We start from the raw sequence: 72089 nt of genomic DNA, 5'->3' as shown, positions 1-72089 counted from the left end.
CCTGAGAAAGTTTTGCACAAAATAAGCAGGTAATATTATCGTAAGCTCCATATCATGCTGTTAGATATCATCATTTTCTCAACTATTGTGCACTGATGGCTTGATCACGCTTCATGTCTTCACGAAAAAGAAAAAATTCTCCTAGAATGCACGTAACCTGCCACGCGTGGAGAATGTATAAGAAATGGCAAATTTTAGAGGAGAAGGAGGTGTGGGGGGGGGGGGCAAACCTAAATTTAAAATTCACCACTTAGTTGGCCTTAATCTAATTAGGTTGGTCACCGATTTTTGCAAAGTTCGGACAAAGTCAAATTTTGAGGGTAGGGTGGCCTAATGCTGAAATGGTCCATACCTCAGTTTGAAAGACCCCACTTAGGTAGCCATAGTCAAACTAGGTTTCAAATCAGTTTTGACTAAATTTGGATGAAGTAAGATTTTAAGAGCCCGGTTGGTCAAATTTTGCGTGTGGCCCATTAAAATTTTAGTAGGCATCATTGAGTTGATCATATTAAAAGTAGGCTCGACACCTATTTTGGTAAATTTTGAAAGAAACAAAATAGGGAAGGAGAGAGAGGGGGCGGGGGGGGGGCAGGGCGATACGTATGAGCAAATTTTAGGGATTATAGAATCAAATTTGGTTTCCACCATTGAGTTGGCCGTAACCAATTACTAACTGATTGTCTATATCAGTTCAGTTCAGTCGTTCAGTCGTGTCCGACTCTTCGTGATCCTATGGACCATGTCACGCCACGCTTTCCGGTCTCTCACTATCTTCCTAAACTCACATAACTTCATCTGCAGTGCCTCGAGGATGCCATCTAACCATCGCGTTCGCTGCCTACCCCTTCTCCGGCGACCCTCAACTTTTCCCAACATCAAATCTTTCTCCAGCGACTCCTCTCTTCTCACCAGATGACCAAAGTAGCTGAGCTTTAACCTTGGAATTTGACCCTCCAATGAGCAGTCAGGGTTTATGGTTGACAATATCGACTGATTTGATCTTCTGGCAGTCCAAGGAACTCTCAAGAGTCTTCGCTAGCACCACAATTCAAACGCGTCAATTCTTCGGCGGTCAGCCTTTTTCACAGTCCAACTCTCGCATCCATACATCACAACTGGAAAGACCATAGCACGAGTTATACGGATCTTGGTTGGCAGACTAATGTATCTGCTCTTTACTAGGCGGTCAGGGCTAACCATTGCTTTCTTTCCCAGAAGCAGGCGTCTCCTAATTTCATGGCTTCAGTCTCCTTCCGAGGTAATCTTGGAGCCCAAGAACAGAAAATCTGCCACAGCTTCCACTTCTTGTCCATTGATGCTCTAGGACTTGATAGGGCAAGACGCCATGATCTTTGTCTTTTCAATGTTCAGTTTAAGCCCAAACTTCTCACTCTCTTCTTGTACGCGCATCAGAAGTCTCTTGAGTTCCACTTCACTTTCTGCCATTAAAGTGGTATCATCCGCATATCTAAGGTTGTTGATACGTTTTCCAGCAATCTTCACTCCAGCTGAAGACTCGTCCAGACCGGCCTTCCTCATGAGGCACTCTGCATATAGGTTAAATAGGCAGGGCGACAGTACGCAGGCTTGCCTCACTCCTTTCTCGATCGGAAACCAATCAGTAAGACCATGCCCAGTTCTGACTGTGGCCTCTTGCCCTTCATACAGGTTCCTGAGGAGATAGATGAAGTGAATTGGAACTCCCATCTCTTGGAGAGCTTGTCACAATCTGCTGGGATCTACGCAGTCAAACGCTTTCGCATAGTCAATAAAGCAGAAGTAGATGGGTTTCTGGAAATCTCTTGCTTTTTCCCTGATCCAGCGAAGGTTGGCAATTTGGACTCTAGTTCCTCTGCCCTTGCGAAACCCAGCCTACACGTCCGGAAGCTCCCGATCCACATACTGCTGCAGCCTACCTTGGAGGATTTTCGACATCACCTTGCTAGCATGCGAAATAAGCGCGATCGTGCGGTAGTTGGTACAATCTTTGGCACTGCCTTTCTTTGGAATGGGGATGTAAACTGACCTCCTCCAATCCTGTGGCCACTGCAGGGTTGTCCAAATCTTCTGACATAATGTATGCAGAATGTTAACAGCGTCATGGTTGAGGTTTTGAAGCAACTCAGCTGGAATGCCATCAATTCCGCTAGCTTTGTTCTTGGCAAGGCTGACTAAGGCCCATTAAACTTCACTCTTCAGGATGCCCGGCTCGAGATCAGTAATCACAACCGTCTTATGTTGGGTTTGCACATTCGGGTCCTTCTTGTACAGTTCTTCTGTGTATTCCTGCCACCTCTTCTTTATTTCTGAGGCTTCAGTGAGGTCCTTGCCTCGTTTGTCTTTTATCACGCCCAGCTTAGCACAGAAGCTTCCTTTGATATCTTTGATTGTCTTATACAGAGCTCTTGTGTTCCTTAATTGGCTATTATCCTCAACTGTTTGGCACTGTATGTTCAGGAAGGCATTCTTATCTCTCCTTGCTATTTTCTGAAAATCCGCATTGAGAACCTTGTATCTTTCTCTTTCCACCATAACTTTTGCCACCCTCCTTTCCTCAGCTATTTGCAAAGCCTCTTCAGATAACCAGTTTTCTTTCTTGCATTTCTTTTGCTTTGGAACTACCTTAGTAGCAACTTCTTGTATTATATCACGAACATCAGTCCACATCTCTTCGGGCTCTCTGTCTTCTAGATCTAAGTCTTGAAATCGATTCCTCACTTCCACAGCATATTCTAATGGAATTTGGTCCAGAATATACCTGAAAGGCCTTCTAGTTTTCTGCGTTTTCCTGAATCGAAGCTTAATTTTGGCAACAAGAAGCTGATGATCGGTGCCACAATCGGCCCTAAGCCTTGTTTTTACTACCTGTATACCTGTTAATAACTATCGATTTCCTCCTTATGGATCATAACCTGTGGACGCCTTCTGTTGACATACACTTTTTCGCTCCGTAATTCGATTATCACGCATTAAAATTGGTACACTGATCCTTATACCATATATATATGAATTTCGCAGCCCCTCACACAGCAATCACTGGTAAAGGGAAAGCTGTAACACTTTTAAATTCGAAGTTATAGTGTGGTCTTGTTCATTTAATTTAAAAAAACGCACAATGGTAGCCCATTGGCGCATATTAGCAGCAAGGTTCATCTGCCAATTCTACTTAAATAATGAGAAGGAATGAAATAAAAATTTCTGTGTTTACATCCCAGGCCTACTAAATGCGCATTGTGCTCGAAAGGCAGCTGTCACAGCCGACAGACTTACAATGCACAAACTAAAAAAATTTAGACATTTAATGGAACACATTTTTAAATGTTTTGTTTTTCATTTATTCTATAACATCACAAAAACTATCAACATATCTGCCAATTTTTTTTAGGCAGGCTTCTTGTTTTTTTATTATTATTATTATTTTAGACAACGCGCAGCACTGTTTTTCTAAGAAGGCCTGGTTTATTGCTTATCGGTGAAGTAAAAAATGAACACGAACTTTGGCACTCCTAGGAAGCTTAAAACATTTATATCGGTGGGTGCATAAAAATTTTGTTATGATGTCCGACAGTTGCGCAAAAATTAAAACGTGTCCCAGAATTGTGGAGTTGAGTTCCAGAATATTGCCGCACGACTTTGCAGTATTCATTCGACCAGGCTCAGTGTCATGGCCACCCAGCTTTATCGCTTTATTTCTTGCGCGAGGTGCGTTAAGAATGATGTCGTATGACTGCAGCCGCAGCGGGGTGCTTGCCTTTCATTCGAAAACAAATTGGACACCTTGACCACGATGCACACTCTAGTTTTATTTCGAAGGCCCTTCTTCCTCCTTCAGAAGTGGTAATCAGCCTCGCTTATATTTCCTAGTGGAGCTATTTCATTTTTGCCTTTTTTTGGTGGTTAATTTTCTTGTTCACAAGTTATTTTTACGCGTATACGTACTGTAGTTACAAGCAGATCTAACCGATACTTTCTGTTTGTATTCTGTGTGATCGCTTTTGCATTTACAGTGTTTACTTTTACAATATTTGTTTTCACCTCGAAGGCTAGGGTCGAAACTTCTTTACAAAGGCCTCTCCATCGATGGTTCAGTGGTTACGCCGCTCTGCTGCTGAACCCAAAAAGGACTAAAACATTTTCCTATTCCTTCCCTATGGCGCCAAAAATAGCCGTAGTATATTTCGCCTATTAAGCCCCTTAAACGCAGCTAAACTTCCCGTGAGAGGTAATGCGGCGAGCATTGTAGTTTATTTGCTAACTTTAAACGCCACCGGCACGCCGCTGGCACGCCGATTTATCACTTTATTTCCGAGTCGAGATGCCACTAGATTCATCTTGAATCCTCAAAAATGGGCTTGGTTATTTCAATATTGCTCGAGAGTGCCGTATTTGTTTTTGACGTCACTTTATCTGAAACATTCGTTGCCAGCTTTGTATGCGACGAAAAAGAGCAGGTGCTTTCTGTTCCTTGATGACGGCTGAGCTAGTTTGTTGCTGTCGGCGCTGGTGAGCTGCTCAGTTCGTTGTGGGTGCAAATCATCCCAATAAATAGCTTCAATTTCACACCAGCCCGGATTTCCATTCTCTGCAGCATTGTCCCGGACACATGTCGGTGTGTAAAAACGTCAACAGGAACACTTTACAGAAATAAGCAATGAACAATAAGCACTCACTACAACACGAACAGATCAAAACAGTCTAATCCGAGCTTGCACTTGGAGTGAACTGTTTCATTAAGTAATCTCCATATTATGGTGCAACGAAGCACATGACCTTGAAGTTACAATGTCTTAGACATGCAGTGCATATTTCCCATTCCCAGGCGATTAAGACGTTATGCTCATCAACAAAATTTATGCTTCACAAGCACGGCGCACTTTTTTATTGTTTTGATGAGCTTTCAAGTTTAGTTTGAGGTGTTTATGACGCGTTTTTGTCTAGTAAGCAGGAACGCACATATGTGTAAAAAATCTGCGGCAAAATATTGTAAATTTACAATCTTGCTCTGTCAGCCGAAAAAAAAAAATCGCTAGCCTACATTGTGCTGCCTGGATATTTGAACCCTGCACTTTTCAAATGACACCAAACGCTTTTTAGATGCCACTTCGGGCTCGTTCACATGGTACAGCGAAGAATACAGCGCGGAAGAGTGTGCTGCCTTTTCCTTGCATCATATACTTTGGGGGACGTTTTTGTTATCTGAAAAACTGACATTAATGCCCTGTTTGCGTAGATAATGTGAACATTAGTTACTGTACAAATTAACACAAAATACCTGCCAGAATACTAAACAGGCGTTCCTTCCTCTCTTGGAGCATAAAAAGAATTAGCGCTTTTCTTTTTTTTTTCTTTTTTGGCGCTGGGCTTTTTTATGTGCCAAGAGAAGAAGTTTTAAAGATATAAGGGTCGCCTTACTGGAGGACTCCGGAATATTTGAGCCCCTGTAAATCCTGTGTTGCGTATCAACACAAGCGCATAAGCTTGTATTTCGCCTTTATTGTAATACGGCCGCCGCGACAGGGATCAAACCTGCGGCCTTTGGACCAGCAGCCGGACTCCAAAGACACTGAGACGCCACGCTGCGGCAATATTGTCGTTTTTTTTTTGTCTCCCAACTGCTAGCCAAAGCAATATAAGGATTGGGAGCATAGTCAAGCTGCAATTGCGGCATTTCCCCCCTCTCTTCAGCCATGTGTTTGAGTGGAAAACAAACCTTACCTTACCTCACAATCTCGGAGTGGTTACAGGCGCCGGCAATCATTATATAGTCAGTGCACTTTCTTCTCTGTGTTAAATTGTAGATGGCGGATGAATCTGCTCCCGATTATTACGGGAAGCGTATACAGGTCGTTAATCGAAAAGCTGTCGCCGTACCCATTGAGAAGAATATGTAGGAAAAATTATGGAGGCCTTGGGTACTTTTGAGGCAGTGGCGCCGTATATCGTGCGCAGGAATGACGTGTTAAGTCGGATAAACTGTGGATGAAGCTGGAATATAGGTTGATTAAGGAGGATAAGGTGCAGAAAGTTCAATTAGGGTTTCATTAGGTAACATTAGTAGTGAGTTAGAGAGTAAGGGGCGACTAGGATGCATTACGTTTAATTAAGGACGATAGCGCTAGATTAAGGCGGATTAAGTTGGATTAGGGTGTTTAAAGCTGTAATATGGCAGTTCACGTGGAATCAAGGATGATTGCTTTGGATTAACTTAGATTATGGCGAATTACGTTTGATTAAGGGTGATTATATTAGAATAAACTATTTTGCATTAATGATGATCACGTTAAATTAATGTGGACCAGGTTAGATTAAAGGTGACTAATAGTCAGATTAATGAAGAATTGATTTCTCATTCATAGCTCCTAACAAGTAGCTCTCTACTTTAAAGGAAAAGGTTAAGCAATTTGTAATAAAACCAAACTGAAAAGGGGCTTCATCGGTTGCAAGCAGAATTTCAAATAATACCAGACAATTTATTTGAAAACAAAGCACCTTGTGCTAGAAGCGCTGAGCATGTCAAATGAAAAAAAAAAACCTTTTCTCACTTGAATCAGTGTCTCATAGACGACAATAATCGAGCAAACATGCCTACAAGCTGTGCAAAGCTATAATGGAGCGCTACATAAAAATCAGCATCCATGATTCAACAAAAAAGTGGAATATGTTTACTAGAAGTGACAAACTAAGGTCCGTTCTTTCAAGGCTTAGCTTATTTAAGAACCAAGGAAAGTTCATTATGCTACCTCGATATCATGGCATTAGCTGCGACTAGTGTGAATGTTTGTCGTTAAAAATTGTAACATGAGATCTCATTGCGGTTTGCGGCTTCATTCAAACCATGAAAATATTGGTGAACAATGTATTCCGACGAGCAAATCATGCTTTGCTTAGACTTCAGCAGAGTTGCAATTTTTGAATTTTAATGATTTATTTGCTTTACTATGTGCGAGTGTTGCATCAAATCACGCGATATCAATCTCAAGTATCTTCCAGACAGTATACGTTTGCCAAAATATAAACTGTTTGATGTTCATATTCATGTTGTTGGCAATGTTTTGCAGCTGTGCAACCTACCAGAATCAATGCTCCTCCTTGATACTTTGTTTTCTGTTACCTTATAAGCTGCTTACAAATGCTACAAACTTGATAACACTTGCTCCTTTTAGGTTTATTAATGTTGCTTGTGTCAGCGTGACGGTCAGGTTTATTATTTACAGCAGTGTGTGTGTTTTTTTTTTTTTGTGAAGAATTTAAGCTATGTTTTCCCTCTTGCTTTTTTCAAAATACTGAATTCAATAATTACTCATGTTTGTTGCATACATTCAATGCAATAAAAAGCTGCGCTAATCAGACACGGACGAAGGAAAGGTAGGACGTCCGTGTCTGATTAGCGCAGCTTTTTATTGCATTGAACTATGAACCAACTAGCCCGACAAATTTTACTTGCATACATTGCTATTTCTCATGCTTGATTTCTTTTATCTTGACGACTTACATAACTGTTCGCTTCTACATCTGAAGTGAGTGCATAAAAGAATATCAAGAAACGCAAATTGCTGTTCATATTATTTTCTACTTAAGTCCGCAACTAGATATACTTTAAGCTTTAAACGCAGCTTTAACTCCAGCTGTAGTGGGCTTGGAAAAATAATTCACCTGCTAATCCATAGGTCATAGTCCCGATCCCGATCGAGGAAGCTGCATACTAGTAATGCTAAAATAGAAAGAAATTGGCCGCCAACTCGGTTGAACGGAGTTAGCCAAGCATTAGCTATCTTTTGCATTTTTTAGCGTTTGATTTTGGACTATATGCGTTTAGACTGTTTCAACCATGTATGACTTGTAAGTATAGCATGCATTTCAATTTCTAATCCCAAATAACTAAATAGCCATAATTGATTATGTCGTGCAGTTAGTTCAGTACAATTATACTGGATATAAGCTACCGAACGATATAGGACTTCTAACTATAGCATACATTTTAATTTTTATTCGCAATTGGCTAAATAACGGTAATTCATTCAGATCTATAATTAGCCCAGTTAAACTATACTCAACATGAGCTATCTAATCACACATGGCTCGATGATGTCGCATAAAGGCCAAACTTTAATAGCAGTTAATTAATTAACTATGGTTAATTAGGCCTTGTAATTAATGCAATCTGCATAAATTATTTCAAGTGCTATTATACTCGACATAAGCTACGCTAGTATGTAATACTAGCGTTTCTACGGCTTGACTCATAGTTTGACATTCACGTTGAACTGCGACATTCGCACTGAATAGAGCTGAAAACGTCCCAGTACTCGAATATCGTCGACATTTTTAAAACTCCAGGTGGTTCAAATCAATTCAGAGACGTCCAGTATTGCTCACCTGATAACTCACAGCATTGCATGTGAGCTTAAAAATTATTTAAAAGCAGTGGAAGCACACTGGAAACGCCGGCGAGTAGAGCTCCCAAGCGCTTGGCAGGCCGCTTCTTGCCCCCCCCCCCCCCCCCTTCAAGTTTTGTGCCGAAGGCTTCATCCCAGCGCATTGGCCCATTGGCCGGGATAGAATAGCAGATTTTCTGTAACCTCCTTGTTTTTTTAAGCTGTCACAGTCGAAGCTTTCATTTTTTTTTTACTCCATATCTATTCTGCGCCATTTCCCTTTGTCTCACCGATGTACTTTGGTGACACAATCGGAGGACGTCGTCTTGGTCCAGGCTGCTGCCAACCCAGCCGTCAAGAATGATGAATATTTTCCGTGTACACGTTGCAAATGCCCCACTATGAGTTACGTTCTAGGAAAACTAAGTTTCGTTTAAGGAAAAACGGTGTCTGGCCAAAGGTGTGCATCGGCCCTGTTTGCAAACGCTGCACACAAGCCATATCGGTTCAGCATGATGCCTTGAAAGCGCTTTTTATGGGGGTGCATAACTGGAAAGACTTATGCAGTTAGTATAGACGGGGAATAGTGTAGATAATTTTGTGTCATTTTTATTTAAAAATAATGGTCATATCATGGAGCAGCTGCCTCGACAAGAAAGTGACGTGCCTCATGTGAGACAATAGTGCAGCTAATGGTTGACAGAGGCGCTGCCGCAAGGAGAATTTGTATAGTGTGTGGCCTAAAAGAAACAGAACCATAAAATCTGTGACTGATAGAAAATGGAATAGTCCCATAATTCGGTACTTCTGACCGGCAGACCACCAACTCGTTGCCCTACAGAAGTTATTAACGAAACGTGGTAAATATTGCAAGAAGATTCGGTTCGGCTTGCGCGATAAAAAGCCGTGGAGGTTTGCTCCTGTGGGTTTCTCAAAGATGCTTAAAAATATTTAAAATTTTAAATTTAAGTTTGAAATTGAATTTAGGTCACAGTCATTCTAAATTTTAAAATAAATTCCTTAATCCTCCGTTAGGAACTGAAGACGTTTGGCTATGTGGAAGTCTAATGTTCGTCCTTGAGCGAAGAGCTGAAGGTCAAACATTAGCCGTCCACGTAGCACACGGGAGCAAGAATCATCCTTCAGGTCGACCCAAGAAGCTCCCCCCCCCCCCCCCCCCCCCCCTCGTTTCCAAGCACCAACCGAATTTCCCAGCCTTCAAGACTTGAAACAACTAAGAATTATCAGTGTGTTAGACAATTTCGGTTGCCATGAACACAGCAAAACAAACACGTGAACGGATAATTTCCGGTAAACCATTCTTCATTGATTTTGCCCAAATTTGAACTTTCAAAAGAATAAACGTGCTTAACTCGAGCATGTGTTCACGGTGGCAAAATTTTGATATTTTAAGGATGACAAGGTCGTTCTCAATAAAACTTATCTACCTCGCTTCCCGAATCACAATCCGGCCAGAACCAGCTGCTTCTTTCTGGAGGTCAGATGACGGCTGCACTTCCTAGGAAGAAATTAATGAATCGCTCTGAGCTTTACAACTTTTTTTGCAATGTTTTCAGAGTTGATCTAAATTCCACAAGTATCGTTAGTATCCGCTGAACTATCGGTTGGGTGCGGTGCGCACGCGGTTATTGCCGCAGTCTGTGAAGTCTAGTGTTGTCACGGCCACTGTTACGGCAATGAAAACGCACCTCCATTAAGCGGCCGTGATGCAGTTCTTCGTTAGAACCGGGCTTGCTATTCCCGACACAGCGGGCGTTTTATTCTCGGCACACAGTTGGGTCGCAATAGAAGGGGCCATTTATTGAACTCTGAGAAACACACAAATGCCTAAGAGCCTTTCTCATTTTTATCGCATTACCACCCCCTTTCCCATTCCCACTTCTAGTTATTGAGCAATGAGCTGTCGCCCTACCATCTGTTGTGCCGACCGTCCTGGCTAGTTGAGTTGTTCGAAACCACCGTCCCGGAAAGGCGGTGGTTTCCGGTTTGATCCCTGGACCAGGACGAATTTTTCTTTAACTACGAAGTTTCTGAGAATGCTGTATAGGTTTTATTTGTGGTTGTACGGCTGAGCTTGGATGGTTCTCAATGAGTAATTACTCCCTTATTACCTTTTCCAATTTTGCGCGGGACATGAAAATAAATATCACGCGCATGGAGCAAGCGGAACAATATCACGAGGATTACCGCCACGCCACATTCAACACCGGTGACGTATTGGTAAAGAGACCGCTTTTACCTGGTAAAGCAGCACATGGTTTCGCTAGCACACAAGTGGATTGGACCATGCAAAGCTACCACCTGCTGTTGTTGACAAACGTCAAAACCAGCGGTGCACAGCTTGTGAGCTGCCTTCAAGTTGATAAGGGCGAAATAGTGAAAACCGAGGCGATGCAACAATAGTCACCTAAAATAAGGCGTACACGCAATGAAGCGGTCCACAACCGACGCTTTAACTCAAGGCTAAAGGTCTGCACTGCCTCGCCTGACATCATGGATAATTTTAGTATAAATTCTGACAGCAGTTTGTAGCAGACATGGCGCCGCGGCTGCATGACCATTCGCCGCCAGAGGCCACATCATTCCAGCTTCATAAAGGGATGACCTTCATGTGCTGGATGGGCTGGAACCACCCCAGCGCATGGTTCAGGGAATATTCATGAAGATAAATTGGGGCATCCCCAAAGTTTGTTGCGATATTTCGCCCATCGTTGACCAGACCAATGCAACCATGCTTTTCATCAACGAAGGAAGCGAACTAAGCCAGCTGTCTATGCTTGAAGAACAGGCTGTTGAAAGTAAGAAGTGTATCGCGATGGGTATTGGCAACCACACTGACCAGGGTCGCCCTCCAGAGCGAAAGTGAAAGCGGCAAAATAGTGTATTAATACAATATATTAATAACACCGTAGCAAATCTTCTGCAATTCTCTCAAATTCACATTCTCACCCTGGTGGAGCTTCGTATACGTGCACTTTTTAGAAATTTTGTGCACCGCTGTGTTTTCAAGATAGAGTCTGCTTATATAGGCATTTACCAATTACACTATTAACCTCGTTTTTATTGTAGGATGTTAGCATTTCTAGGGTAACGCTGCAACCTTCATTTCAACTCTCAGTTTTAAATTGCACGTCTTTCTATATCCTTGCTTTATTACCTTACATGGAGGCTCGCGGTGTGCTCGAACAGGTCGCGGAACCTGGGCGGGAAGCTGGACTTTCTCATAAAACTATATTTAGTCGTCTAAGCTCAGTGGCTACCGTTGCGGTTTCTTTCAGCCGTGAAAAGACTCGGTAGGATGTCGGCTTTCGCGCGGCATGAGAGGTGCGTCATGCGGCGCTCGTTATCGCCTTTTTTTCTTCCGTCGGAGCGAAGCAAGAGTGACATTAGTGGCTTAGGATGTGACACAGCAGAACATGTTAAGCACAAGGATATAAAATAAGAAAATAGATCCTACTTCCTTCTCAATTTTTTTCCCCAAAATTGTTCCACCATTTCTCAATTATATTATTCTTAACAATACTGTAGCCGTGATATTCAGTTGGTTACGAAGGATAATGAGTTCTAGAAATTTCACTGGAGAACTGTAGCACTCTGACTACTTCTGAGAGCCGAATTATCCTCTAATAAATGGACCTTTCTCGAGCTCGAATGACGAACTTGGGCGTTGAGGGCAGTCATAAAACTAAACACGTAAAAGGGAGTAAGTTAGGAAACAGTTAGTGCTACTTCTATTTATAATATCGCCTCCTCAGCGCTGCGTCCACACTGAACGCGTGTTTTTTGTTATTGCAGCATACTGAGTAAGCATAATCCGATTCGAAGCCACGCACGCACGCACGCACGCACACACACACACACACACACACACACACACACACACACACACACACACACACACACACACACACACACACACACACACACACACACACACACACACACACACACACACACACACACACACACACACACACACACACACACACACACACACACGCACGCACGCACACACACACACACACACACACACACACACACACACACACAAAAGAAAAATCATGCCGTAACGCTTCTGGAACGACCGCACAAGGAGGACAATGCTTTGAAATTATTGGTACACATGGGTTGGTGATGAGAAGTATTCATTGCCTCAATGATAATAAGACGTTTTTTTTTTGTATTCTTGGTTTAAAAACGTTCTCACGGTCCTTGGTCACTCTTGCTGTTACTCATTGTATCGTCAGCTTCAGCGTCCAAAAAGCACCCTTGTCATAAGACATTCAAGGTCGTTAATGGCGACGCTTTTAATTTAGACATTCTTAATATTTGGCTAGTTGTCCGTCTGCTCTTTAAATTCAGCGGTCAGAGCATTTTTTGCGTCAAAGGAAATAATTAGACGCTTGGTAAATATATTATTTTAGTGACTGTTAAGTAATGTGCCATGGATCACCCGTGCATGCGTAAGGTTTGTTTACAATATGCCTAACTTCCAGAGATAATTCTTTCCCGACTAACGACACACTGACGTGTTGAGTTAATACGGTATTACATTAGAAAAGTTTGCCGCGCAGTGTATCATTACGCTTAGAGTTGCACTCCGGTACGCGAATTCGTTTCGGTCCTCATGCTCCGCACACATACGTACACTGATCGGCCGAATTTGTATAATTATCTAAATAAATAAAATCTAGGGTGTGATGTCCCTCGTATGTGGCACTCAGGCATGTAAAAGCTGCAGTTGTGATGTACCCATAGAGCGTAAATTCCTCTCCCTCCTCACTTTGACATTGGACTTTATTCTGAAGAGCGCCTAAACCCCCTTGATGCCAAATTTTTCTCTAGGTGACAATACCGGCACAGGGACGCCGATAATGAAAAATACCACTACGGCGATAATGAAGCATCTCTAGTCAATATAGGCATCAACTGTTTAACATTTTACGAGCATTCACCTCTGGCCGCACTTCAGGCACGTCATGTTCCTGTAGCTTGTGTATCGCGCTTTCGAAGAGCTAAGCGACGATAGCGATTAACATTTTCTTAGCCTCTGTGTCATTTTGGTTTTTCATTACTCGCTGAGAACTTCAGAGGGCTCCTTCAGTAAAGAAAGAAATGGCAAGGCTGCCATTCTGAAGGATCATAGCGTTTGTGAAATTAAGTTAACGCAACGGAGTGTACAAGCGTTTGGATGCTGCATCCCCGTAGTGCAGGAGATAAACGTTGAAGCTCATATGCTTGTTTTCCTGGAAAGCCTTCACAAGGCAACATCCTTCTAGCAGCAGTGAAAATAATAATACTGTCCTTCCTGAGAGCCGATTCAATCTAATTGAAAGTTTACTGTTTTAAAGATTATCTATAGTGCTCCTTGCCAACAGGGATACTACAAGGAACTGTTTAAAACATCTAAAGAGAAGCGAATTGAACACCGCCTTCAGCATACATTAGTGTTAGTAGTAAATGTCACACAAGTGTCTCTTCGTGAGCCACAAATATGCGAGCGCAGAAACAAAAGGAAAAAAATTCGAAGTGGCGACATCTGAGTGCTAGATGACGTGACTAGGAGAACTGCATGGCGCTTTTTATTTCTGTGCAGTGGAGCGAGCCTCTGGCAGTTTGTTCCTTGCAGGGGTCATATTTGGGACGAACAGCAACGCTCGTGGGGGCTCAATCGTCGTCTCAGCGACGCGCGTATTTTCCAAGGCACCTTCCTGTTCGCACCTATAAGGTAACCGCACCGCCACCATTGTCTCTGCACCTCCCCCCCTCTTCACTGGCACCCGGCGCGAAGTTCATTGTTTGTTCTGGGGAGAAGGTGTCTCCTCTGAAAGAAAGACACCCGCAAGCGCTTCTTGCGCGGTACGAAAGCGACAGTTTTACGCCTACGCACACAGCGACTGGCCAAACTTCTTCAGTCTCGGCAGGAACGCCAAGCGACGTCTTCACCATGACAGAGCACGAGAATTTTGCGGCCTCTGCATCAGGTTCCAGCTTCGCAGCGAAGCTTTTGCTCCTGGCACTTGCCTCCGCAGTCCTCGCAAAGGTCGTCGTTGCCTTGGCCAGGTGGATGCGTATGTATTGGTGCCTGCGCAACGTGCCTCACCCTAGGGAGCGGTGGCCGTTCTCTCTAGCTTTGGACATGTGGCAGAGCCTGGCCAGAATGGACCCCAACCTCGAAGTCACAGCAAGTAAGGAATGACAGGACTACTGAAAGCGGGCAAAGCCGAGGAGTAATCGCAGCTTCGCCCGTTATCTTGCGCTCAGTGCGGTACTGCATTGTAGGGAGTGCCGTTAGAGCTCGCGCTACCTCTAAGGCGTGCCTTGTTAACCGTCGCCGGTATGTTTAATTTCTTTTATGGCATTTTATATATATGATAGAATCAGTAGATACTTAGCAGATAAAATCTGCGCATATTTGTTTTTATAGCGTGTATAATAATCCAACACTTGAAGGCGTTTAAGAAAGAAGTCCGCAGCCGCAGCAGTAATGGAATTGGCAATCAGAATAGCTGCTTTTTCTTATACTGCGGTTGCCACCACGCCTTATGGTATGTGAACGATGAAAAATGCAATAATGATGCCTTCAACTTCATACAGAAAAGCAGAAATGATCCTTGCCGTCCCTTTCATTGAAGCCAAGCCAACAATTTGTCGCTGTTTCTCATGAGCCGTATAGTTGCCGGTAAAAAAAAATGGAGACTTTTGTGAGGTCGGAAACTGTCAATTATCCTTCCATATGCATTGCAATGTTTATAACGTGCCTTTCGCATATCCTGCTTTGTTTCTGGCGCATTAATGATGTTCCATACATTTTAATTTCATTTTGCTTGTTCTGCTTAACATCCCAAAACGGCTCATGTTATGAGGGACGCTGAAGTTGCGAGGTGTGGATGATTTCGATCATCTGGAGTTTTTTAACGTGCACCTACAGTTCTCAATCCACTGGTGTCTTGTGTGTCTTCTTAATCAACATAACTGAGCTGCGCAGATTGAAGTTTAACCAATTTGTGATCCCATGACCTTCAGCCTACAATCAGTCGGAAACTACGCTAGCATCAGTTCACATACAATTCCCACATTATATAGCTGCATTTCACAGGGCATACGATTAATCCTCCCGCGTTTTAATGCTTAATCCTGGTGCCCCGTATTTTTCAACGCAGTATGTGTCTATATTTTTTGTGGATGTCGGTATTGCCATTTGCATCCTTGAAGGATTATGCTGATGTTACTACTGCATCTTTAGCTGCACAAGGAGCCTCAGAACTTGCGATGTGACTGCACAGGGCTAAACAAAGAGTGATGCGCATTTGGATTTTAGACTTTAAATCGATCAAGGGAGAGCTCACCTCACGAACGAAGTGTTTCCCAGGTGTGGTTATTAGCAAAAAGATTCAGAAGCCTCTAACTGATTTCGCTTAAGATAAGTTCATTGTCTTGAAGTACAGTGTCGCTACTTTGTTCCATCTGAGAAATGAAAATAAGTTTCAAGGAATCAACCAGGCAGGGTACGTGCTCTCCTTAGAAGCATTTGTCATGGTTTATCTTGTATGAATGCAGACAAAGAATACGTGAGAAGCTCGACTGGAAAATAGAATGTCTGAGTCGCACTCCGGCACAAATCTAATTTCGTTGTTTAACCTCCATGTGGCAGTAAATTACTATCGACAATGCTGAGTTCACAGGAACCTCCGGAAAAGCGATAATAGCAGAGTTGTGAAGGCCAGCTGCCCCGATTGCTGCACATCGTAGAAATTAAACATCACTGGGGAAAGGGGAATGCAGTAATTTTCATTTCTTCATTTCTTATATTGTCCGTTATTTGCCGTTATCCGTAACAATATAACCGTTATTTGGTTATCTAGTTCGGAACTATTAAATGTCAGTATTCTTAATCAAAAAGAAATTCAGCGAACAGAAATGGATTGAAAATTCATTACAGTGCCTGCAACCAAACTTACCTGTCATAACCGTCCAAGAACACTTCCTCTGCCACACAGTTTTCGTTTCTTATCAGTTAAAAATTGACTATGATAGATGAGTCCTACAATGTTTGCTTCTTAATGTCCCACTGGCCATGAAAATTTCATGCCCACTAAAGACGTCTAATTGCTGTTGGGCAAGGCGCCAGTGCCAACGCCGTATACTGTAAGCTTTCTGCTCTTTTACTTCGTGCTGCCGTCCTTACAACGACCGACGCTGCTCGCGCTTCGAAATCTACCCTATAGTTCGTGCTGCAAAATGCCTGAGGCAAGCCGCTTATAGTCGATTTCATTTACATTCCTTCACTTAGACATTCTTATGGACGAATCTAGAAAGAGGTATTCGAACCTTCAAACGCAAGAAGCGAAGGAGCAAAACATCATCTGCACTTGATAGCTTAGCTTACATGTTGTAATTGCTTTGAAATGTCGATAGTGCCTCATTATGATTATGTCAGCTAAGAAGCGTTAGACGTGGTCTGACTCAGAAATCATGTCACCTGTCTGGCAACCAGCAGAGACCTGCAAGTATTCTATGTCATAAACAAATGGTAAGTGCAATAACGGCCGCTAGATCTCCCGGCTGTGGTGCAGTTGTCGTTTCCGCAGGCAGTAGTGAAACAGGAACCTTTTATTTTTGTGTTTTTCGAACGGGTTCAGCTACTTGCACGCTGTCTGACGCAAGCTCTACGTTGAACAGGTTTTGGGCCTTAGAGTTTACAGTTGCGGCGTCCTCATTCTTCGTGGCCTATATCGCGAGGTATCGGTAGGGACAGTGCCCGCATTAAGTGCAGGTAGGAGACAAGGCTCGCATAAGAAATGTCCCTCCTACACCCGCCTTTCATAACTGGCAGTGTTCACATTGGTAACAGAAATGTTGACGCCTTCATTCTCTTGAACATTACACGAAATTAACCGACAGCAGATGTCCGACAAGATGGTAGCGAGATCGGTAGTCGGCAATAACACACCTTGTATGGAACAGGGTGAGTCTATAGCAATGCCTTAAGGTCGTCACAGAAGTGCTGATAGTGTCGCATAGGGCAACAGTTACCAGACAGGCTGCAGGAAATTGTTTTTGTAAATGCCTTTGGGGCTGCTTCGACTTCCACTTGCCTACGGCGTTCATTGCACCGACACACTCGATCGGCAGATATCGCGGGGCTGGCACTATGAAGCTAGCCTACCTTAATTTCAGCGGCATGCGTCAGGTTTCTTTGCGCCATTTCCTCTTTTGTGCCTCCTTGATGCCACGCACTGCTCATTTTTGAGATCGATGCATCAGAAAGAGAGCTGCGCAATGCTTCCTGCTGCCCAATCGGAGAGCCTCTGACACTCCAGCTGTCTCGGAATGTTGTGTTACACTGGCACACTGTTTGAAAATTGTTTAGTTCATTGTACTTTGACCTGTAAATTTTCGCAATCACATTTCTAGAGAAAATTTCTTGGAAAGCTTTCAGTCTGAGTTATGGCACCGAAAATTGTACAGTTAAAGGCCACAGAGAAAGGAGAAAGTCTACACCTGCTGCTTATTTTCAAATTAAACTTCGCTTGCTCCCTGCTGCATCAGTTGCGTGTTCTTGTAGAGCGTTTCTCCTTTTATTGACTTCCTAAGTCTTGCTTTAACTTTAGTATTTTCTATCGTACAGAAGACATTTTCCCGCAGAATGATAGAATTTCTGCGAAGATGGTTTCCTGTTTCACTCTGCACATGCACATAACGACGTTGGACTAATTCCTACTGTTTACACTACATTCTTGGATTAGCCTGAGCAGTCGGACAGGTATGCTGTCATTTCTACACGCATCAATAAGGAGCTCTGAGTGTTGAAAGGACACCGCCACCACAATAATGCTAATGCGCATTATGCAGTTTCTTACTTTAAGACGATATCGTTTTGTGCGGCACAAGGGTTTGTGGCATATAGAGAACAGAGCGCACTTTACGTGACGCCGGCTGGATGCTCTAACATCTGTGACTGTATACAATGTGCACTGGAGTTTTTGTTCATTATAATCAGAAATATTTCAAAGAATGCAGGAATGAGACATAGTTAAGGGTATATACCGTTAACGATGTCTCATCCCTAATGGCGTGTGACTACTTCTGCCAATTTCTAATCGAGCCCCTAGTTGATGACTCTAATAACTGTGACAATTTGATAACTAGAACGTGCATGCAAACTAGCGGATCACCAAATTATAGGGGATAGAAATTCTATTCTAAGAAAATAGCATGCCGTTGTGGCATACAACCAAAGAAATGAGTAGAAGCGTCATTGCCTAACTTTGCTAAGGCAAAATTCGCACTCTTCAGCGGCTGGGGCTCATAGGTTAAATTTGACGGCTTTTATTCTAGATAGGTAATAGCATTTATTTGCACCCCATTAAGAAGGCACAACCGCTACGTTTGACCGTCTGCCTGAAATAAGACAAGGGAACCACTCAGCCAAAATCTTTTGCTACCACTTACTTTTAGAGCAACACATTCTTATAAAGAATAAGGTCACCATCAAGGGCGCTCCAAAGGGCAGCAAGGGCTCTTTGTCTTGTTGAAAAGTGGCTTTCAGTTCCGCCTCAACAACTGAGAGCTTGCCCCAACACCTATGGGTTTTCAACCAAGCATGTCCCACGAAACGATACTGCATTTGGCTTTGATAATGACAGGGAATATATTTTCCTTCCGCAGCGATGAATCATGATTTTGCCCTCCGTGATGTCGTCAGACTTCCCTGTCTTCCACTTGGAATAAAAAGCCAGAGATTTAATCAATCAGGAGGCTCTGAATATTATTCTACTGAGGATAACCGTATTTCATCTATCAGCGCTTATGCTGCAGTCCATTTTCTTCACTTGAAATAAAAATGCCAAATTACGAACTCTTAATAAGGAAATATTAATGGCATGATTTCGATATACTTCTCAAAGCCATTAACATCATTGTTGCATAGAACCATTTGCAAGTTTACAGTAATCGTTGACTTTGAAAGCATTAAAAGGGGGGAATGGGTCAACTGTACTGTTTTAATTAGTATTTCCACCCTTCTTTATAATTTTCATCTGTCTACCACTTTGAAGCATTTTTGTAGAAAGTGTATCTGTGCAGGTTGTGGATTGCTTCCATTAAGAGTGTGTTGCTCGTTACGCCACTTTAAAAACGGCTCACTCTTAAGACTGCCAATGTCTCAATCCACTCAATTCATTTCATCGCAAGAATGTAGTTCTAGTGACTTGTATATCTACTTAGCAGCCTTCTCTAACAGAAAAGCTGTTCTTATCAGGCCAAAACTCCCTACTGCAGTTATTTTTTTCGTTCATTGCTGTCCGGAAGTGCGACGTCTGAAAAATTATGAAGACAAAACGAAATATGTCTTCCGTGTGCTGTACAATCTTAGTGCGCGTTAAACCCCCAGTGGGTCAAAATTAATTCGGAGTGCTCCACTAGCGCGTCCCTCATAGCCTGATCCCCTTCGGAACGTTAAGCCCACATAGCATATTTTTCACAAATATAACAGGATTAGCGGCCTTGTTCCATACAAATGCGAAAACCTAAACTAGACTTAATGTGTTACTTCCTTGTGTGAAACGCAGAAATATTTAATTATTTCGAGGAAATGTTCAAGACAATATGCGACCAGGAAGTCACCGTTGCCTATTATGGTCCTCAACCATTCTTGATTGCCACGACGCCGAAGGCCATTGAAGTAAGTGCGAAAAAAAATATATTACAGTTCTGGCTTCGTTTTCTAACTACAGTGCTGTGTATTCAGATTTTTCCTCTTTGCAGCCGGTCCTCACAAACAGTCAGAACTTGAACAAAGCATTTTTGTACCAAATGATGAGGCCATGGATAGGAAATGGAATTCTACTGATGTGAGTGTCTACTGCCTTTTAGACATGTCTTGTCATGCATTATACGGCTGTTGTAGACATTGTAATCAAGTCTGTTTCTGGCTTTTTGCTTCTTTGTCGTAGAATAAACGATTATATAAACTAGAAATATTTTTTAAATCTTTTGTTGATGACAAAAACTTGAGCCCCTAAATCGAGAAAATACGATTGCGACGTTGTTCTTTACGCGAACAGATTACAAAGTCAGCACGCTCAAAATACTTTTTGTTCAGCGCAGTGGCAATGTTCAGCAGTACTTCCCTGCTAAATAAAGCGTTTTGAAACAAGCACTGAACTAAGCTCGGTGTGACCACGAAATCCAAGCAAAACGCTACAATGACTACAAAGCCTGAGTGAAATGTCGCAAACTGGTTTTCATTTCTGAGAATACCTCGGTACAGCAAAAGCAGGGTGCATGCTGAAATAATGTGAGTGAGTATATTTTTTGTACTCTATTTATTCTGCCATAACATGTCCGAAAAATGATCTCAAGAATGTTTCGTGCCATGTTGTAGCTTTTCACAAATTTGGTTTTAATTTATCTGCTGCTGGCTTGACTACTAAGTCTAAACATGTAGCTTTCCATTTCCAATGATGATCCGCCTTTGATGCTCAAACCGCCAGGTATTTAAATGCCTGCGGCACTGATCAGATTTTTTTTTCCTCAACTACAGCGAGAAGAGCATATGGCGACCCCGTCGCAAGCTGCTCACCCCAGCCTTTCATTTTCGAGTGATGGACGACTACGCACCGATCATGAATCGCAGAGCTCGCGAAATGGTGCGCAAACTGGACGCCGTGGGAACGGGCGTTTTTGACGTACTGCCAATTGTGCGGCTTGCAGCGTTTGGAATACTTTTCGGTAAGTCGCCATGCATATTTTTTGTAGTCTCCTTGAGCTCATTGCTCTCATGCATAAGTTCGCAGAACTTTGCTCAAAAAACGTCTGGCCAAGCTAGAAATAATGAAGTTTCTGCCTATATACTCTCTCTCTCTCTCTCTCTCGTGTTTCGCTCGATAGCGTTAAGCGTTCCGTGACGCCGAAAATCCAGGGTCTCCGTCATTGGCTTTGGTGTTGTTGGCAGTACGGTGCTTAAGTGCTCCCGCGCCCCCGCTGGAAGTGCATTGAGGCACCTTACCTGGTATAAGAGAAAAATATTGATTGGACGACAGGGGCATGACGTCCCATTAGCGCGACCTTGTGCGGGAAATTCAAACACTGGTTGTTGTTAACATTTGTATCCACACAGCTCCGTTTATGCGTAAGTCACACGGGTAATTATTAACAGATAGACACACACACAGAAAGCCTGGCATTGATATTGTGAAAGAAGGCCAGGTCCAGACGGCAAGGTCGGGAAGGCAAGGCAAGGTATGCCGTGTCAGCGTTTAATCTGATGGAGAAAACCAAAGCGCGCGCCGGAGCCGGCGCCGCGGGACGATGATGATGGTATGTACAAGAGGAAGAAGAAGATCATGGTATGTACAAATGAAAGAAGATCCGTGGAGGGCTCACACAATCTGACCAGGGGGTCGGAAGCGGCCAGCCTGGCCGCTCCTAACCGACCGATGTACCACGGCGCACAAACGGCTTCAAGCGAGATACATGAACAATTTCAGTTCCACGGTGGCGTCGGTCGGCGGGGGGATCAACAAGTGTGACTTGGTAGTTTACTGGGGAAGTTTGGTTGATTACCTTGTAGGGACCAAGATAGCGGCGCTGAAATTTATCACTAAGGCCACGGGTGCGCAGTGGTGTATAGAGCAGTACTTCGTCACCAGGGCGAAAAGAGACCACGCGATGCTTCGAATCGTAGCGACTCTTGCGGTCTTGCTGGCACGCTTCTGTGTTGAGGCGGGCAAGATGACGGCATCTGGCCACACGGGATAAGAACTGGGCTGGTAATGATGAGGAGTAGTCGGGCGTAGAGAAGAAGGAAGTGTCGAGGATTGTAGTGGGAGGACGGCCGAAAACGAGGAAAAATGGGAAGTAACCGGTAGTCCGCTGCACTGCAGTATTATAGGCGAATGTGACGAATGGTAGAACAGTATCCCAATTTCGATGATTCGGTGTGATGTACATGGATATCATGTCCGATAGGCTGCGATGAAATCGCTCAGTCAGACCGTTAGTCTGGGGATGGTAGCTTGAGGTCGTCTTATGGAGGGTGGATGACGTACGAAGAACTTCGGATGTGACTGTCGATAAGAAGGCCGTCCCGCGGTCACTTAGAAGCACCCGAGGAGTGCCATGACACAATACAATTAGCTACCTCTTCAGCGGAACCAGTCGGTACAGGGGCCGTTTCAGCAAAGCGTGTAAGGTGGTCGACAGCTGTTATAATCCAGTGATTGGAGAGAGGTAGGGGACCATATAAGTTGATGCCGACTACGTCGAATGGTGTGGCGGGACAGGGAAGGGGCTGTAGGAGACCAGCGGGGGAAGAAGTCGGCCGCTTGCGACGTTGGCACAGGCGGCAGGAAGCAACGTATTTAGCTACGGTGGTAGACAGGCCAGGCCAAAAGAATCGTCTTTTCACGCGGTCGTATGTTTTGTCAAAACCAAGGTGACCTGCAGTAGCGTCATCGTGGAAAGCCGCTAGTATACGTGGGCAAAATACACGCGGTACGACTGGGAGCCAGCGAGTTCCATCAGAATAATACACCTAGCGGCGTAGTATGCCATCTTCAAGCTTGAAATTGCGAAGCTGTCGGCGAGGCCTAGCGTTGGGTGGGTTCGAAGCGCCGATAAGGCGGTCGATGATGGGCTGGCAGTAGGCATCAGCTGATTGCTGTGAGCGGAGAGCGTGCTTGTTCTCAGAGCCGTCAAAAGAAACTGCAGTGATATGCGTCGGTGGAAGCGATGATCGGCTGTGGTCAGAGGTGGAAATGCATTGTGAAGAAAAACAACAGGCTGATTCCGAAACCGGGCAGCGAGAAAGAGCGTCGGCGTCTTGGTGTTGGCGACCCGATTTATAAACCACGTCGAAATGGTATTCTTGCAGGCGTAGAATCCAACGGCCAAGTCTGCCTGTCAAATTTTTCAGTGAAGATAACCAGCAAAGAGCATGGTGATCGGTCACAACTGTGAAATGCCGACCATATAGGTAACGGCGAAACTTTTGAACAGCCCAGACGACGGCGAGACATTCCTGCTCGGTAATGGTGTAGTTTTCCTCAGCTGGAGTCATGGTCCGACTGGCGAAGGCAATCACTTTCTCACGAGAAGTTGCATCGCGCTGCAAAGGACAGCGCCAATACCGTGACCACTGGCATCAGTGTGTAGGATGGTAGGAGCGATGTCGCTGAAGTGGCCAAGAGCTGGATCTGATGTGAGGGCATGCTTTAGGTCGTTAAAAGCAGTGTTGCACTGTTCAGTCCACACGAGAGGGCTGCGCGCTTTAAGTAGTTCATGAAGTTGCGCAGCAATAGTTGCAAAATGTCTTATAAATCGCCGGAAATAGGACGCCAGGCCGAGAAAACTGCGCAAGTCTGTAGTCCGTTGCGGACGAGGAAAGTTCAAGACCGCGATTATTTTTTCAGGCTCTGGGCGAATGCCGTCATGGCTAACCAGATGTCCCAATATTTAAATCTCCTTCTCTGCAAAGTGGCACTTCTTGGTGTTGAGCTGAAGGCCCGCTGAAGCAAGACACGTGAGGACTTCATTAAGGCGCGTGAGATGGTCGGTAAAAGTTGACGAAAAGATAACAATGTCATCCAAGTAACATAAGCAGGTTCTCCGTTTGAGGCCACGAAGTACAGTGTCGATCATTCTTTCAAATGTTGCGGGTGCGTTACAAAGGCCAAAGGGCATAACATTAAACTCGTGAAGTCCGTCGGGAGTAGCGAAAACGGTTTTTTCTTTGTCGTTCTTGTGCATAGGTATTTGCCAATAACCTGAGCGGAGGTCCAAGGTCAAGAAATATTCGGCGCCTTGGAGAGAGTCAAGGGCGTCATCAATACGCGGCATCGGGTAGACGTTTTTGTGGGTAATTTTGTTTAGTGCGCGATAATCCACACAAAATCGTACCGATCCGTCCTTTTTTTAACTAATACTACTGGGGAGGATTATGGGCTTGTTGATGGATGAATAATGTCGCGCGGAGCATGTCACTGACATTTTCTTCAATTACTTTTCGTTCCGAGAGAGAAACCCGATAAGGTCGTCGGCGTACAATTGAGTTACCTTCGGTAAGGATGCGGTGATGGGCAACACTAGTCCGTCCCAGTGGTGGGGAAGTGGCATCAAAAATGGCTTGGTGGGCTTGAAGCAATTGCAGCAATTCTTGTCGTTGGTGCGGCATGAGGTTCGGATTGATTGTCTTCGACAGCATGGAAAGAGAGACTTGCGATGAATCACATTGCGGAGGTAGCGGGGCAGTGAGCACCGTCATGGATATAGGGTGAGCATCCACTATGCATGACAGGGGAGTTCCTTTAGTCAGCACGAGGGATTCACGGGAAGTGTTCGTGGCAGCTACTATCGCTGAGCTGTTGCGGAATCGTACAAGACTTGATGGGAAGGCGATTCCACGTGCAAGATGACGATGTGATGGTGCGATGAGTACATCCCCGTCACTGATGTGTTCAGAAACAACGGTAATAAGTGTTTCGCACTGTGGAGTCAATACAATATCAGCTGCGGCAATGAGGGAATGATGCCGTGCAGAAATGTCAGATGAAAAATCACTGTCTGTCATATCGATAACACGGTCACTAGAAGAAATTAACGCTGAAGTGCTTGACAAAAAATCCCATCCAAAAATCATCAAATGCGCACACGGTGAAAGCACAGCAAACTGCACATGGTGGCGGACGACGTCTATAACAACTCGAACTGTACACTTTGCTGAAGGGTGCAGAGGGACGCCATTTGCTCCAAGATGTTCAGGTCCATCATATGGTGTCGTTACTTTCCGCAAACGGTGGCACAAATCAGCATGAATAACAGAAAGTGCAACCCCTGTGTCAATCAAAGCTTCGACCGGTAATCCTTCAGCTAAAACGGAAATCATAATATACGGGCGATGAGGAGGACTTTTTGTAAGTTCGCAAAGTGCAGTTTCACCTCCGGAAACTGCATCGCTTAGTTTTCCGAATTACGGACAGGAACAGTTGTTGCTGGTCGAAGTGGCGAAACAGAGCGGCGGTATGGGGAAGGGGACTGGCGTCGGGATACATGAGCCCCACTTGGTTCAGACGAGGATACCGGCGGTGGAGAGAATCGACGAGGTTGGCTGGGAATTGGTCGTCGCTGGTAATATGCAGGTATGTCACTTTCGAAGGCGTCATAACAACGTCGCTCGTTCTGAATGCGTCGGCGACAAAAGCGAGATATATGTCCTTGAATTCCACAATAATAGCACACTGGGCGAGAGGGGCGCCAAGGTGCGTAATAGGGTGGTGTTGGTTGAGCCGTCGTCATGGCGTTGATGTGGTTGTAGGGTGGTGATTGGGGTGGGGGAACAAAAGGAGGAGGGGATGCAGCGACGTGAGCAGAAGTCGTTGCTGGGCGAGGTTCAGGAGGATCAGATGTGACAGAGTGGTTGATAGTGGCAAACTCTTCTTTAATAATGTGGGGGAGGCCGGCGTCGTTAGAAGGAGGAGACGAATGATCGCACCCGTGCCGGCAGAAAGGGCTGAGGGCTTGGAGCTCCTCGCGGATTATCGCTCAAATCATGGCTCGTAGATCGAGGTCAGTAGAGGTAGGGGCAGTAGTGAAGCCGGGCTGCAATCGGGAGGACTGCAGCTGGTCGAGGCGTTGGCATGTCGTTATAATAGAATCAACACTTGATGGATTCTGGGCAACTAGGGTGTTATAAGCCATTCAATTGATTCCCTTCAAGACATGGTGTACACGTTCAGATTCCGGCATGGTGGGACTGATACGCCGGCAGAGTGTCAGCACGGCCTTATGTATGACGCATAGGACTCATCGGGACCTTGACGGCGGGTAGCGAGCTTGTTTCTTGCGATCTCCGTCCGAACAGCCGGGTCGGTGAAGTACTGTCGGAACTGCTGCTTGAAGGTGGGCCAGGCCAGTTTGTGGTGTGGGGCTCGCGGTTAATAAACCAATTTCTGGCGACCTCAATAAGGTAGAAAGATACGTTCAGAAATTTCAAAGCATCATCCCACCTGTTGTAGGCACTGCAGCGTTCATAAGTGTCAAGCCAGTCATCGACGTCTTCGTCGCGACGACCAGCGAACAGCGGCGGGTCGCATTGTCGTGTGGGCACCATCGGAGGCGGCGGTGTAGCCGAGGTAGAGGATCCGGCCGGGTCGGGACTGCTCTCGGTTGACATGACGATGGTAGTTGTTAAACGGCAATAGGAATGTAGCTCCAGCGAGAGGCAGGGCACAAGGCAGCAAGGGGATCGAATTTCGCCTCCACCACTTGTGAACGAAAGCCAGGTCCATACGGCAAGGTCGTGAAGGCAAGGCAAGGTATGCCGTGTCAGTGTTTAATGTGATGGAGAAAACCCAAGCGCGCGCCGGAGCCGGCGCCGCTGGACGATGATGATGGTATGTACAAGAGGAAGAAGATCATGGTATGTACAAATGAAAGAAGATCCGTGGAGGGCTCACAATATAAATAGATGGCTATATATATATATATATATATATATATATATATATATATATATATATATATATATATATATATATATATATATATATATATATATATATATATATTTATATATATATATATATATATATATATATATATATATGGCATTACATTGAATTCGTATAAGCCGTCGGGTGTTGCAAAGGCGGCCTTCACTTTATCATCTTGATGCTTGGGGATCTGCCAGTAGCCTGATCTTAAGTCAAGGCTGGAGAAACATTGGCACCTTGTAAACAATCGAGGGCGTCGTCAATTCGAGGGAGGGGATACGCATCTTTGCGAGTGATTCTGTTTAGAGCACGGTAATCTACACAAAAACGAACCGAACCGTTTTTGTTTTTTTTTTGCACTAGCACAACAGGCGATGGCCAGGAACTGGACGATGGGCGTATGATGTTGCTAGCAAGCATGTCAGCAACATTTTCCTGAATACCTTGCGCTCAGTTGAATACACACGATATGGCCGGCGCCTAACTATGCCTGATCCATCAGTGAGGAAGCGATGCGTTGCTGCAGCGGTTTGACCCAATGTACCGGAATTGACGTCGAACGAGTCTGCGTGCTTGTTCAATACAACGAGCAATGCGTCTGTCTGGTCTGCTGTCAGGTCGGTGCTGATTGTGTAGCGAAGTGCTGCACTGAGCGAGGCAGCGGATGAATCGGAGCGATCGGAGGTGGAAATAGGAAGAAGAGTGACAGGCTGGGCGGAAGCAACTGATGAAACAGTAGTGCCGCGACGCAGAAGAATGGGCTCTGATGTGGCGTTGAACGCGGCGAGAAGAGAAGAACCGCTGTAGAAGAGAAGAAGGGACACGATGATGATAATACCTCTTGACAGGAGACGAGAGCTGGGTGCAGTCAGGACGTCGCCATCTGTGACGGCGTCAGAAGTCACAGATAGAATACCTTCGTTGCCCGGTAGAGGACGTGATCAGCAAGCATAACTTAGCGGGAAGAAGATGGTTCTCTATCGGCAAGAATGTTGCATTCAGTGACCTCAATTGTGAGAGGGGAACACGTAATGACTGCTGAGGCATTTTGGAGGAAATCGCAGCCGAAGGTGAGTTGATAGATACAGGAGGATAGGACAGCAAACTCAGTGAAGGGCAAGATGCCATCAATGGTGACTCGGGATGTACACGCTCCACAAGGGTTAATATTCTGTCAATTTGCAGCCCGTAAAGGAGGACCTGTGTAAGGTGTGCGCATGTTTCGCAGTTTTAAACACAAGTCAACCTTCATAATAGAAATAGCGCTGCAGGTATCAATTACAGCTTCCAGTACATTTCCTTCAACGAATACAGTCAGCATGTTGGATGGGAGCAAAGGAGGAATTGGAGCGACGGTTGGCGGTGAAGTTTTACCTCCGGAACCTGCACAGGTTAGTTTTCCGTGTGGCGGGCAGAAGCTGAAGATGGAGGGCGAAGGGGCGATGACGTCCGGCGAAAGGGTGATGGGGAGCGACGACGTGATGGCCGTGCTTTCATAGACCGATCAGGGGAAGTCGACGGAGAGGAAGAGCGACGGAGGTCATTATCGGTTTAATACTGTCGAGGAGGAAGCTGGTACGCGTCGTCATGTCGAACGTACCCGTAGCTAGCATGCTCATCTCGCTGTCGTTGGCGATAGACGCGTATAACATGGCCCTGGATGCCGCAGTAGAAACATGCTGGACGAGGTGGGAGAGGTCGCCAATTACCATACACCGGTTGTCGCGGGGACAGGACGGCGAGGCTGGGTGGCATAGGCACGTGATGGGCAGGAGGCCAAAGAGGAGGGGCCGCAATGACTTCAGCATACGTTGGAACGTAGGGAGGGGCTGGGGGTTCTGTAGCCATGGGACGATTGAATGAACCAAGCTCCTCCTTGATATTGCCATGCAACTCAGGAGATTGAACAGGTGGGCGTGAGAAAGCAGGCACCAACGAAATATCATTGTGGAGCTCTTCCCGTATAATAGAGCGGATCATGGTGCGCAGATCAGCTTCGGTAGATTGGCTCGGATGCCAGGTGTTGTTTAGCCGGCGCGACTGTCGGAAGCCAAGTCAATGGCAAGTGGCACAAATGTCTCCACCGTGACGGGTTTCTTTGCAGCTAGAGCTGCGTAGGAAAAAGAGCAAATTCCTTTTAAAATATGACCAACACATTAAGCTTCGAACATGGCATTTTTGGTAAAACGAGACGTTGAGTAGCTTCATAGAAGCGTCCCAGCCGTTAAAAGCGCTGACCTGATCGTACTGTTGTAGCAAGTCTTCGACGTTGTCACAGCCGAGACCGGCGAAGACAGGAGGCTCGCGTTGACGTGAAGTAATTGGCCGTGTTTAATGGGTCAAGAGGAGGAAGTGCGCCATGGGACGTCAGCTGCGCAGAAGACTCACGGCCAGCCATCGGATGCACGTCGGTTGCGACAGGCGCCGGAACGGTAGTCAGAGCAGGCGGATGTGACTGCGCCATGGCGGTTGATGTACCGCCAAGAACACGACCGGAACGGAGCTCCAGGGGATGCCGCGTTGAGGACGCTAGGATCAGGACTCACCTCTACCACTTGTGAGGTAGGAGGACACACCAGCAAATTCAATTTTCTATTTCAGATAGGCCGAAGCAGCAGCTACGGACTAGGCGATGCTCATCAACACAACACTACGTCTCCTTCACACGACACGACCACCAATGATGATTACGTTCAGATGAAGATGAAGTTCATTCACAGTGCTTACAACATATATATATATATATATATATATATATATATATATATATATATATATATATATATATATATTGTAGTGTGGTAATCTTCTTCTTTATAGCCACTGCCATGCATCGCGTGCTGACACACTCGAGGACGAAGAAGTTGGTCGCTGCCTTGCTGATTCGCCACGCCTGACGCTCCGCAGCGAGTTCCTCCTGAGCGGCTGAATCCATCTGGGTTTACCGAATAAACACACCCCTACAATTGGTGGAGGTGCGGGGTCTCATCGCTGCATCGAAGACGCCTTGTACACCATCGAGTTTATTGTACTCTCTCACTGCTCACACGACATCATCCTGGGCTACGATTTCCTTTCCACTCATCGTGCCGTTATTGACTGCGCCCGCGCGGAAGTTTCCTTTTTACCTCTTTGTGATACCGTCTTGTGTGATGTCCCTACGCAGTCTGCAAAACTCCTTGTCGCCAATCACACAGACATTCCTCCATTTTCTGCTGCCCTCGTTCCACTCTCCTGTGAAAGCGTTACTACTTCGACTGTTTTCTTCACACCTTCCGACGCCGCTTCACGCCATCCCTGCCTCCTGCTCCCATTTGCTGTTCTGAAGTTCGAAGATGGCCTTAGTGCAATGTACGTCTCAAATCCATTTTCGTGCCCGTCCGTCCTGCTACGCGGCGAGTGTCTCGGTCGTATTGAAGAACTTGATCCTGCGCTTGTAAATACTCTTCCTGCCACACCTACTTCATTAGACGTTAATGTTCTCAGCTCTTGTGATATAGCGACCGCTTCGAGACCACCCGATGTTCTTCAACAAGCTATTGACGCAGATCTTCCACCCACACAACGCGATCAACTCGCCGCTCTTCTACAGAACGTCACTTCTGCCTTCGACCTTCCTCACACCGCGCTGGGTCGCACGTCTGTCGTTACGCACACAATCGACATTGGTACAAGCGCACCTTTACGACATGTCCCTATCGCGTGTCGGCCTCTGAGCGCCAAGTTATTGCTGACAATGTGGACGAAATGCTTCGCCGGGGCGTCATACAGCTATCTAACAGTCCATGGGCTTCTCCGGTTGTTTTGGTCACTAAGAAAGATGGTTCCATCCGGTTTTGCATCGACTACCGTGGGCTAAACAAAATCACGCGCAAAGATGTCTATCCTCTGCCGCGAATCAACGACGCCTTGGACTGTTTACAGGGAGCCGAGTATTTCTCCTCTTTGTATTTGCGCTCCGGCTACTGGCAGGTACCGATGGCTGATGATGACCGCTCGAAAACTGCCTTTATAACACCGGATGGCTTATACGAGTTCAACGTTATGCCCTTTGGCCTTTGCAGTGCCCCAGCCACTTTCGAGCGCCTGATGGACACTGTTCTTCGTGGACTCAAGTGGCAGACCTGTCTTTGTTATCTAGATGACATCGTAGTTTTCTCTACCGATTATTCATCTCACCTTCTCCGCCTAAAGCATAACCTCACTTGTCTCGCCGACGCTGGGCTTCAGTTGAATTTGAAGAAGTGCCACTTTGCCGCTCGAAAACTCACAATTTTAGGCCACGTAGTCTCTAAGGACGGCATTCTTCCCGACCTCACCAAACTTCGCGCAGTTGCAGAGTTCCCGAAACCAACCTCCCTGAAGCAGCTTCGGAGCTTTATCGGCCTCTGCTCCTACTTTCGACGCTTCATCTTGAACTTCGCCTCTATCATTGCTCCTCTGACCCGGCTCCTTGCCGGCAACTCCGACCTTACCGCCTGGACTCCAGCCTGCGATAAAGTCTTCGACACTTTACGCCGCCTTTTGGTTTCGCCTCCCATTCTACGCCACTTTGATCTGACTGCGCCTACGGAGATCCACACTGATGCGAGCGGTATCGGGCTTGGTGCCGTCCTTACACAACGTAAGCCTGGTTACAGCGAGTATGTTGTGGCATACGCCAGCCGAACATTGACGAAAGCAGAGTCCAATTATTCAGTCACAGAAAGAGAATTTTTGGTCATTATTTGGGCCATCGGAAAATTTCGTCCCTATATGTATGGCCGACCGTTTTATGTTGTGACCGAACACCACGCTTTGTGCAGGCTGGCCTCTCTGAAAGACCCATCCGGTCGCCTTGCTCGCTGGGCTCTCCGCCTCCAGGAGTATGACATCCATGTCATTTATCGATCAGGTCTGAAGCCTACGGACGCGGATGCTCTTTCCCGCTCGCCGTTGCCATGTGATACCTCGTCTGACCACGTCTGTGCTTACGATTTGTCGACTCTTGCCACTATCGACATGGCTACCGAGCAGAGGAATGACCCCTGGATCAATGCCCTTTTGGATTTTCTCTCAAGTCCTACTCCCGGTCATTCATCCAAAGCACTCGTCCGGCAAGCCCACCACTTCTCCATTCGTGACGGTCTTCTCTATCGCCGCAATTATTTGCTTGATGGACGGAAGTGGCTTCTAGTCATCCCGCTTCATCTCCGTGCTGACATTTGTGCTGCATTCCATGGTGACCCACAATGTGCTCACGGTGGCGTAGTGAAAGCCTACACGCGCCTACGTCTGCGATTTTACTGGCGTGGAATGTACCGCTTTGTGCGACATTTCGTGCGCTCTTGCGAATCTTGTCAACGCCGAAAAACTCCTCAGAAGTCCCCTGTTTCGTTGCAGCCGTTACCCTGTCCTGCTCGCCCGTTTGACCGCGTTGGCATAGATCTCTATGGCCCTCTTCCTACTACTTCCGCTGGAAACCGGTGGATTATCGTGGCAGTAGACCATCTTACTCGTTACACTGAAACTTCACCGTCACCCTCTGCTACTGCAAGAGACGTTGCTTTGTTCCTTCTCATCAACTCGATTCTCAACAACACGGGACTCCGAAGGAACTGCTCAGTGACCGCGGACGCGTTTTCTTGTCCGACGCTCTTGAGGCCCTACTGAAAGAATGCCGCATCATTAATCGCACCGCTACTTCTTACCACCCACAGACGAATGGCCTGACAGAACGCTTCAACCGTACTCTGAGTGACATGCTGGCCATGTACGTCAACGACGCTCATTCCAACTGGGACCAGGTTCTTCCCTTCGTAACCTAAGCGTACAACACTGCGATACAGACAACCACTGGATTCTCTCCCTTCTTCCTTCTATACGGGCGCGAGCCAACCTGCACAATGGACGCACTTTTTCCCTACCGCCCTGATGTTTCTGAATCGACGCCACTCTCGGACGCCGCCCAGTACGCAGAAGAATGCCGTCAGCTCACCCGTTCGCTTACTATGGAAAACCAGTGGCAACAAAAACACCACTGCGACACCGGCGAGCCTTCTACATATACACCTAACGGCTTGGTGTGGCTCTGGGTCCCTGCTACAACCACCGGCCTTTCAAAGAAGCTTCTTGCTCGATATCACGGTCCATACCTGGTCCTCCAACAAACATCTCCTGTCAACTACGTAGTTGAGCCTGTTACGCCCTCTTCAAACTTGCGTCGCCGTGGACGCGAAACAGTTCATGTGAACCGAATCAAGCCCTACTACGATCCGTCTGTTCTTTTGGCTCCATAAGTCGCCCGGATGGCTCCTTTTCTACCCAGGGGGAAAATGTAGTGTGGTAATCTTCGTCTTTATAGCCACTGCCATGCATCGCGTGCTGACACACTCGAGGACGAAGAAGTTGGTCGCTGCCTTGCTGACTCGCCACGCCTGACGCTCCGCAGCGAGTTCCTCCTGAGCGGCTAAATCCATCTGGGTTTACCGAATAAACACACCCCTACAATATATATATATATATATATATATATATATATATATATATATATATATATATATATATATATATATATATATATATATATATATATATATATATAATATAGCCCTCTTGTTTCATATAGTTTCATATATATTTACATATATGAAACTAGTTCAGGGATGTTAAGAGCCGCCGATTCTGATCTGCAGAATTTTCGTTCAACAGAGGTAATAATTAGTAAAGTATAATTAGCTATTTCTTAATTATTATTTTGAGAAAACAATGTCTCCATACAAAAGTTGCACATTTCGAAAAACGGCTAGCTGCATTGTTTCCATCAGGGTACGACTTACGCCGCCCATTCTATAGGAGCTCAAAAAATGCTCTGACGTGACAAGCTGTTATTTTAAATCATTCGCCAAGTGTTTACCACCATCTTCATCACAGAGATCACGGCCCAAAAAAGCGGATTGTCTCGAGGCTTTAATGTGACGCCGCAGTCACGAGGAAGTTTTTTTTTTTTTTTTTTTTTTTTGTATTGCGCCAGGCGTCGCTTTCGGCTGGTAAAATATTCCTTTACGCAAAAGCTAGTTTGATATGTGGGGTTCTGAAAGTTTGTTTACAAATATTTAGGTAAATGAAATGTTGGTTTTGAATCTCTTTTATCTGCTAAACGAGCGTTTGTTTCAGACAAAATTAATCATAGCCTTAATCTGAAAGGAAAAAAGAAATAAACAACGATTAAGGTATTGGCTTCTTCCGCTAGGCGGCGTTTCCACAAGACTAAGACTAGTCCTCTAGGCGAAACCTCGTATTGCGGACTGAGACTTCCCCGAAGTTCTTCTCTTTTTATTTTGTGTTCTACGAAAAAAGCACCTCCCTGCTCTTTTGTTTTGCATGTATCCTATATTAAAAATATTATTTTGAATGAAAATGGCTAAAATGAAAGCATAAAACTATATGTAATGCTGACAGAAAATAGGTCTTGCCCATTAACGCCTCTAATCAGGGACCCATTTCTCAGCTTTGTTCTCGCGCCATTAATCGTGGCTTTGAGGCAAAACGCATGATGCGTTATTCCAAAAGGCACAAAAGTCAGAAAACATGCTTCAGCGTCCACATGAAAATCCGCTTTAGTATTTAGTTTTTAAGGTACAACTGTAAACTATTTTTCGACCATTCCTACGTTTTGAAGTTCCCCTCACAATAGCCCTTTGTGAAAGCTCTATCTCAAAAAGGGCTTTCAGAAAGGGCTATTGGGAGGGGAACTTCAAAACGTAGGAATGGTCGAAAAATAATTTACAGTTGTACCTTAAAAACTTAACATTGCGGTCATGCTTCTTGAAATGACATAAAGGAAGAGCTCTTGAGAATGGTTCAAAGAAGGAAGACTGACACAATTTCTTGTATGCTATGTGCAGAAGCTAAATATGGATAGAAGTGCCTATACTGATAAAAAAAAAGAAACAACAAGATCTTAATTGAGAAAGCCATAGAATCCGAACTATAGCAATAAAAAATAGTTATTTTCAAACAGTAAATAATTGCATTTCGTTACCAACAGAACAATTATTTCCCTACTCTATTTTTTTTTTTTTCGCGTGTTGAAATGCTCGATACGTGTTCCTTTGCGGGGTAAACCGTAAACGTAATAGTTTAACCTCCATTCCCACTTCCTACCGTGCTGGGATTTGTAAATGCTTACCTGAGCGTCACTCAATGCTCCAAAGGAATTGAGCAGGGACACTCAACACATATCATGTGCGTGTTTTCATATCACCTTTGATGCTTAGAAACTAGGCAGACGGAGTTTTTGGCTTGCTAGTGTGTCGACCCATTTTTTTTTTTTTTTTTTTTTACTGAATGATGAAGGCGATGCTGAATCTATAGGCGCCGTACTCCAATACCACATTTGGCTTATATTTACCTCTGTGTTCCATTTGATTAATTTCCGCTTTTCTGGAACGGACTAGTACCTGATAGCAGTGACAAAGGCACTCGAACAAAAACAAATCAAGACATCAATGACGTCAAAGTTCAGTGCTCCACTCCTGCGACAGAAAACTAAGCGGGAGGCCCACTGCGTATGAATAAATTATGCGGAGTATGTATTAAGTAAACGACCCAAAGAAATAATCTTAATCTTTCCGAAATATCAAACAGGTGGAACAGCGCCGATGTGAACGCTTAAAGGGGATGATGATTTCCACTTGTAATGCCATTCCTGCGAATTTATTGCACATTTCATCTTCCTGCTCGACAACTGCAGGAGGACAACATTTTTAATACATGGTACCGGGCTCATTAACGTCACAAGTGCACCAAGTTTGGCTCACCTAGACCACGAGATCAGTTATCTAATATAAAAAAGTGCTCTCTACCTGGCCCTCATGTTCCTGATACGTCAGGTTTAAATGCAAACGTTGTCTCACAGTACCTGAACGGGAAAGATTCCGGCTTGAAACGCGCTCGGTCTCGAATTTTTCAATAGTAGTGAAAAAATCGGCCGAAAAGTAAATACGTCAGAAAAGATGTATACTCTGTTGTACTTACTCTATGATAGGTGATCACTAATCGCCTTTAATTACGTTGCCTTTTCGCCGACACGCGCCATTTTATAAACTTGTGTATGTACAAGTAAACATAAGACATTTTAACAAACCACCCTATAGGTATACACATAAGCTGAACACGGACTCTGCTGCTCTTTCTTCCGCGATAAAGACTGTCGTCATCGGCGTAGCCTTTGACTTAGCAGATGTCACAAGGAAGGTTTTTGTATTCACCAGCTCCTAGCACAAATTCGTACCTGAAATAGCCCGATGCCACGACTGGCATGACTGCGGAAAAATGAGGATCGATGGAAGGAGAACCTTTTACAATTTTACTTAACACCGTGCTCTTAACATTAGCATCGTGTTAATGAAAGCAAGCTTTAATAGTGTTCGCTCTAAAAAAGCGACAAAAATATGTAACACTAACTGCGCTAGCCAGCATGCATTCGTGTTCGTTTTTTCTACCCTCCAGAGACTGCTCTCGGGGTGCAAATTGACGAAGCTGAGGTGCAACGGACACGCCTTCTTGAAATAAACGATGAGTACGTGAAAATGACTTGCGATACTTATACGGTTCTTGCCAAACTGACATATATATTTCTTTGCCTAACAGAATTGGCGCCAGTGTAATAGCAAGGATGCTGAATCTTCTTCACTGGCCAGACCTAATTTACAACATGACTCAGGAATCGAAGGATTTCAAGCGAAACATCAAGTCAATTCACGACTACAACAGGAAGGTAAGAAAATGTTCAACATTATAAATAATTATTTCACTACTTACTTCATCCCCTTAAGCGGTAAGCGCATAAGGCGACAACCTTACCGATCCGTCGCGCGACGCCGCCTCCAACGCCTATCGTTGCAGCTAGTACACACAGCATGAAGCGACGAGGCTCAGCGACGAGGCTCAGCGACGAGGCTCAGCGACACAGAGGCGCGTTTTCAGCGTTGCTCTGTTACCGCCGCCTTGTCGTTCGGTCAAGGGAATTGCAATAACTCTCTATCCCGTCTTTAACACTAAACAGCTTGATGTACGATAAAACACTGATGAAATTTTTTGTAACGCATCGCACTTTAAAGGGTCACAGCGCAGCGGTGCGCTACTTAACTACGATGCCGACTTACATTGCAAGCAGTGACTTTCTCCTGCTCCTTTCGAAAGTTAACAATATCTAGCCACACTAATTTTTTTCTTTTACTACCTTCCAAGCTATTACCGAAATGTCTCGATGCGCTCATAATACACGGACCAGATGAAGTAAGCGTCTAACAGGCACCCGGTTATTCGCCCAAATCGTACTAGAAAAACAAACTTCACCCGCAAAAAAAAAAAAAGAAAGAAAAAGTTGAGCACCCCAAAGCCTTCTGCGATTGGCTGCCTCGCGAGCTGCTTCCGGAAGACACGTGAAATTCCCAAACCGGACTAGGAAAACAAACTTCACCCGCAAAAAAAAAAAAAAAAAAAGCCAGAACGGAAGTTGAGCACCCCAAAGCCTTCTACGATTAGCTTCCTCACGAGCTGCTTCCGGACGACACGCGAAATTTTTTGAAAACCCAGAAACCTAGCGACAGCGACGAGCGGCAATGCTTTGGCGGCCCTCAGCCCGACGCGCGGCGTGTCGCAGGGAATTGTCGCCTCATGCGATTAGCGTTTTATGGTAGTTATACATGCACGCTGTTTAAAATAGTTTTAAGTAAACCTAAATTAGGATTTAAAAGTATTAAGTAAGGAATATTAAAAGCATTAGCATGCATTCTCGTCCCAAACTACTTTTTGTGCTTTCGATGATTTCAGATTGTAAAGCAAAGGATAGCAGAGTACAAAGTGGGAAAAGTGGGAGCTGACTCAAAGAAGTCATTTCTGGACGTTCTGCTTCATATGCACATGGTGGATGGCACCCTAACGGAAGAAGATGTCAGGAATGAGGTCACATCTATATTTATTGGCGTACGTTCCCCTCTTTTTGACTCTCTTTTTGACATATGGTCACCTGCAGAAATTTAGTAGCCACAGGTTGATGTACTCTGAAGGAGGTAGATGCAACCCATTCAGGTAAGAGGAAGCCGTTCAAGAATACTTGCTGACGCCGCGCCTAAATCCAGTACGAGAACTTTTGAAGTATTCCAGAATGCTAATAAAACTGCACTACACGTCTCAAACAGCACGTGTGTGTGTGTGTGTGTGTGTGTGTGTGTGTGTGTGTGTGTGTGTGTGTGTGTGTGTGTGTGTGTGTGTGTGTGTGTGTGTGTGTGTGTGTGTGTGTGTGTGTGTGTGTGTGTGTGTGTGTGTGTGTGTGTGTGTGTGTGTGTGTGTGTGTGTGTGTGTGTGTGTGTGTGTGTGTGTGTGTGTGTGTGTGTGTGTGTGTGTGTGTGTGTGTGTGTGTGTGTGTGTGTGTGTGTGTGTGTGTGTGTGTGTGTGTGTGTGTGTGTGTGTGTGTGTGTGTGTGTGTGTGTGTGTGTGTGTGTGTGTGTGTGTGTGTGTGTGTGTGTGTGTATGTGTGTGGGTGTGTGCGTGTGCCGCTCAGATGGACTTAACGTTTACCTTTATTATTGCAATAGTAGCACAGCGGAGTAATTTATATAACATTCCTAACTCAGTTAAAAATTGTCCCTCCTGAGATTTTTAGTATTATTTTATCTTATTTTTTCCAGAAATGTTTTCAGATAGAAACTTTTCGCGTTTCTCTTCGAATCGATATGCGGTAACGTCGGGGCTGTTTGTTTCTGGGCGAGTGAGGTCAGTAGCATCAACTCTCATAATCCTTACTCAAGGAGAAAAGTGGGAAATTATCATTTGGCAAATTTTCTAAAGAGGCGCAACAGAAAAACGAGTTGCTCTGAGATTAGCGTGTTGTGTTGTGATTTATCGAATGAAAGCATTATGTGGTTGTTACAGGAAACTGCGCGTATAAATAACCTTTTGCTTGTTTTGGTACCTACCGATTATGCTACCAGTAATATGAACATACAGTTGATACCAGATCCGCATTTGCTTCCCCTTCCCGCTCGTTCCGCTTAATTGGACGGTGCCGGAGGCATCATTCAGTCACTCTATGTCCTCACACTGCTTTAATGAGGGTCACAAAGTTCTAACGAGTATCGCATGCTCTTGAACGGGAAGAATCCGGCCTGTTGCAATTTCAGAGGACAATTCGTTGTACGGAAGGCTAACGATGAACCAAATCTCTTCTGCGAAGAGGTCTTTGTTGATTGAGGCCAAATATTATGCAGGCATAACAGAAGTACTTGCTGCATGGCTAGTTTCTTCATGATATTCATTGGAATGGCGCAAGGGCACAATCACAGGAAAGAAAACGAACAGAGAGAGCGCCTACTACCAACTGAGTTGATTGCGGAAGACACCGCCTTTTACGTGCCGGTGTACATCCGAGACATAACGCTGCGAATGTGATAGCTCTTCCTTTGCTACATCATGTTTCCGTTTTTGTGTGTTGTTGTTTTTGCAACGTTCTATTTCTGATTTACATACATCGGCATATAAAAGGTGGTGTCTTCCGCAATAAACACAGTTGCGGTCTTTCTTTCCGTCTTCATTCCTGTGACAATGTCCTCGCGCCATTATAATGAATTGACATAGTAGACCTGTTAAGAAGGGTACACTGTCAAAATTTTCATACGAAAACACAAAAAATAATCGCCACCATCGTCCCCTCTCCCGAAAGAAAGAAAGAAAGAAAGAAAGAAAGAAAGAAAGAAAGAAAGAAAGAAAGAAAGAAAGAAAGAAAGAAAGAAAGAAAGAAAGAAAGAAAGAAAGAAAGAAAGAAAGAAAGAAAGAAAGAAAGAAAGAAGCCTGAAACTTTTCTACTCCCACCTCAAGGTGCATTCAATTTTTTCCTGAATGCAAAATGTTGATCTCTTTCTCTTAAAGACCTTTCGAAACATTTTATTTGTTTTCATGTTTATTAAGCTGCTTTGCAGTTCCGATGAGAGCCGTGTGTCTCATAAATTTACACGGTCAATAATTGTAAAATATATTACAATGTTGGTACACTGGAACGCCGACAATTGCAATTGTTTGCACTAATATAATACGTCCGCCCTTTAGCATAGCATGGGATTTTGGAGGCATTTCGTGGCGCCTCAGTGGCAGGCTCTAGTTTGCATCAAAAACAAAATAATTGAAAACATGGAAAGTAGAAAATATACACCAGGTCTGTTTACAGATATTCAGAAAGCATTTGATTCTATGCAGTTTGATTTATTACTGAGAAAATTATCGAGACACGGAGTGCGAAGTATAGACTTAGATCTTATAATTAGTTACCCTCTTGATGGATATCAGGTGGTCAAGAGTAGCGACGCAGTAGCATGGCTTGCGAAGCTAAAACAAGGAGTACCATAAGAATCCATATAAGGTCCATTATTGTTTCTCATTTTTATTAATGAGATTGTTGAGATAGACAGTTCATCTGGAATTATAATGTATGCAAATGACACTGATATTTTCTTCTCTTCACATAATTTACTGACATTAGAATCTTCTGTAGACACCTGCCTTGCACACCTGTCAAACTGGTTAAGGAACAATTAATTGATTGCACCCAAATACTTCTAAAACTACATGTATCATATTTATTTCTATCAACAAACTTTTACCAATAAACTCGCTGTAAAATTTGAGGACACTTAATAAATCAAGTAAAGGAGGAAAAGTTTCTCGAGGTTTGCTTTCATGAAGAGCTGAGCTGGTCTACTTACATAAAAAACTTAAGCACGGATTGAGCCCGTAATTTGGATTTCATACCTCTTTGGCTAAAAAAGAATATTTATTTCGCCCTTTTCTACTCCAAACATATGGTTTGAGTGTTTATTATACAATTATAGTAAGCTCACTACTTTACAAAAGAAAGTATTGTGATGCTTTGAATCTTTTCATGGAAGCATACATGATTTTAAAACAGCTCCACTCTTAAAAGCATGCTAAGGCGGGTCAATTATATGATTTAAAGCTATCGCAAACAATACACCAGAAGAAATTTCACGAAAATAAAGACTCTGAATATGCTAAATATCTTTTAAGGAACCGAAAACTCCGCACACCAAAAGTAAGGACAAATTATGGAAAGAAAAGAATGGCTTATCAAATACTTGCAACCCTAAATAAATTTCAAGGAATGTTAGTCTTTGAATGTACAGCATGTGTGTTTAAATGCCATATTACTATTACATTGTTGTACTCTGGTGTATATCCACAGAAATAGACTTCCTTCCTTTTGGAGAATAATCATTGCGTAACTAAAAGTTTGCTGTGCATCTTGTCTTGTCACCCTGTTTTTGTGTTCATTTTACGTTATGTGTAAATTTTTTCACAGTCTACAAATGCAATGCGTCTTAGTTTGTGCTATTACACAACAGAGATATTTGTGATATGTTGAACGAAATTAAGCTAATATCCTGTAATCTGTAGTGTTTTGTTTTGTGCTATTGTACGTGTGAAAAGTTTTTGTAATTGTATAACAGGATCCTGTTATATACCTGGTCAGAAAAATATTGTCATTTAAATATATGCTGCAGCATCAGTCTGATCTGCATAGGGACAGAGGCCTCGTCAGGCACCAAGTGCCTTTACCTTATGTTCCTGCGTCAGGGATTTTATTTGTCCGCTGTAAAAAGGTGGAAAAAAAAATAAGACACGCTGTTTGATTGTTCCAAAATTGGATTTGCAATCCACAGCCCACACATTATTGCGTGCGCTGTTAAGTCTCTCATTTATTCAGAGAAACCTTCATCACAGTTTCCTGTATGGGCTGCCTGGGAACCACTCCCCTGCAAATATATACTCTATTTATGTATGACTTCAATACTTTCAAAAAAAAAACACCATTCTATGTAGCCGTCTTGCAATTGCTTGCCAACGGGGAATGGAGAATTCGTACTTCGGCCAAAGCACTAGTAAATGTGCAGTGCACTAGTTCTTATTAGAAGCGTTTCTTCTCTACTAATTGATTGTTTCTCTGATATATACGTTGCTGAAGGTAAAATGGACTCAATACCTCTAATCGGCAATCATGTCTTATACCCCAGCTTGCGTTTTGTTGCAAGCTAGGCATCGTTTTGATTGCAAAGAAAATGTTGCGAAAAAATATGTTTTCCGGTTCAAGAAACATTATTTGATTGGGGGCATAGAAGCTAATTTTCTGTTTGCTAAACCTAAACTTAAGCTCAACACTTTTCCTGTTGTTCCGCAATTATTGTGGCTTTACTGGGTCATAACTGCTTGAATCCAGCAAAACGAAATTTAACAGAAGAGAAGCAAAAAATGTGTGGAATTTCACGAGACTTGTGGTGAGCATTGGAAACTTTCATAATATTCTTAAAAAACTTTATAAAATAGCCTGCTGCCTTCTAAGTAGGATGCAATTTTAAAGAAAACTGCAGTTGCTAAATATTACGCGAGGTGAACTAGTACTCTTGTGAACACTAAGTAGAATCAACTTATTTATATTCAGCTGTATGAAAAGGCGCCGAAATCGTTGAGCTTATAATTTCGTCAGATTGTTTGCTTTCTATTTAGGTAACCAGAAAAGCGTTTAACAAAAGACCAGTTTTTGTAGTGGAGGAATGGCGTGTGGTGGTTGCTGCAGGTTTTAGATATATCCTACTATAGGACAGTTGTCAAACGTGCGAATGCATTTTAGGAACACTGTAGATTTTCTGACAAACATTTTTGTATTTTTTCACCTTATAGGGCTTCGAGACAACAGCCAGCGCCATCGTATATACTCTTTTCTTATTAGGCAATCATCCTGAGGTAGAAGCAAAGGTCCTCGAGGAAATTGACGGCATTTTTGGAGACGACAAGGAGAGAGATGTAACCATCGAGGATATAAAACAGCTGAAATACATGGAGTGCGTTTTCAAGGTACGACCGCTTTTAAAACCGAAATAGGGGCTCCATTCGCCGTTCTTTCTTGTTTAAATCATTTGGTCAACAGCGCCTATAAGTCCGTTATGTTTTTTTTTTTTTTTTTTTTTTTTTTTTTTTTTTTTTTACTGTTCGAAAGTTAGAACGCTCAGTTCTTATTCTTTCAATAAAATATTATCTAAACGGATATCATATAACACTATCTTTCTGGCTCCTTCCAGGAATCCATGCGGCTTTATCCTCCAGTTCCCTTAATTGCCCGCAATGTCGACGAGGACATGAAAATTGGTGAGAAAGCTTGTTTTAATAGTGCACTGCGGGTGCCCTCGAATAAATGCAAGATAGTGCTCTAAAGGCCATCATGGGTGCTCTTGAGGTTCAGCGTCAGGTATCTTATTCGGCCAATAGGTTATCCCCACTGTTCTCAGCTCAACAGATCTCATTAAAGCAGGCGGCCACTTGGCCACAATTTTTATGCGCGTGTATGGTAATTGCGCTCAAGGTCTTATCAGTGAAGCAGCACCTGCTACCAGGTGCCTTTTTTTTAAATACGACAGAGAACATGCAGAAAGAGGGAATGCTTGACAATTTCAAGAAGAAATGAACAAGTGTTCAAAAAAAAAAAACCTTGCTAGCCAACATTTTGACAAGAGGGCTTTTCTCCGTCGATTGTTCAGATAAAAAGCCATTTTGCTTCTCAGAGGCTGGCCCTGCCTCTGAGAAGTGAGCTCCCACCGAAAATTTCTTCTTTGTCATCACTCGTGGGGGTACAGAAAGCAGCTACCCATTTCAGATGAGCGAACGTCAGTTAATGAAGGAAACAAAGCGAATCACGACTTCAGCAATAAGAGGCAGATTTCAATGCCTCTCTCTCTCTATCTCTCTCAAGTGAACACTTTATTCTGAGCTGAAAGCAGTGTGAATGCCATAAATATTTATTTTCGATCAGTTTGAAAGTGTGTGGATATTTAGCAATTACCGGATCTCTGCTGAGTTCCTCCGTTCTTTATCACCATGAAGAAGGGATGACCGATGATACAGTGACACTTGGCAAGCTTATGATTCGGCACGAAGAACATTTTAGAGAGCAATAACTGCCACATCCGGGGCCAGGCTAAACGAAAGCAGAAAGATGAGCACACCTATAAAATTAAAAACCTGTAAAATTAAAAATGTGTGGCCGCGGTCTATGTGTACTGCGGAGACCACAGATGAGTAAAAAGAGATGCTATCTTTCTTCTTTAAATTTGACTTTCGAAGTTTCCCCACTTTAAACATGCCATCTTACTAATGGTTTCTGCGCCGCATTGGCGATCACAGTGGAATAAATTTTCTGTGCGGTTATGACACTTGGCTACCGTAGAACTTACACGTGTAGGGGTGGGTTTATTCAGTTGACGCAGATTGATTCAGCTGCTCGGGATGAACTCGCAGCGGGGCGTAAGGCGTAGCGATTCACACAGACAACGACCAACTTCTTCGTCCTCGACCGCGTCAGCACGCGATGCATGGCAGTGGCTATGAAGACGAAGATTACCACACTACACATGCTAAAAATATGAAGATTGAGAATATTTGCCCATACATCACCGCGCAACATGAGGGAGGATCAAGCTCATTTATGCGGCAGGCAGAAAAGGTGCAGTCTCATTTTCTTCGTTTTGGGGTTCCACGTTTCTTTTTTATTTTGAATTGGAAGAATAGCTGGGGGATAGCTAGACTGCAGAGTAGGTCCATGGGTGAATGTTAGTATATACGGATGTGACTTACTATTTTCGTAGAATAGTGTAAACAAAACAAAAAAAGAAAAACACTCCTACTCCAGGGTTTTTCTAGTGTTTGCCCCACTCGTCACCATTGTTTTTTTCTGATATCTGTGATTCGGTTTGCTTTCCCTAAAGACAAAGTACGTATTTTCCACCCCTTCCTGGGCTAGGAAAAGAATAAATGACTTAATCGTTATTTCCTTAAAGGGGATGCTTACTTTCAAGTAAACCTAAATATTTCATCAGCAACCAAATATTCCTGAGAGCAGACATTACTCGGGAGACACTGCATAATACGCTCTCTATTTAGAGCTTGATAAGACTAATCAGACAACGGAGCTATAGGGACAATTTGTTCGCATAACGCTGATGTCGCTGTTCCTGCTGCTGATGACGCGATACAAAACACACTACATTGCGAAATGATAATATGCTTGTGTTCTTGCTCAAGGAGAGCTCTCAACCGATGGATTGGGATTTTGTTATCACAAAAATTTGCAGGTCAGTTAGTCAGTTAGCGCTCGGTAAATGGCAATGCCATTCATGCAGTAGTCCAAATTTTCTTACGATAGCCCCAGCGCGAGGTACAAAATTGCTTCGTGGACGCAATTTTTGTTTTTTCATAAACGTAGTTTTTGCACGATCCTATGAATATAAAGCATTGGCGGGCTGCTACATAGACATCGGCCTGTATTAAACTTTTTAAGCATTTCGTATGTATTGTGCTTGCGCCTATTTTAAACAGTGTTATGTTCCGGCTCTGAGCATTGTGTTAGTAAAACACCGGTATTACACAAAATGAATTGTGTTTTCCAGTTTAATAATTTTGACTGACGTTATTTTGCTCAATACAGGGGAACATATTGTGCCCAGGGGAACCGTCGCAGTAGTAGGCATCTACTTCGTACAAAGACACCCCAAATACTTCGAAAAGCCTGACTGCTTTATACCGGAGCGATTCCTCGACACCAAAGATAAGAACCCGTATTTGTACATCCCATTCTCCGGTGGATCTAGGAATTGCATTGGTAAGTCTCAAAGTGAAAATATTAAACGAAAACATTTTAAAGATCTTGGCAAAGGTAGTTCCTTTCGCGAACCGAAAAACAGGAATTGCCTTCCCAAATTTTTATCACTGCGTCAGGACGAAATAAATCAGCGACTTTCAACACATCGCTTTGAGAGAAAACCGCAAGTGCGCTTTAATTATGTTAATTTAAATTCATGCGAGACATCTTAATTGGCTTCATATTATGAAATTCTCAATTACATTTTGAATAATCCAAGCGTTAATTAAACGAGTGCGACAGGACAAAACCTCACTTTCCATGAAACTTGAGACGTATATTAAGGAACTTCTTGGCTGCTTTTTATTCCTTCGACTAATCCATATTTACTTTCTGCGAGCGACTGAGCCCAACACTCGTTAGTAAAGAACATGTTGAATATTCAAATCACTCGTCAGAAATCGGTTTTGATTTGTTTTTTGTTTTTTTGTTTGTTTGTTTTTTCTTTAATTATGAAGTAGCAGATTAACCCAATATTGGGGATCATATCACTCAATAACTTTTTGGGTTTTAATGCTTCAGCGACTCATTGACTATAAGTAGACATTTTCCAAGAGATTAGAATAACTTGTAGTCCACTGAGTTTTCACAGATCGCGTCAATAAATAGATTTCAAATTTATTTTTGGCAGCTTCCTTTTGAACTGAACTGAGTCAATTTAGTTTCTAGTCCGACATATCAAACAAGAAAATACTGACATTTTATAGACTAAACGCAATAACTTTTGAATATTTACAGAGTGTTTATAGACCCGATAAATGATTAAAAATATGAATTCTACCTCAATGGGCATTTTTGTAAGGGCATTCGCCTTAAATATTCATTTTGTGCCACTGCTCTATTAGGCAGAGAAAATGTAGTTTATTTTCACTTTGCTCCCCCGAAATTATGATAATAAGGCAATTGTGGGGCAGTTTAACTTTACGCTTGTTCGAGTAGCCACTTTTTTTTTCTTCTTTTTTTTACCAGGGCAAAGGTTTGCGAACCTGGAAGAAAAGATCCTGCTGACGCAGATCATGCGGCGCTATACGATCACCTCGAAGCTTCGAATGGATCAGCTGCAACTATCCGTCGAGGTGGTTCTCAAAGCGATCCAAGGAATTGAAATTCAAATCAAGCCACGTGAAAAGGTCAAGAAAGAAGCGCAAAGCCTCCCAGTGGACGCTCATTCTGACTAAGAGTTAGGCAGTGGAGATCCACTTTGACACAGAGAGAAGTACAGACAGCTTGAATGTGAGAATCTGTAACTACTGCACAGTTTAACGTCTAAAGTTTAGTTTAATTTAATATATCATGAATTCATTGAAAAGTTGCTTCCTTCATGTTGAGAGCTATGATTTGCAATAAAAATGATTCCAAGAGACTATAATTTCTTTTCAATCGTTTCAATCATATAAACATATACACATTTTTGTCAGAAATGTGTGATGGCATCGTCCCACATTTCGAAGCCAAGCTTGCATCAGTATCAAAAAAGTTACGCATTTCCCTCAGAATCAGCCTATTACAAAAGAAACCGTTTACGTAAAGACTACTCGTCACGGTTAAGCAGTGCCAGCTGATAGTTGCCAGAGCGGAGTTAACGCCGGTAGTATGCAGCGTAGCACTTTAATTTTCACTTGCCCAGATAACACGCCTGCAATACGATCCATCAAGCTCAGTACCGTGAGTAAAATATTAATGAATAAAAGACGAAGATACAAGCCTGGCGGCAGTATGAATTTCGACATCAACTAAACCTATTTAAAAACATTTTTACTGAAGCACCTTTCTTAAGCTATCTTGCTCTTATTGCCAGTGTGAGCGTACGGATACGTCGTGGCCACCGCAGCCAAGGCGGATCGTGATTGAGCTGCCACCGACTGCCAGAAATTGCCAGGTTTAGGTGGTCATGACCGATATTCATGGTTCTCGGTAGACTGGTACTCTTGCCTAGCTTATTCGTCAAGCATCCCGAATTTAAATCCTAGGGTCCTTAATTTTTATAGCTATAGAAATAAAAGCGCTAATAGGCACGGATCACGGTCGTAAATAAATAGGCACATACAGGAGTGTAGACTTTAAGTTGATTTATGTCTCTCCTACATAAAAAAGCTTAGACCCTTTTGTTCAGTGCTGATGGAATCGGAAAGGTGTAAATCTGTCTGTCTGTCTGCCATACCCATATCTCCAGACTTTTCGAATAGGCGCGATATAATGCGCAACAGGGACAAAAACGTACATTCAATCAAAAGCTGGGCACGTATTAGGGTGCCAGGGAAAGTATAAAGCAACTGTTCCTATGATGAATGGTAAAGGAACAGCGCTAGTGACGGGACACAGTGACACGAGGAAGCACAAACACAAGGTGCCTTGTGTTTGTGCTTCCTCGTTTCACTGTGTCCCGTCCTTTGCACTGTTCCTTCACCATGCAGAACCAACTAGCCTGCCAACTCGCTCTTATAAGTTCTTATGATGTGTGTTTTGGATTGTGGTAGTTCTCATATGTTCCTTACATTACAACTTCAAGTACCTTGAATTAGCCGAGAAAGATTGCCACAAAGCAGTCGGTTCTATAGGGAACCAAAGTTGAAGTTTGCTCCATGACACCAGCGCTCAGCTTCTGACAGAGCGGCGAGAAGCGGCATTACTTACGCGCTGCCGCTGCTGAGTAGCGCACGGCTGACTGCGGACGCCACATAGCCTGCGCGCGCGGACGCGCGTACCAGGGAGGCCCGGCGCCGCAGCACGTAAACCCGGAGAAGGAGGAACAGTCGCGGAGAGTCATGTGCAAAGAAGGCGCTTTCCCCCAGTGGGGCTTCTCATTTTTGCATTTTTTGGGTCCTTCGGGGTATCGATGGAGGCGAACAAAGAGGTATCCGTCTGCTGGGCGATGTCAATGGACGTTAAAGATCCCCAAGTGGTCGAAATCACTCCGTAGCCTTGCACTACCGATACCCCTTTCTCTCTTTTCGCTTTCACTCCCACCTCTAAGGCGCGGTTCAGATTTCCACAGAAAACTGATACTGCGCCTTTCCTTACCTCCGAACCAATTATTATTATTATTATTATTATTATTATTATTATTATTATTATTATTATTATTATTATTATTATTATTATTATTATTATTATTATTATTATTATTATTATTATTATTATTATTAGATAAAAAGATACGTGAAAAAGGTCGAAAACTCGTCTCTTCGGATAAATAGGCCAGCTGACCTGGATCAAATTATCTATCTGCAATGGACAGCACCTGCTGCCAGTTGCCAAACTTTAGGTCTTTCAAGGACACATTCGGTCACAGCTCAGGGAATGAATTTACCATCGTTAACACAAAAGTCAGAAGTCTTTGAAAACACTGGGAAGAATTTCAACTTTTTGTCACGTCAGCAATCGGATTTGTTGACGTATTTGTTTTAACAGAAATTATTGTTTCAGACGCTTGCATGAACACGTTTTCAGTACCTGGCTATCAGTGCCAGTTTGTGAAGCGGCCTTATCGACGAGGAGGCGGAATCGCTATGTTCATAAGAGACACGTTTGATATTTCACCTATTGACGTGAACTTCTCTCACGCGGAATGCTTAGCGCTGACGATACCTTACGGCGCCCGGTGTTTAAAGTTCATAGCTCTTTATCGGCCATCCTGCAGCCGTGTTACGCGGTTTCTGTTGGAACGCGAGGAAACGTTGAAGTCATGGAATTCAGTAGAAGAATTATTTCGTGTGGGAGGCCAGAATATTGACGCATATAGAAGACGACGCAAAAGATGGCATCTGGGACGACAAGCGCGAGCCTGGAAGTGAAAGAAGCTTGAACGCAAGACTTGTTCTGGTCTACCATTCAAACCATCTATCGCTAGGTCCTCCTTGGTGTTCTACCGAGACGTGACACTGGTGGAGCGCGCTGGGGTATGCATAGGACTCCTTCCGGCAGTCCACAGCGGATCCCAAACGTCGACACGCCTGTCCATCGTGCTAGCCGCCGCCTTCTAGGCCTAGCGCCGGAGTACAGTCATCTACCGAACGACTCCTCAAACGCCCAAGTTCCTCAGACCTCCCAAGCCATGGCACATACCAACCCTACGCCGGTGACTCTACAGAACACCAAGGTGCCAGAGTGCTTTCGCGGGGAAGCGTTTGAAGATGTGGAGGACTGGCTCGACCAGTTTGAGCGAGTGGCCAAGATAAACCAGTGGAGCGCAGACCAGAAGCTTTGTAATGTTTATTTTGCCCTTCAGGATAATGCTAGAACGTGGTTTGAAAACCACGAGGCCAGCTTATCCACATGGGATGACTTCCGCTGCCAGCTGGTCGACACTTTCGCGAGAACTGACCGACGGGACAATGCGCTGCGCCTGCTTGAAGTGCGCATCCAGAAGCCAAATGAGAGCGTGGCTATGTTTGCGGAAGACATGGCTCGCCTTTTTCGCCGTGCCGACCCTGATATGAGTGAGCCAAGGAAGCTACGGCATCTCATGCATGGTGTAAAAGAACAGGTGTTTGCCGGCTTGGTACGCAACCCACCTAAAACGGTGAGAGAGTTCGTTAAGGACGCTACTGCTATAGAGCGAGCCCTACAAGACCGGTGCCGCCAGTACAACCGACCCGTTAACTGTGCTTCGACGACTGCGGCGGCGCTGAATGCAACCGATAGGACCGCTCTTCGAGACCTCATTAGAGAAATTGTCCTTGAGGAAATCCAGCGAATTACGGCTACGAAGGCTCAGTCATCACAGGCGCTCGTGGAAACCGTCAGGAATGAAATTCGGTATGCCTTATCACCGTCTGCACCATGTAACCAGTCTCACCCCGTCGACAACGCGGCAGCTATTTCGGAGCCATACCACGCTCCACAACCGGTCAGCTTCACGGCCGACGTTCCTGCACCTTACCAGGAGCAGCAACATGAGAGCTATGCCGCAGTCCTTCGTCGCCCGCCTCCAGACTACGCCCCATCGAGCTCATCAAGCCGTCAGGAGACGCGACTCTTCCATGGACCTCAGTGGGCGCCTTCCAGGCGCTTTCAACCACGCCGAACTGACAGGTGGCGCAGTTATGATAACCGGCCACTCTGTTTCTACTGCGGACAACCTGGCCACGTGTATCGGTACTGCCGCTACCGCGAAGAGGGGCAAGCCTTTCCGCCTGCTTCTGCTCGCCAACACTTCAATGCCGACACTGCCCAAATCGAGGACGACCCTCCGGTCAGCAGGGAAAACAAGTCCCGGGGCTTCCGCCGCCGCTCCTCCCCATCACCACAGCGTTATCCTTCGCCAATGCGCCGTAGCATTGCTGACGCTAGCGGACAGCGGTCCCCGAGCCCTCACCGGGGAAACTAACAGCCGCAACCTCGCGAGGGGAGGTTGCAACCAGTCGAAAAATGCCAAACCCCTCACCACCGCCGCAACCGCCGACAACCTGTACTTCTGACGCCGCTGTTAACATTAACATTGACATCGCCGCACTACCGCCGAAAATGCCGCCTACATTACCGCCGAAAATGCCGCACCAGATGAGCAGCCCCGACGACGAAGCTGACAGCGCCGACCTTGCTGCACTTCCGCCGCAAATGCCGAAAAAGACGAACAACCTGGATGAAATTGTTAGTGCTGACCTCGCCGTTTCTATTGACGGGCTGGAGGTACATGCTCTAGTGGATACCGGAGCGGATTTTTCAATTATTAGCCAGAAACTGGCTGATACGCTGCGTAAAGTAAGAACTGAATGGACTGGGCCAGTAATTAGAAGTGCTGGGGGTCAGCTACTGGCACCGACAGGGAAGTGCACTGCCCGGATAGCAATAGGAAACGCGGTGTTTGTCGGCAGTTTCGTTATTCTCCCTGACTGTTGCAAAGACCTCATCTTGGGCATGGACTTTCTGCGCCTTCATGGGGCTGTAATCAGCATTCGAGATAGCGTCGTTGCCTTCACCAAGAATCATGGAGACCTTGGTTATGCGGAAGTACCACTGATGCCCTTACGCGTCGCCAAGGAGACGGTGACATTACCTCCGCGATCATGCTCTCTTGTTCAAGTGAAGTGCGACGTGGCGCACACCGGCGATGGAATCGCCGAAAGGGCAGTCACCCTGGTACTAAGCCGAGGTGTTTCTATAGCTCGGGGGCTAGTCAACTTGACCGATGGACAGACCGAAGTGCTGCTGACAAACTTCAGCGACGAGCGTCAGCAAATTCCGAAAGGCACAACTGTGGCCTTTTTCGACAGCATCCTAAATGCGCAGCACTGCTTCTCACTGCAACAGGAAGAGCCAATGTGCAAGACGCCCGTAACCATCGTCGATGTGAGTCCAAATTTGTCTTCTTCAGAACGGGACCGCCTTTTGGATCTCATAGATCAATTTCGAGACTGCTTTGCTTCCGAATCACGGGTCGGCCAAACGCCCTTGACAAAACATCGAATCATTACGGACGACTCGATTCGCCCAATTCGACAAAATCCTTACCGTGTGGCTCCGAAAGAACGCGAAGCCATTCAGCGCCAGGTGGCCGAAATGCTTAGAGATGACGTTATCCAGCCGTCACAGAGCCCCTGGGCTTCCCCCGTGGTGCTTGTTAAAAAGAAGGACGGCAGCTTACGATTTTGCATAGACTACCGCAAGCTCAACCAAGTGACTAAAAAAGACGTGTACCCTCTTCCTCGCATCGACGATTCCCTTGATCGCCTACGAAATGCACGTTACTTCTCATCAATGGACTTGAAAAGTGGATATTGGCAGATAGAAGTAGATGAGAGGGATCGGGAGAAGACAGCATTCGTCACTCCCGACGGATTGTATGAGTTCAAGGTGCTTCCGTTCGGTTTGTGCTCTGCACCAGCAACATTTCAGAGGCTGATGGACACTGTGCTCTCGGGACTTAAGTGGCAAACATGCCTGGTGTATCTTGACGACGTGATTGTGTTTTCGGCCACATTTGAAGAGCATCTACGCCGTTTGCTAGCTGTGTTTCAGGCCATACGATCTGCAGGCCTCACCCTAAAGCCCGAGAAGTGCCACTTCGGTTACGAGGAGCTGCAGTTCTTAGGCCACGTCGTTAGCCAAGAAGGTGTGCGGCCTGATCCTGAAAAGCTATCCGCAGTCGCCAAGTTCCCAACACCTACGGACAAAAAGACATTACGGCGCTTCCTGGGCCTTTGCGCCTATTATCGTCGGTTTATTGCTGGCTTCTCACGAATTGCCTGGCCATTAACTTCGTTGACGCGTGACAACGCTGTCTTTAGCTGGGGTGAAGAACAGCAACAAGCTTTTAATGAGCTGCGGAGGCGTTTACAGACACCACCTGTTCTGGCACACTTTGATGACGACGCCCCTACACTGCTTCATACGGATGCCAGCAACGTGGGCTTAGGTGCTGTGCTGGTGCAGCGCCAGGATGGTGTGGAAAAAGTAATTGCTTACGCCAGCAGGACCCTATCTAAAGCGGAAGCGAACTACTCGACAACCGAAAAAGAATGCCTTGCAGTGGTATGGGCGGTTATGAAGTTCCGCCCTTATTTGTACGCTCGCCCCTTTGAAGTCGTTAGCGACCATCACTCTCTCTGTTGGCTGACGAACCTAAAGGACCCTTCAGGGAGACTCGCGCGTTGGAGCCTTCGATTACAAGAATTTGACATGGCCATTATTTACAAATCTGGAAGGAAGCACACGGATGCTGATTGCCTTTCACGAGCGCCGGTCGAGCCTTCCACTATGACCGATGAAGGCACTGCGTTTTTAGGTGTCATAGATGACGCAACGCTTTCCCAACAGCAGCGGGAGGACCAGCAATTGCTCCCTCTTATTGATTTCTTGGAAAAGCGAACTACGGTTGTGCCTAAGACTTTCGCCCGAGTAATGCCTTCGTTCTTTATTCGCAACAACGTACTTTACAAGAAGAACTTCCGCCCAGGGGGAAACAGTCATTTACTCGTCGTCCCATCAGCTCTCCGCAGTGAAGTTTTGCAAGCGTGTCACGACGAGCCAACCGCCGGTCACCTAGGCTACACCCGCACTTTGGCTAGAGTACAGCATGGATACTACTGGCCAAAACTGCCGGCGACAGTGAAACACTATGTACGTACGTGCATAGACTGCCAGCGCCGTAAATCACCTCCTGTAAAACCAGCTGGCCTACTCCACCCTCTTCAAGTGCCAACGACACCTTTTAAACAAATCGGCATGGACCTCCTGGGACCATTCCCGACGTCCACAGCCGGGAATAAATGGATAATTGTCGCCACCGATTATCTAACCCGCTACGCGGAGACCAAGGCTCTGCCAAAGGGTACCGCCGCTGAAGCAGCTCGGTTCTTCGTTGAGAACATTGTCCTGAGGCATGGCGCCCCGGCACTCATTATAACAGACCGAGGAACTGCATTTACGGCCGAACTTTTGGAGACCGTTCTCCGCCTCAGTGGCACCAGTCATCGTAAAACTACAGCCTATCACCCCCAAACCAATGGGTTGACGGAACGTCTCAATAAGACCATCGCAGACATGCTTTGCATGTACGTCGACGTGAACCACAAAAATTGGGACGAAATTCTTCCCTACGTCACGTTCGCCTACAATACGGCACGCCAAGACACCACTCGTATGACACCATTCAGCCTCCTTCACGGGCGACCAGTAACAACTATGCTGGATGCAATGTTGCTCCCAAATGCTGACACCGATGATCTCGATCAGGACGCCGAGGAATTCGCTCAACGTGCAGAGGAAGCTCGACAACTAGCGCGTGTGCGAATCAAAAATCAGCAAGAGCATGATGCACGACGCTACAATCAGAGACACCGACATGTCATGTACGAACCTGGCGACAAAGTGTGGGTCTGGACTCCTATTCGCCGCCGTGGACTCTCCGAAAAATTATTGCGGCGATACTTCGGGCCCTATGTTGTCCAGCGACGTTTAACCGACGTCACTTATGAGGTGGTGCCAGACAAGGTGTCGACATCAAAGCGACGCCAGCAACAAGCAGACGTCGTCCACGTTGTGCGTATGAAGCCGTACAACTCGGACTGACCTCATCGAGACGATGCTTCCTGAGGAGGGGGGGCAAATGACGCATATAGAAGACGACGCAAAAGATGGCATCTGGGACGACAAGCGCGAGCCTGGAAGTGAAAGAAGCTTGAACGCAAGACTTGTTCTGGTCTACCATTCAAACCATCTATCGCTAGGTCCTCCTTGGTGTTCTACCGAGACGTGACAATATAAATACCTTATGCCCTACAGTTGGCTGTATCTGACTGTTTGTCTCTCCCATCGTCGTACTTTGTTGCAAATACAATAACAGCTCCCACCCGTGAGGAAATAGTTGGTGACCATGTAACAACGTCCTGTCTAGACCACATCGCTTTGCGAGCGCCTAACTACTCTCTTACTTCTTGTGTTATTCTGCAACGTTTTGCGGATCACTACCTGGTCGCCTGCCGATCGTGTGCTACTTTTCCTTTGCCAAGTTCACTTCGGTCCACCCCACCCAAAAATGTATTCTACATCACTATAACTGACCAGAGGGTCTTAGATAACCTGACCAGTAGTTTTCACTGGGTTGCCCTAACTAGTTCGAATTCACCACAGATTGTCTATGGCGACTTCGGCGACCAAATAAAGAAGTTTGAAAATAGTTCTAAGCTTGTTGTAATGACGAAACGCAGGAAGGATTACAACTGGTTGACCGAGAACATAATGCGTGCCATTTCATACAGAGAAATGCTTTGGAAATGTTGTAAGCCCATGCCTCAAAAAATAAAAACCTAGGTCTCGAGTACAAAGCCGCAAGAAATCGAGTAGTCGCTTTGATGAGATCAACGAAACACCAGTATTTTTTCTTAAAATATCGCCAGTCATCGACGAATGCCGCTAAAACTTTGTCACTGATAAACCATCTTCCTGAGAACAACGATGAAAACATTTCCCCGCTTTCCTTTTTTGCGGGGCGATTCGGTCGAGGTCACCTACAAGTTCATCCATTTTTTTTTTTTTTTTGCACGGGCTTCTGAGAACGCATCTTCACGTCAGCTATTCCAATGCACGCTTTAGAAATTACAGTTAGTATCTGCTTTTCTACCCAGGATTTCAGAAAATGAACTCTATGATATCATTTTCAGCTTTAAGCGCAATAAACCTCCTGGTATTGACGGCTTATCAGCCAGTGTGCTACTAAAAAACTTTGCAGCTTTATCCGGTATTTTGCTGTTTATGTTAAGCGGCTTTCTTGATACCCCGTGTATCCCAAAAGAGCTAAAAACTGCTGTTGTTAAACCACTTTTCAAGGGAGGACAAAAAGACGATATGAAGAATTATCCACCCATTTCTGTTCTTCCTATACTTTCTCATATTACTGAACAGTTCCTTTTAAAATCAATGTCTTCGTTTGTAGCAGCATTTTCTATTTTGTCTACTCGTCAGTTTCGTTTCGTGTCCGGCCGTGGTACGGTCGCCCTTCTAGAGGAATTCTCTGATGAAGCGTTTTCAGCTTTCGAAAAAATTTGTTTGGCCTTGCTTTGTTTACAGACATATCTAAAGCATTCGATACAGTTCATCGCGGCATGTTATTACACAAACTCTATTTCAGTGGTCTCAGGGGCCCGTTTTTCGATGTCCTCAAAAAGTACCTTATTGAACGATCACAAATGGTTGTCTTAGACGACATTACAAATGCAAGTGGTAAACTTCCTAGTGAAGGCCGGAGTTCCTAAATGGTCCATTCTATCACCTTTGCTTTTTAATATATTTATTAATAATTTCGCGCAGGTAATTTCGAAAGGTTTAATGTTTCAGTACGCTGATGACACTGTTTTGTTCTCAAAACATTTTTTCTTACAGTATGGCCATCTCTAATCTGCAGAATAATAGACATAAAGCAATGACTTGGTTCGCTGATAATCGTCTAGAGGTAATGCCTCAAAAACGCAGCTTGTTTGTTTCGGATCCCCTCTCAAATTAACAGTAATAGATGCGCCAATTTTTCTCCACAGCCACAATTGCCATCCCTGTCGATGCACACCTGCCACCTACATGGGCTCGGCGAAATACCTAGGAGTATCCTTTGACAGTGATTTTTGTGGAACACTCACTTATCGCACATATGCAACACCCGCCGGGGTGGCGCAGTGGTTACGGCGCTCGACTACTGTTCCCAAGGACGCAGGATCGAATCCCGGCCTCGGCGGCAGCTTTTCGATGGAGGCGAAAAGCAAGGCGCCCGTGTGCTGTGCGATGTCACTGCACGTTAAAGAACCCCAGGTGGTCGAAATTTCCGGAGTCCTCCACTACGGCGTCTCTCATAGCCTGAGTTGCTTTGGGACGTTAAACCCCACAAACCAAACCACATATGCAACAGGCTTAGCAGTGCTGCATGGTTGTTCTTTCATATTAAATCTATCGTTCCATTTCATATAAAAGTAAAAAAACTATTGCGCATGCTCTTGTCTACAGCACTCTGCGATATGGGATTACTCTGTTTGCCTCTTACCCCACGCGATGGAAACCCCGTGTTGATTCTTTGTTAAAGAATATATTAAGAAATACCGCCTACTACACTCCATTTGCTACAAATTGCAACATCTTCTCAGCACTTGGCCATCCGTGCTTTTTGACTGTGTTTAAGCAAACTGTGATGCTAAGGCATTTCTGGTTTACCGATTTTAAAATATGTTACACAGCCCCCCGAAACCTTCGTAGTAGTGTCCGTTTTGCAGTTCCACGCTCTTCAACGAGATATGGAGAAGCTAGACGTAGTGTTTATGTACCGGAAATGTTTAATGATTTGTCGGATGAGATATTCTCGGCTACATCCAAAACTGTATTAAAAAAAAATGCTTAGATCTTTGTAACACGAAAAATGCATCTGTCTGTAATATGCACTCTTAAGTTGTTTGATGTTCATTCTTATTTTGTGATTTGCCCTTGTTGATATAGTTCGTCCAAACTGTTGCATGACCTTTCTGTATGTTATTTTAGGTTATTGCACGCTCGTTTGCTTACTTTTGCCGGCCATAGTCCCTCAAGCCATTGCTGGCTTTGACAGGTCCGCTTCTGGAACTTTGTATTCTTTTTGTGCAATAAAACATTATTATTATTATTATTATTATTATTATTATTATTATTATTATTATTATTATTATTATTATTATTATTATTATTATTATTATTATTATTATTATTATTATTATTATTATTATTATTATTATTATTATTATTATTATTATTATTATTATTATTATTGAGTCCTTCGGCTGACAAACAAGATCATGACCTGCAATGTCTTCATGACGGTACTCCGACCTTTATTCGAGGGGCAACTTACAGCAGCTGTTTTGATTTAGCTTTCGTGTCTCGATGCCTTACCAACAACGTCCAATGGTTTGCAGATATAGAAACACACGGAAGTGACCACATTCCTACATATGTGGTCATTCATTGCCTTTCCACATCCACGTCTGTCCTACGAATGCGCCACATCGATTGGTCGGCATTTCAAGCACTTATGCAAGATGCTTGCACAGCAGGCCTCTCTGCAAATATTGAAGATAAAATTAAGAAGGACATGATAAACGCGGCGTCTTTCTTCACCGCAGTGCCTACCTACACAGAGTTTGATACGGAATTACAGCGCCTGCGAGCATTGCGACGGAGGGCAGAGCGTAGATACCGACGCACGAAGTCGCGCCTCGACCTCAGAGATGCGAGGCGCCTGCAAAAGAAAATTCAGCGCCGAATTCAAGCCCTCCAGGCAAAACGTTGGCGGTCATTCTGTGAAACGCTTGATCCCCGCAAGCCTTTATCATGCATCTGGAATGTCGTTCGTGGTCTCCGAACATCCCCTAAACAGCTCTACCCATTCATATCTCTCGCGATCTATCAAAGACGTAGTGAGGGCGAGGTAGCAGAAAATTTCTGCGCTAGGGTAGCAGGCCCATCGACTCCGAAGGGCGACGCTACATTTCAACGATGCTCCAGCTTCACGGGATTCACAAATTGACCTTCCCTTCTCCGTGGAGGAACTTGACGCTGCGCTGGCTTCTTGCAGACGGTCATCATCGCCGGGTCCCGACGGTGTAACATACACTGCGCTTGCAAATCTTGGACAAGAAGTCAGGCACGCTATTTTGGAATATTACAACAAATCATGGAGTGAGGGTACAGCTCCAGACGAGTGGAAGTGCAGTCGTTTAGTTCCGCTCCTGAAACCTGGCAAATCGCCTCTGGACTTGACATCATACCTTTCAATTGCACTGGCTAGTAGCGTTGGTAAAGTACTTGAAAGAATGCTGCTTACACGTATTGAATGGTACTTGAAGCGCTACCGCATATATCCGGATATTATGTCAGGGTTTCGACGTGGACGCTCTTCGATTGACAACGTGGTGGACCTGGTATCATCTGTACAACGCCAAAAAATTTTGAAGCGCTTACCCGCGGCGTTGTTCCTGGATATAAAGAGCGCATATGACAACGTCACTCACCTGCCCATTTTGGACGCTCTAGAAGCTGCCGAGCTTGGCGGTCGTGTTTTTTGCTGGATACGCAGTTATTTATCCAAGAGATCTCACTTTATGCAGACTGAGGATGGCCCAACATTTTCTCATTTCACTTCCCGTGGAGTCCCACAGGGCGCAGTACTAAGCCCAACGCTTTTCAATATTACCCTTGTCGGGCTTGTCGACTTAATACCATAATCGGCGCAACTTTCAATATATGCAGACGACATCTCTATCTGGGCATTAGGAGTTACGTGCCCACAGGTTAGAGCGAGATCTCAAAAGGCGGCAAGTATAGTTGCGACCTACCTCCACCTGCGTGGTCTACAAATATCAACTCAAAAGTGCTCGCTAGTTGCATTTACACGCAAGAACATGTCACCTTACACCTTACGCATTAATGGAAAAACAATACTCTACGAAAGCAGCCATCGCTTTCTGGGAGTTATCATCGACCGAAATCTTTCGTGGACTCCCCATATTTCATTCATGAAAAAGAGGCTGACAGCAATTACTCACGTACTTGCCTTTATTGGGGGGAAAGTCATGGGGAGCGTCCGTGCGGACGATGCTCCAACTATACCGCGCATTATTTATGGGATTTCTTCGATATTCTTCGGTACAGCTTACCTGCACTTGGAAATATCAAGAAAACCAACTTAGGAATTCTACACAGCGTTCAAGCTCAAGCTTTGTGAACCTGCCTGGCATTGCCGAAATGTGCCTCTACGGCTGCTACAATTTTAATTGCACAGGAGCATCCCATATCTACCTACCTAAGAGTTGACTCCCTGAGGGCACATTTCCGACACATCTCTCGGGTTCCCTGTCATCATTTGGTCAGTCTTCCTATTACCAGGCCGCGTACATCGTTTACGAAGACTGTTGATGCGCATCGCGCGATATTGCCGTCCCAGTTTACACCCGCATCTAGACCGTCCTCTCCACTATGGAGCCTGCATAAACCACACGTGCTTCTTTCAATACCCGGAATCAGGAAGAAGGTCGAGCTATCGACGACAGAACTTAAACAAATCACTCTTGAATACTTCCATGAGTACCATGCAAATCGTTTGCACGCCTACACCGATGGTTCAGGGAATGCCGTGTGTTCTTCAGGCTCCATGGTCATATCCTCAATAATACAGAAATCAAAGTTAGGATATTTCACCAGACTTCTTCAATAGCTGCAGAGCTAACCGCTCTTCATGTCACAATTAGGCATTTCATTCAGCAGAGTCCCCAGTGGTGGTCTATTTTCACAGATTCAAAAGCAGCCCTGCAAGCCTTAAAAGCGGCTCTTCGCCGTGGAGCTCATGAACAACTCGTTGCGGAAATACGACAAATTCACAACTGTGCAATTAATGGAGGACATGACATCATCTTCCAGTGGCTTCTAGGACACAGCGGCATAGCGGGCAATCTTCGGGCGGACGAAGTCGCACGAACAGCCCACCAAGACGGCGATTGTGTGTTGATTCCCTTTTCCAGGGCAGACGCAGCGGGCAGGCTTCGCGCACTTGCGCGGGAACACACACTCTCCTTGTGGAATTCTGGCCAGTTTGCAAACTGCCGCTTAAAATCCCTGGACCCTGACCTGAAGCTCCGCCTTCCACCTGGCCTACCACGACGCGAAGAAACTTTGCTGTGCCGCCTGTGGGTTGGTGTAGCATTCACAAACTCGTATTCTTTTATGATAGACATGGCAAACAGCCCTGCGTGTACAAACTGAGGATGCGACGAGTCCATAGGCCACATTCTTTGTGAGTGCCAGATTCACAGTGAGGAAAGGCAGTGTCTGTGCCGTACGCTGGAGCATTTAGATGGACGCCCATTGAGTGAAATTAAGATTTTAGGTCCCTGGCCACGGCGATCGTCTGCGCTGACTGCCTCCCAGGCACTGCTCCGCTTTATGAGAACCACAGGCCTAATCGAAAGACTATGAGTTTGCTATGACATGACTGACGTGATGTGATGTGGCGTGTCTGTTATGTGACTGTACTAACTTCAACTATCCCTCTCTCACAACTTTTATATCCACTCATTCCCTTCCCCCAGTGCAGGGTAGCAAACCGGTTGCTATTACTGGTTAACCTCCATGCCTTTCCTCCTCATCTTCCTTCCTTCCTTCCTTTTTTTGTATAAATGATTTAAAAAAGCATCAAATCAGCGCGATGCACAATATGATACACCAAGTCAACAAAGCTCTAAATAAGAGGCAATGTAGGGCATATTACTAAGAGAGAGTGTCACTCCGGTTCAAAGTCAGCCTGTGCATACATTTCCCTTAAATGGACAATCATTCTACAGAATTGGGTTTTCGTAGAAACAACAGATTAAAATTTTTAGTCCATCATTCGCTTTTTCCAGCGGATGTGCAACGCAATTAGAGAGAGCATGTCTAAAGGCTTCTCAACAAATGGAAATGCAGTGAGATATAAAATAGAATTCGGTGTCAAATCCTCTCTTTTCAATGTCCGTTGCAAAATATCCCAGAACAATATTGCATCTTTACAATCGATGAAACAGTGCTCAATGGCTTCCCGAGAATCACAAAGGCGGCAATTTACTGCAGATACAAAAATGTCCTTTTTCCCTAACCACGTTTTAACAGGTACAGTCAAAGTGTATAACTTATAAAAGAAAGTCTTCGTGCCTAGCGAGAGCGGTATTTTCCGTACTCTTTTGAGTACATCATGTCCCGGTAGACCAAAATACGCAGAACGGCGCATGAGGGGAGGAAAGAGCATAGAAATTAAATCTTTGTACAAAAGCTTCCGCGATACAGGAAACAGGAACTCTTGAGAGAAACGAGCAAGTAGGAATCGAAGAGATAAATACAACTCATTTGTTGCACCCCGTAAGCACTGACGATCAGAAACGTTAGAGGACACAATACGATTTGGTAAAATATGAACTAGATTAACTTCAAAAAATGCACGTACTATCAGATGGGAAGTGTCACAGAAAAACATGAAACGCGAAACTATCTGCCGGACATGCAGTTGTACTAGACCAAGGCCGCCAGCGCCTAAAGGCCGGAAAAGGCTATCTTACCTCATTGATCAAAAGATAAATCCCGCACAAAAGTAGGAACACTCTGTGTAAGCGCTAGACATAAAGTCGTTCGCGGGGAATTATATGCAGTACATAATAAATTTTGGTGGCTAGAAACAAAATTACAATCGGTCGCCTTACCAAAAATAGAGAGGCCATGAAGGATAAAAGTCTGAGCGTAGCACTGCAAAGTCGGCACACAGTCTTTCCAGTAAGGCGCACTATTGTTATAGGCATTCAAAGAGACTCCAAGGTGCTTGGGTGGCCCAGATGTCCCTGCCATACTAGCATATTCAACAGACATCGATCACCACATTCCAAACCAAAGGCCGCAACTCTTAGATCAGTTGATACAAGCACCTGACACTGAACCGAAGTCTCCGTTAATCGAATAACCTCATCGATCCTTGGCTTGTCAGACCAGAAAAATTCGAGGTCATCTGCATAAGCTAAACCTTCCGTTCGTGATCCACAATACGAAAACCACTAACTGCTCTGCTGTTTATGACACCTATGTAAAGCGGCTCCAAGTATAGGGCGAACAAGAGCGGGGACAGCGGGCATCCTTGTTTAACAGAGGACTCAATGCGGACAGGTTGTGATAGACAGTCATTTACAATCAATCGTGCGGAGCATTCTTTTTAACAAAGGCGTATCCCAGTAGAAGCAATTGAACCAAAATTGGCCGATCTAAGAGTGAAAAGGAATGAATGAGACAAACTATCAAACGCCTTTGCCAGGTCAATTTGCAGCAGAGCCAACTGCTCGTGAGCGTCACTGCAATCCCGCTTTCCTCCTCACGGTAGACAAGGGGAATTATGATGAGAGTTTCATGATCCGGGGCGTAGCGCAATATTGTGGCGCGTATGGTTTTGCAATATTGCGCCACGCCTCGGATTGTGAAACGATCATCATAATTCCCCGTGTCTACCGTGAGGAGGATAGCGGGATTCCGCGAGTGACAGATACAGCGCTTTTCCTTTCCTGTGAACGAATTATAGAACTCCGGTGAAATCTGATGCGTTCAATGGAATGCAGATTGTGTTCGACATGGAGTACGCGATGTAGCATCCCGACTCGTCATGACGTCACCAGGCGATTCATGCAATACGAAGCTGACCCCGCCGGGCGTCCGATCCAGGCGTCTGTGCGATGCCTTTCATTTGCCGCTTCCTCGAATGCCTCACCACACAGCAAACAGAAGCAGACCCAGATATCTAGGAGGCGTTAAGCAGGCATCAGCGGCGTTTCAAATTGGTTTACAAAACGAAAAGGCGTAGTATGGATCACAATTCGCCGCGGTCACATGTTCCGCGCCGTAAAGGAAGGGAGGAAGATGGGAATGAAAGAATATAGGGAGATAGAAGTGCCGCAGTGGAGGGCTACGATCCACCGCGCTATAATGGATTTCGCCTCATCGCACTTTAGTGGTCCAATGTGCCCTCTTAAACTTTACTTTTTCCTTCTACTTTGATTTCTTTATCTTTCTTCCTAAATTGATTACAGCACGAATTCAAGTCAATAGCAAAATGAAATATAAAACATCCTCCTACGCTTTCCCCGTGTGTGTGTGTATGTGTGTGTGTGTGTGCGTGTGTGTGAGTGTGTGTGTGTGTGTGTGTGTGTGTGTGTGTGTGTGTGTGTGTGTGTGTGTGTGTGTGTGTGTGTGTGTGTGTGTGTGTGTGTGTGTGTGTGTGTGTGTGTGTGTGTGTGTGTGTGTGTGTGTGTGTGTGTGTGTGTGTGTGTGTGTGTGTGTGTGTGTGTGTGTGTGTGTGTGTGTGTGTGTGTGTGTGTGTGTGTGTGTGTGTGTGTGTGTGTGTGTGTGTGTGTGTGTGTGTGTGTGTGTGTGTGTGTGTGTGTGTGTGTGTGTGTGTGTGTGTGTGTGTGTGTGTGTGTGTGTGTGTGTGTGTGTGTGTGTGTGTGTGTGTGTGTGTGTGTGTGTGTGTGTGTGTGTGTGTGTGTGTGTGTGTGTGTGTGTGTGTGTGTGTGTGTGTGTGTGTGTGTGTGTGTGTGTGTGTGTGTGTGTGTGTGTGTGTGTGTGTGTGTGTGTGTGTGTGTGTGTGTGTGTGTGTGTGTGTGTGTGTGTGTGTGTGTGTGTGTGTGTGTGTGTGTGTGTGTGTGTGTGTGTGTGTGTGTGTGTGTGTGTGTGTGTGTGTGTGTGTGTGTGTGTGTGTGTGTGTGTGTGTGTGTGTGTGTGTGTGTGTGTGTGTGTGTGTGTGTGTGTGTGTGTGTGTGTGTGTGTGTGTGTGTGTGTGTGTGTGTGTGTGTGTGTGTGTGTGTGTGTGTGTGTGTGTGTGTGTGTGTGTGTGTGTGTGTGTGTGTGTGTGTGTGTGTGTGTGTGTGTGTGTGTGTGTGTGTGTGTGTGTGTGTGTGTGTGTGTGTGTGTGTGTGTGTGTGTGTGTGTGTGTGTGTGTGTGTGTGTGTGTGTGTGTGTGTGTGTGTGTGTGTGTGTGTGTGTGTGTGTGTGTGTGTGTGTGTGTGTGTGTGTGTGTGTGTGTGTGTGTGTGTGTGTGTGTGTGTGTGTGTGTGTGTGTGTGTGTGTGTGTGTGTGTGTGTGTGTGTGTGTGTGTGTGTGTGTGTGTGTGTGTGTGTGTGTGTGTGTGTGTGTGTGTGTGTGTGTGTGTGTGTGTGTGTGTGTGTGTGTGTGTGTGTGTGTGTGTGTGTGTGTGTGTGTGTGTGTGTGTGTGTGTGTGTGTGTGTGTGTGTGTGTGTGTGTGTGTGTGTGTGTGTGTGTGTGTGTGTGTGTGTGTGTGTGTGTGTGTGTGTGTGTGTGTGTGTGTGTGTGTGTGTGTGTGTGTGTGTGTGTGTGTGTGTGTGTGTGTGTGTGTGTGTGTGTGTGTGTGTGTGTGTGTGTGTGTGTGTGTGTGTGTGTGTGTGTGTGTGTGTGAAAAATTACATCCAACAGTTTTCCAAGGCGATCTAAATCTTCTCAATCTTTAAGCTCACACTATCTTTGTAAACCGAGTAATTAAAAAGTTAGCTAATGACTTTTAGGAAATAATTGTTTGGGAAGAACGATTAAATACAGTGCACTTGGCACTGCGACTCTGAAAAGCTAACATTTGGTTTCGCTGGGCTTGTACCCTCCATCGTTTTAAAGCTGGGTGGGTTTTAACCAGGGACAAGTGGTATATCGTTGCCTGTTTGCGTGCGTTCACAAAGTATTCAAGACAAAACTGCTCCACAGGGTCCCACATGCAAGAATGTAAAGAATCTGGGCAAACTTGCAGCTGAATGATATTTGCGGCAAAACTTTAAAACTCTGCATAACTGTATCAATGTATGCTAGCATTTACACATTACATATTTACATTTTAACATTCACGATATCAATGACCTTTCCTGAATTCGGAACATTCATACATGGCTCCTTGGATAGTGAACCCATATTTTTTTTTCCAGCATACTTTATATTATAGGCTATTATTCACAGATGAGTTAACTTCAAAACAGAAAAAGTACCGTAAACTACCTTACGGATGCCTTGCACAAACAGGGATTAACCATCTCAGCCAACCAGTTACCTTCCTCGATCGTTATATTTTCTGACCACCTCTTTCCTATATATATGCCCGCAGCTACCTACCCTCGCGTGCATGCGCCGTCCAGGCATGATCTGATTGATGGCTTATTTCTTTTCTACCTTTCTCTCTTTTGCTAACTACGAACTAATATCTTTATACTTTTCCTATCATACGCAAGCTACTCTTTGCTGAACGGTTCTCTTTAAAATCACAGATTGCCACCGTTCTTATAGCCCTATATCAATGTAGTCTAGCATATCGTTTTATGGAATTCGGGGTAATGCGCCAGCGGAAAAAGAGGCAACATAACAAAAGGCAGACAGCACATGCACAGACTCTCAACTAAAATTTATTCATATGACAGATGAGAACAAAGGCATCTCAAAAACTTTGCGGACCATGTCCAGTGAGATAGTGGCGGCCGCGTGATCTGCGCAAACTTCCTAACCTCACTGCCCATGTTCCTGGCGGCCCTTACAACGCTTGCCTTCTCTCAAACCCGCTCTTTTACCGTTATCGGACATCAGCTGTATTACCTCCCAATCACATACCTTGCCCTTGTGCATTTCATCTTGATTTCGACTAGAATGACATTAGACGCATTTGTTCCCATGAGGCATTGCGCCGTCTTCATCTCGCCTAACATCAAACCTCTGATTTTTCATTCTATAGAATGTAGGTATATATACCTCGATGCATTGTACTGAATCTATTATGAGTCCTTTTTGTGTGCCTTCCACGTTTCTGCCCCATAGGCAAGTACCGACAAGATTCAGCTCATATAGCATGCTTTCATCTCGAGGACAGTAGGCAACTGTCCTTCATGATCTGAGAAAACCTGCCAAATGACCCCGCTTCCTCTATCTTATTTTCTACTAGTTATTTCACTATCGTAGTCCGGATAAGCGGTCACTGCCTGCCCTAAGCAATTCGCACGCTTTTCAGTTGCAGCGTCTCACTACCTGTCGTAAACGGATATTTTCTTCTGGGAATCTCGAACAGTAACTTAAATCTTCGCGAATTCATTGTTTGGCTTGCAGCCTATTCATTGTTTCATTCATTCATTGTTTTGGTTCACTATCGATTGTTTTGGTAGCGCAGTGGTTAGGGTGCTCACCTGCTGTGCTAGGGTAGGGGATGCGGGATTGAATTCCGGCTGCGGCAGTCACTCTTCAGTTGAGGAGAAACGCTACGACATCCGTGGGCTGTGTAACGTCAGTGCATGTTAAAACCTCAGGCGACCGAAATTTCCGGAGCCCTCTACTTCGGTGTCTCATAGCCTGAACCGCTTTAGGACGTTAAACCGCAACCATATTTCGAACCACGCCGTTCTGCTTGGTCTGCAAGCGTCACTGACACCGTGCAATTCGTCCCTTGAGTTACTCAGCAAAGAAAGCTAATCAGCGAATCGAAGATTAATGAAGTATTCGCTACTAACTCTAGTCCCCAACTGTTCCAGATCCAGATCTCTGTATATTTTTTGTAAGCACAGTGCGTCTAGCACTTTTGCTATTGTGTTCCCTTCCATGAAACCCATATTTATTGACCTTTAATTTTGTTTATGGAGAACTGCAGTAGCAGTGCAGCCGTTATAAACATCTCTTAGTATAGTTACATATTTCTCCTTCGCACTTCTTCCCCTTATACCTGCATGACTGCCGAGGTTTCAACCAAGTGAATCGTCTTCTCGTAAGCAATGAAGGCTGCCCATAAACGGACGTTACATTCTGGCCTCTGGCCATTCTTTCCTATTACCTGATGGGTAATGTGAATATACGGTCTATTGTTTAACAGCCTGACTGATATTATGAATAGGTAATATTTACAATATCAGTCAGGCGATAGAGAAATACGCAGAATAAAAAGCTATCGGTAAGTGGAGCTGGGTTTTCCTTTCGTCTCTACTTAATTTTTGACTTCTAAAACTCCGTTCCCACTAACAATGTCAAATACACAATCTTGCAGCCATAAACTCCACCCATAAAAGTGCTACATTTCTTAGCGACAGCTAGCGGTGTGCCGAAGCTACTCTGAATGGGCAGCCTATAGTGCACAGATGCAGGTTTGCAGTGTGAAGATTTTAAAAACGAGTAGGGAGGTTTGTTGAACGCGCTACCAAAATAGCAACCTTCCAAAGCTTTATATGAGAAGAAAACTTGAAGCCTTGCTGGTCTGTTTTTTATTTCTGCTGTACTTGATACTCTCAATGTTATCATTATATTTGGCAGCCTGAAAATATGAGCATAGAATGCCAGCAGAAGTGACGTTTTGTGCGCCAGTTCTTAAATTGGCGCACAAAAGTCAATTTCAGAGCTGGCGGGCTGTGCAAATTTTGCAAGTCTGTAAAGCAATATTTGATTCGAACTGAATGTTTTTAAGGCGAGGGAGATGCATATGTTCATTTATTTTTAAGATTATGGACATTTTTGGTACATGGAAGTCCTTTGAGAAAAATTACACGGGTTCAACGCTGCTGAACCGAGTATGGCTGCGGGCGATCGAGCGTTGCATCGAACACAACCAGCGTTCTATTGAACGCATCAAAGTGCACCGTCGTTTTAGGTGGTGGTGGTAAAGGCATTCATTGAATCTAAATATGGGGGACACTTAAGCTCCGCCTTTGATGGCATGGCGCGATACCGTAGGCTACCACCATACCAGGATTCTGGCAGGCTGATTCTGACATAACCATCCCACGTGAAACGAGAGACCCAAGTTGGCAGCTCCTGCCACGGTGCCACGGTGCCACGCCGACGGCTTGAAAACCTACAGTAGTGTAGCTTTCGCTACAAAAGAAAGACTCTGATTAGCATTACAGTAGCTATGCCTGAAGGTTCTCTGCTGCGCACAAGTGGAAAGGCCACGCGATCCGCTGCGATTGCTGATTTTCTGTATAAAAATTCGCTCCTGCCAAAAGTACTCGAGCAAGCGGGCGAGGCGAGCATATCATGGAGGTTACCACATGTAAATCGTGAAGACAGCCGCTTCACCGCCACGAAACGCTGATACTAAGTTTTTGTTTTGTTTTTTTTTTTTAAATCTTGTGGTCTCTCTGCTTTTGCGCAACACTTTACATACCCTAGAATAAATGACAAAATGACCCTGCTTTCCTTTCATTGGCAACTAATATTTGTGTGCCTCTAGCATGATCGCAACGTAACCCAATGGCAATACATATTACTTGTAATTTTAAGATAAGTCAATAGTACGGCGAGGTTCTGCGCTAAATGGTGATTATTTTTGTTCGTCCTTGCCAATTGCACTAAAACCTAGCCCATAAAGAGCTTGCTGGGATGACACCAACAACTTCCGTTGGCCTCAGGCGATCAATTGACCTGCCGAACATTCGGAATTTCAGCAGAGCTTTTAGTGTTAAGCGTAGATATACTGTGCAAAATGAACAGGTCGACACAAAGAAATACACACTGACAAGACGCTTCCGTGTGTATTCCGTGTGAGCGCCATGTCCGTGTGTGTTTCTTTTTTTCGTCCTGCTCATTTCACGCCGTATATCTACTCTTATCATGTTCCAACTAAGCCAACAGTCAATTCTTAGTGTTCAACGTTATGCGGGTAGAGGTGACGGCCGTAGAAAGTGAGATCATTAGTGCTGATTTTCTGGACCTAAAATGCTGCAAAAATATACTGTTTAGAGGTTTCGCTCAGTCACGCTTGAAATTAAAAGAATTGTTGTTTGCCAAAATTATTGCAAAGCCGCGGTCATGACTCCACGTTTCTTCATATACCTAAAACATTTTCAGTACATAAAGAGTAGGACTCGTGTTTCTCAATCATTTCATGACAAAAAAAAAAAAAAAAAAGCGGCTGCCAATTGTGGAAAACTCGACTTTCTGCAGCAGTGATTTGCTGAACGCATGTGTAGCCCTTCGTTTTTTTGTGCGTGTTATTTGTTTCCAGCATTGTAAGGAAGAATTGCACTTTAAACAAACGTGTCGCTAGGAAAGCCCAGCCTCGATTAATTTGGAGGTTTTCTTGCCTTCTGTGACACAAACGTCATTGCAGTAAGTCAGAATATGCTACAACTTCCTTCTGTGGCGCTTAAGAGCGCAAAAAGAATGTATCTCTTTTTCCGTAGTGGATACTAGTAAACAGATAAATCGTTGTCAAGTGGCTCATCGGAAGCCCCGAACAAGGGAGGAAAATTGGATGACTGTCTAATTACTGCACGAAGCCACCGACATGAAACGTTCGACACGACCGTCCGACTGTAGCAAGGACGAACACGCGAGTGTTCTAGCGCGAAAGCACTAATTAACAGACGAAACGAACAAAAATGAAATAAAGCAAAAATAACACTGGCAACGAAGCAACCTGTAGTAACCTCACCTTAATGGGATGCGGGCTCGTTTTAATCTATCTCTTTTCCTCTCACTCCTCTTACCTTCTCCTCCGCTTTAGCTAACCTTGGTGTGGCACTCGCTACCCCGTTGCAACGTGAAACATCTGCCAGAGCCACAGTGTAGTACGAAAGACGTGCCAGACAAATAAATACTGGTATCTAAAATTGCAGTTAACACCCGCAACGTCAGAGTGGCTTAGGCATTTTATTTCTCAGCCCAACATCGCTGTACTGAATCTCGGGCATCAGTGGCCACTTTTTTATGGAAGCAAGAGCTAATAAAACGCAGGGAGGACTACAATATTGATGCACGTTAAAGAACACTGGCGCGAGAAATTAACCTGGAGCCACTCCACCATGGCGTGCCTCATAAATTTCGTATATAATATATCATACCACAAAATACCGGACCATAAATCTTCGCCGTACCGTAATGTTTGAGTCAAAAAAAAAAAAATTTTCGCATTTTTGGGTTCGCGAATGACGTTCAAGGTGCATTTGTTGGCTATTGATTTTACCGTACTGAATAAAAGTGTGCTGATTCTGCCTTTCCAATTGTGTTTGAACACAGTCTCAAAAACAGATATTAACTATTAAAGTGGGCTTCGAGTGACTAACTTTAAAGTGTAACGGCAAAGTTTTCCTGCAGCGGCTATGAGCGTGATCTCTTATATCTGAGCAGTTCTTGTAGCTTTATTTGCGTATGCATACCCAGGAAACATACAGGAACGTAGAACACGAACACGGACGAAGCGTTCGTCCCGTTAGAACCGTTCCCACACTTCGTGCTTGTCCACAATTTGCGCTCCTGTATCTGTCCTGAAAGTTATAGTATGGTTTGTCTGCTTACGTAACTTGAAAATTCGGGCTGCCGTGCAACGTAGACGGCCTGTACACCTGACGTTTTCTGTGTAGAATGCAAGATATCAGTGAATCAAAGAAGAATAAGCTGTCGATGAAGCATGCCGGAGGTCAAGAAGAAACGCATTGGATACCTATATATAATGTGCGCTGACAGAAGAAGCAACATATAAATAACGAACATGCTGTGTTCCAGAGGCCCGCTAAATATGTCTATGCTATATTTCATTGAAAGGTGTGCTATATCGGTGGAGTCAAAAAGAACGAACGATGAAGTTCGGAACAAGTTCTACAATTCCAATTAAATGTTCTCAGTTTATACCAGCAAATGATGGCGCGCGAAGGAGCATATTTCATTTTGTGAAAAAGACACAGTTCTGTCACCCTGCCGTGATGGTGCAGGGGTTAGGGCGCCCGAATGCTGTGAATATGGATGCGGGATCTAATTCCGGCCGCTGCGGTCGCTTTTCGATGGAGGCGAAAAACAAGAGGCCCGTGTGCTGTGCGATGTCAGTGCATGTTAAAGAACCCCAGGTGGTCTAAATTTTATAAGCCCTCTAAAATAGCGACCCTCATAGCATGAGTCACTTTGGGACGTTAAACCCCTCCTCCCCCCCCCCCCCCTACTAGAAAAAATATAGCTCTGTCATGTAAGCGTTTATCTGTGCTTAAGCAAAAACTTCTACCCTTCATGATGTATACCTGGAAGCTCATGCTCAAATTCTTAAAGAAGGATTCAAATTGGCGGAACGTGGCATAATTTCTACCGACTACTCTCCCGAAACGTTATCTTGAGATGAGGATATGAGACGAATTAAGAGGAAATACGTACTCGGCGCTTAGAGCGCTGTAAACGACGACTCAAATCGTCCACAGGCTATTAAACATTAAAAATGTAAGTTCCTTAAGTAATGTGCCAGGAAGCACGCATTGCATGTGCGGCTGATACCTCATATCTCAGTATCCTTTACGGAATCCATATATTATTTGCTTTTCGCGCAATCCCTTACAACTTCTGTGGCATAGGAACGAAGTGATCCCACTCTGTAGGAATATCAGAGTGCGATCCTGCTAATAAGCACCGAGAAATCCGTTTAAAAATTAGTGAGGTTAAAAACGGTCAAACCTAATCCCCTGACGGTAAACTCTGCTTTCGCATGGGTTGATATCGAGTAAG

The 72089-nt window shown here is 44.7% G+C and overlaps 1 protein-coding gene across 1 annotated transcript; it reads left to right on the top strand.

Annotated features, from left to right (window-relative positions):
* Positions 1–14221: 14221 nt before the first annotated feature.
* Positions 14222–46988, top strand: LOC146203482 (cytochrome P450 4V2-like). The gene is made up of 11 exons (XM_084585705.1): positions 14222–14584; positions 19970–20082; positions 20166–20251; positions 20944–21131; positions 36383–36452; positions 36524–36650; positions 37709–37861; positions 42623–42796; positions 43021–43087; positions 45420–45593; positions 46602–46988. Exons 1-11 carry the CDS (start codon positions 14344–14346, stop codon positions 46808–46810), a joined length of 1602 nt encoding a protein of 533 aa, XP_084441831.1. The 5' UTR covers positions 14222–14343; the 3' UTR covers positions 46811–46988.
* Positions 46989–72089: the final 25101 nt, after the last annotated feature.

This window comes from Amblyomma maculatum, chromosome 1 (genome assembly GCF_055883805.1).
Source record: "Amblyomma maculatum isolate TAMU_Amacu chromosome 1, ASM5588380v1, whole genome shotgun sequence".
In the NCBI taxonomy this organism is placed as follows: Eukaryota; Metazoa; Arthropoda; class Arachnida; order Ixodida; family Ixodidae; genus Amblyomma; species Amblyomma maculatum.
The sequence above is the reverse complement of the archived record's forward strand: the minus strand, read 5'-3'. Positions and strand labels throughout refer to the sequence as shown.

Coding starts and splice junctions, on each gene's coding strand:
- LOC146203482 (XM_084585705.1), top strand. CDS start 14,344: ATGACAGAGCACGAGAATTTTGCGGCCTCTGCATCAGGTTCCAGCTTC. Junction 42,797..43,020: donor ACATGGAGTGCGTTTTCAAG/GTACGACCGCTT, acceptor GGCTCCTTCCAG/GAATCCATGCGGCTTTATCC. Junction 43,088..45,419: donor CGACGAGGACATGAAAATTG/GTGAGAAAGCTT, acceptor TGCTCAATACAG/GGGAACATATTGTGCCCAGG.